The 72,089-nt window shown below is 44.9% G+C and overlaps 3 protein-coding genes and 1 long non-coding RNA gene across 4 annotated transcripts; all 4 read left to right on the top strand.

Annotated features, from left to right (window-relative positions):
• Positions 1-175: 175 nt before the first annotated feature.
• LOC127294279 (pentatricopeptide repeat-containing protein At5g15340, mitochondrial-like) lies at positions 176-1,564 on the top strand. Its single transcript, XM_051324063.1, has one exon. The coding sequence runs from the start codon at positions 251-253 to the stop codon at positions 830-832; it is 582 nt and encodes a 193-aa protein (XP_051180023.1). The 5' UTR covers positions 176-250; the 3' UTR covers positions 833-1,564.
• Positions 1,565-23,144: 21,580 nt separating this feature from the next.
• LOC127294280 (uncharacterized) lies at positions 23,145-25,361 on the top strand. The gene is made up of 3 exons (XR_007846517.2): positions 23,145-23,219; positions 23,316-23,496; positions 24,266-25,361. It is a non-coding gene; the product is annotated as an uncharacterized lncRNA (long non-coding RNA).
• A 2,929-nt stretch (positions 25,362-28,290) lies between these two features.
• LOC127294278 (pentatricopeptide repeat-containing protein At2g22070-like) lies at positions 28,291-31,281 on the top strand. Its single transcript, XM_051324062.2, has one exon. It carries the CDS (start codon positions 28,346-28,348, stop codon positions 28,925-28,927), a length of 582 nt encoding a protein of 193 aa, XP_051180022.1. The 5' UTR covers positions 28,291-28,345; the 3' UTR covers positions 28,928-31,281.
• Positions 31,282-31,620: 339 nt separating this feature from the next.
• LOC127294277 (digalactosyldiacylglycerol synthase 1, chloroplastic) lies at positions 31,621-36,716 on the top strand. The gene is made up of 7 exons (XM_051324061.1): positions 31,621-32,169; positions 33,029-33,061; positions 34,397-34,484; positions 34,588-35,069; positions 35,149-35,415; positions 35,556-35,905; positions 36,001-36,716. The coding sequence occupies exons 1-7, from the start codon at positions 31,747-31,749 to the stop codon at positions 36,542-36,544; spliced, it is 2,187 nt and encodes a 728-aa protein (XP_051180021.1). The 5' UTR covers positions 31,621-31,746; the 3' UTR covers positions 36,545-36,716.
• The last annotated feature ends 35,373 nt before the right edge of the window (positions 36,717-72,089 follow it).

The following is a 72,089-nucleotide window of genomic DNA, read 5'->3' as shown; positions in this document are numbered from 1 at the left end:
TCTCTCCGTCTATAAATAAATATCTAAATTTTATCTAAATCTAGACGTATTTAGAGATTAAGATACATCTAAATTTAGAGAATTCTCGGACGGCTATTTATAGATAGAGGTAGTACTAAAAATCTTTATGATTTTTTTTATCTCAAAGGATTGACTCAATCTGAGAATCAAACGGTGTCGCTCAATCGGGAGTCGGCTGCTTGCGCAAAGTGCAAACGCTTCCCTCCTTCCCCGCCTGTAGGCTGTAGCCATGCGGCGGCACTACGCGGCGCTCCTCCGCCGCGCCGCCTCGCTGCCGTCTCTCCCTCTCGTGGCCTCCATCCACGCCGCCGCGCTTCGCCGGGGCGTTGTCCTCGTCCCCTCGCTCATCCACGCATATTCAGCCTGCGGCGACCCCATCTCTGCGCACAGCGTGTTCGACGAATTGCCCTGGCAGGAGCAGACGCTCTCGGCGCGCACCGCGCTGGCCAGCGCGATGTCGGCGCACGGACGGTGCCAGGATGTACTCTTACTGTTCCAAGGAAGGGAGGGGGAGATGGACGATAAGGCGGTGACGGTGGTCCTCTCCGCGTGTGCGAGGGCAGGAATGGTGGGCGAGGGGAGGGAGGTATTCGCGAGGGTGAGGAGGCCGGCGCTTCAGCACTACACGTGCATGGTAGAGATGCTGGGACGGGCCGGGGAGGTCGAGGAGGCTGAGGGGCTGGTGGCGCGGATGGAGGTACGTCCGGACAGGGTCATCTTTGCGGTGCTTCTCACAGCGTGCCGGGTGCATGGCCGCGTCGATGTGGCTGAGAGAGTGGCCAGGTTGATGCGACATTATGGTATTGCATGAATTGTTCCAGTCTGACAGTTGACCATCTGACCATTGTGTTAGCCGAAGATCATCTAAATATCCGTGACTCCATCCACATACTGGTTTCTATGATATGAAGCTAATTGCAAATGGTTGGATTGCTGGTGATGGTTGAATTTCATTCAGTGTCAATGCAACACAAGCTGGCACAGAGCGGGTGCAATCTGAAAGTTTTTGAAGTCGATGCTGGTGCTTTGTCGTGGGTGGCAAACACCCACAGATAATTCTTGCATTGGACGAACCACATGAGCGACAGTTCACACTTTGAAGGAATCTATCAGATTGCTGTATAGTGATTATACGATGTGAGGACATTGGTCATTTGCATTGGAATGGTTAGTGTGGTAGATATGGATGAATCTGAAGCTAAGTACAGAAGGTTTTATTTTGAGAAAAAGATTTGAAGGATCTCTGTATATAATTAAAAGGCAGACTAACCAAGCGACTTGTAAAATGTTCTTTCTGTAATCCACGTGGATTATCTATTCCTAGAGCTGACAATTTGGTACACCTGTACTTAGTTAATTTCTGTTTGGACATGATGCTCTTTTCTGCAGGCTTTTCCATTCAGTGATTTGTCCATGACGGAGATCTCATTTCCAATGCTTTAGAGGTACCATTGTTGAAGGTCAAGACATTATGATTTTTATTGTATAATGGAGTACTTGGTATATCATTTTTCAAAGCAATACTTGGTTTATGCATGTTTCACTCAACATGTTCTAAAATACATATGCTTACCATGTTCCTGCTTTTGTTGATGATCTGGATGTTGGAATAGCAACTAGTATTCACAGAGGGCCATAGGCCAGTACATGTACATGTGTGATAATGTGCAGGTAAGCCCCTCAAACACTGGGGAATAACGGAAAAGGGACTATACAACTCTAACACCCTCCCTCAAACTCATGGTGGATCAACAACACTGAGTTTAGAGAGAAAGAAACCATGATGTGCTCTAGTCTGGGCCTTCGTGAAGAAGTCAGCAAGCTGAAGCTCTGAAGGCACATAATGAAGAGCCATAACCTGATGCTGCACAGCATGACGCACATAGAAGACATCAACACCGATGTGTTTGGTGAGCTCGTGCTTCACCGGATCACGCGCAATGCTGATGGCACCAGTACTGTCCGATAGAAGCGGAGTCGGAGCGTCAACAGAAACACCAAAGTCCGCAAGTAACCAACGTAACCAAGTCACCTCAACCGTCAAGAGAGCCATCGCTCGCAACTCAGCCTCAACACTCGAACGGGAGACTGCAACCTGCTTCTTGGTCTTCCAAGCAATGAGAGAGCCACCAAGAAAGACACAGTAGGCAGAAAGAGACTTGCGATCCTCTGGTTCGCTAGCCCAGGTAGCATCTGAGTAGGTCTGGAGCTATAAGGAGGTGGAGCGAGGAAAGAAAAGCCGACGGGAGATAGTGCCACGAAGATAGCGAAGGACACGAACAAGATGGGTATAGTGGACACTAGTGGGAGCAGCCATGAACTGACTCAGAATGTGGACTGGGTAGGAGATGTCAGGACGTGTGACAACAAGGTAGACAAGACTCCCAACCAGGTGACGATAGCGAGTCGGGTCCGGAAGAGGATCACCATCAGTGGAACGGAGGCGGACATTGAGCTCCATAGGAGTCTCAACAATGCGCTCATCACCAAGAGCGGCACGAGTGAGAAGGTCCGGAATATACTTCTCCTGGGAGATATAGAAGCCATCAGAGGTAGAGGAAACCTCAAGCCCAAGAAAGTAGCGGAAAGGACCAAGATCAGTCATGAGAAACTGATCGCGAAGACGGGCCTTGACAAAGGCAATGTACTCAGGGTCGTCTCCTGTGATGATCATGTCATCAACATAAAGAAGAAGCAGCGTCCAACCACGAGAGGATGTGTGGAAAAAAAGCGCAGGGTCATGTGCGCTAGGGACGAAACCAGCAGCGGTGACCACAGAGGCAAAACGCTGAAACCAGGCACGAGGGGCTTGCTTAAGGCCATAGAGAGAGCACCGGAGACGACAGACCATGCCATCGGGAACAGAGTAGCTAGGATGTGGTTGCATATATATCTCCTCACTTAACTCACCGTTAAGAAAAGCATTCTGCACATCAAGCTGAGAGACAGACCAGTGGCGAACAGAAGCAACGGCAAGAAGAGTACGAACAGTGGTCATGTGAGCCACTGGAGCAAAGGTCTCGTCATAGTCACGGCCATGCTCCCGCTGAAAGCCGCGAGCTACAAGTCGAGCCTTGTAGCGCTCAAGAGAACCATCGGAGCGAGTCTTGATCTTGTAGACCTACTTGCAAGTGATGGGACGAACAGAGGAAGGAGGAGTGACAACATCCCAAGTGCCAGTACGCTCAAGAGCGGCAATCTCCTCAGCCATCGCTAGCTACCATTCGGGATGAGCAAGGGCATCCCGATAAGAGGTCGGCTCAAGGGCAGCAGAAAGACCGTAGTGAGTGGGAGAATAGCGATTAGGAGGAGGACGAGGACGAGCACGAAGATGATGAGCCGGCTCGGACGGAGAGGGCATCGCATCAGAGGTAGAGGGCATGTCAGAAGAAGCAGCATCATCCTCACGGTGACGACGAGAGTAGTGAAAAGGGTAGGGAGGGACGACCGTAGTCGAGGAAGGTGACATGGGAGGGGAAGATGTGGAGGGTGGGGACAGTGGTGAGGGAGGAGAGGGGGGCCTGGCGGGTGGAGGAGGAGAAGGTGGTGAGAGACTCGGCGGAGCAGGAACCGGAGGCACAGGAGGAGGTGAGTCAGGGAACATGAGAAAAGAGATATCATCCACCGAGAAGGAAGAGGAGGAGGGACGCGGGTAGAAATGACGGGACTCATCAAAAGTGACATCCCGAGATATGCGCATCCGACGACCAATAGGATCCCAACACTTATATCCTTTGTGCTCAGGGATGTAGCCAAGGAAGACACACTCAACAGATTGAGCACTCAGCTTGGTGCGTTCGCGTGGAGCAAGAAGAACATAGCAAACACAACCAAAAAGATGAAGGGTCGAGTAATCAGGAGTGTGACCAGTGAGACGCTCAAGAGGAATACCACCCTGCAAGGCTGTGGAGGGCTGAAGGTTGATGAGATAGGTGGAAATAGACACAGCCTTAGCCCAGAAGTGAGGAGGAAGAGAGGCAGCGATCATCATCGCATGAGCCGTCTCAAGCAGGTGGCGATGCTTGCGCTCAGCCACGCCATTTTAGGCATGGGCGCCTGGGCAGGAGAACTGGGCAAGAGTGCCCTGCTCAGCAAGAAAACCACGCAACAGCTGGGAGATATACTCACCAGCAGAATCAGCCCGAAAGACACGTATAGGCGTGGAAAACTGAGTGTGGACCATGGCAGCAAAGCGCTTGTATATCGAGAGAACCTCACTGCGAGAAGTCATAAAATAGATCCAAGTGTGGCGAGAGAAATCATCTATAAAAATAACATAGTAGCGTTGGCCCCCCTTGGAAGCAAAGGGAGCGGGACCCCATACATCAGAATGGACCAAATCAAAGGGACGCTGAGATACATACTCGCTAGTAGGATAAGGTAGTAACTGATTTTGTTTACCAAGCCTACAACCATGACAACCCTGAAGCGAGTGATAACGCGTGAAGCACACGTCCGTTGGGAACCCCAAGTGGAAGGTGTGATGCGTATAGCAGCAAGTTTCCCTCAGTATGAAACCAAGGTTGTCGAACCAGTAGGAGATAAAGGCCACGTGAAGGTTGTTGGTGAAAGAGTGTAGTGCGGCGCAACACCAGGGATTCCGGCGCCAACGTGGAACCTGCACAACACAACCAAAATACTTTGCCCCAACTTAACAGTGAGGTTGTTAATCTCACCGGCTTGCTGTAAACAAAGGATTAAACGTATGGTGTGGAGAATGATGTTTGCTTGTGAAGAACAACAGAGAACAGAGATTGCAGTTGATTGTATTTCAGATGTAAAAGAATGGACCGGGGTCCACAGTTCACTAGTGGTGTCTCTCCAATAAGATAAATAGCATGTTGGGTGAACAAATTACAGTTGGGCAATTGACAAATAGAGAGGGCATAACAATGCACATACATATCATGATGACTAATATGAGATTTACTTAGGGCATTACGACAAAGTACATAGACCGCTATCCAGCATGCATCTATGCCTAAAAAGTCCACCTTCGGGTTAGCATCCGCACCCCTTCTAGTATTAAGTTGCAAACAACAGACAATTGCATTAAGTATGGTGCGTAATGTAATCAACACAAATATCCTTAGACAAAGCATTGATGTTTTATCCCTAGTGGCAACAACACATCCACAACCTTAGAACTTTTACATCCTTGTCCCAGATTCAATGGAGGCATGAACCCACTATCGAGCATAAATACTCCCTCTTGGAGTCACAAGTATCAACTTGGCCAGAGCCTCTACAAGCAACGGAGAGCATGCAAGATCATAAACAACACATATATGATAGATCAATAATCAACTTGACATAGTATTCCATATTCATCGGATCCCAACAAACACAACATGTAGCATTACAAATAGATGATCTTGATCATGATAGGCAGCTCACAAGATCTAACATGATAGCACAATGAGGAGAAGACAACCATCTAGCTACTGCTATGGACCCATAGTCTAAGGATGAACTACTCACACATCAGTCCGGAGGAGGGCATGATGATGTAGAGCCCTCCGGTGATGATTCCCCTCTCCGGCAGGGTGCCGGAGGCGATCTCCTGAATCCCCCGAGATGGGATTGGCGGCGGCGTCTCTGGAACTTTTTCCATATCGTGGCTCTCGGTAATAGGGTTTTCGCGACGGAGAGTTTAAGTAGGCGGAAGGGCAGAGTCGGAGGAGGCACGGGGGCCCCACACCATAGGCAGGCGTGGGCCCCATGCTGGCCGTGCCGCCCTATGGTTAGGGCGCCTCGTGGCCCCACTTCGTATCCTCTTCGGTCTTCTTGAAGCTTCGTGGAAAAATAAGACCCTGGACGTTCGTTTCGTCCAATTACGAGAATATTTCCTGTGTAGGATTTCTGAAACCAAAAACAGCACAAAACAGGAACTGACGCTTCGGCATCTCGTTAATAGGTTAGTGCCGGAAAATGCATATAAATGATATAAAGTGTGTATAAAACATGTGAGTATTGTCATAAAACTAGCATGGAACATAAGAAATTATAGATACGTTTGAGACTTATCAAGCATCCCCAAGCTTAGTTCCTACTCGCCCTCGAGTAGGTAAACGATAACAAGGATAATTTCTGAAGTGACATGCTGCTATCATAATCTTGATCAATACTATTGTAAAGCATATGAAATGAATGAAGTGATTCAAAGCAATGGTAAAGACAATGACTAAACAACTGAATCATATAGCAAATACTTTTCATGAATAGTACTTTCAAGACAAGCATCAATAAGTCTTGCATAGGAGTTAACTCATAAAGCAATAAATTCTTAGTAGAAAGTTTTGAAGCAACACAAAGGAAGATATAAGTTTCAGCGGTTGCTTTCAACTTCAACATGTATATCTCATGGATAATTGTCAACACAAAGTAATATGATGAATGCAAATAAGCAAGTATGTAGGAATCAATGCACACAGTTGACACAAGTGTTTGCTTCTAAGATAGAAAGAAGTAGGTAAACTGACTCAACATAAAGTAAAAGAAAGGCCCCTTCGCAGAGGGAAGCATGGATTACTATTTTTGTGCTAGAGCTTTTATTTTGAAAACATAGAAACAATTTTATCAACGGTAGTAATAATTCATATGTGTTATGCATAAGACATCCTATAAGTTGCAAGTCTCATGCATAGAATACCAATAGTGCTCGCACCTTGTCCTAATTAGCTTGGATTTACATGGATTATCATTGCATAACATATGTTTCAACCAAGTGTCACAAAGGGGTACCTCTATGCCGCCCGTACAAAGGTCCAAGGAGATAGATCGCATTTGATTTCTCGTTTTTGATAGATCTCAACTAAGGACATCCATACCGGGACAACATAGAAAACATATAATGGACTCCTCTTTAATGCATAAGCATTCAACAACAGATAATATTCTCATAAGAGATTGAGGATTAATGTCCAAACTGAAACTTCCACCATGATTCATGGCTTTAGTTAGCGGCCCAATGTTCTTCTCTAACAATATGCATACTCAAACCATTTAATCATGATAAGTCGCCCTTACTTCAGACAAGACGAACATGCATAGCAAGTCACATGATATTCAAGAAAGGTGTAATAGTTGATGGCGTCCCCAGAAACATGGTTACCGCTCAACAAGCAACTTATAAGAAATAAGATACATAAGCTACATATTCTTTAGCACAATAGTTTTTAAGGCTATTTTCCCATGAGCTATGTATTGCAAAGACAAAGAATGAAATTTTAAAGGTAGCACTCAAGTAATTTACTTTGGAATGGCAGAGAAATACCACATAGTAGGTAGGTATGGTGGACACAAATGGCATAGGTTTTGGATCAAGGATTTGGATGCACGAGAAGTATTCCCTCTCAGTACAAGGCTTTGGCTAGCAAGGTTGTTTGAAGCAAACACAAGTATGAACCGGTAGAGCAAAACTTACATAAGAACATATTGCAAGCATTATAAGACTCTACACTGTCTTCCTTGTTGTTCAAACACTTCACCAGAAAATATCTAGACTTTAGAGAGACCAATCATGCAAACCAAATTTTAACAAGCTCTATGGTAGTTCTTCATTAATAGGTGCAAAGTACATGATGCAAGAGCTTAAACATGATCTATTTGAGCAAAACAATTGCCAAGTATCAAATTATTCAAGACAATATACCAATTACCACATGAAGCATTTTCTGTTTCCAACCAAATAACAATCAACGGAGCAGTTTCAACCTTCGCCATGAACATTAAAAGTAACGCTAAGAACACCAGTGTTCATATGAACGAGCGGAGCGTGTTTCTCTCCCACACAAGGAATGCTAGGATCCGATTTTATTCAAACAAAAACAAAAATAAAAACATACAGACGCTCCAAGTAAAGCACATAAGATGTGACGGAATAAAAATATAGTTTCACTAGAGGTGACCTGATAAGTTGTTGATGAAGAAGGGGATGCCTTGGGCATCACCAAGCTTAGATGCTTGAGTCTCCTTGAAATATGCAGGGATGAACCACGGGGGCATCCCCAAGCTTAGACTTTTCACTCTTCTCGATCATATTGTATCATCCTCCTCTCTTGATCCTTGAAAACTTCCTCCACACCAAACTCAAAACAAACTCATTAGAGGGTTAGTGCATAATCAAAAATTCACATATTCAGAGGTGACATAATCATTCTTAACACTTCTGGACATTTCCCAAAGCTACTGAAAGTTAATGGAACAAAGAAATCCATTCAATATAGCAAAAGAGGCAATGCGAAATAAAAGGCAGAATCTGTCAAAACAGAACAGTCCGTAAAGACGAATTATTTAGGGGCACTTAACTTGCTCAGATGAAAAAGCTCAAATTGAATGAAAGTTGCGTACATATCTGAGGATCACGCATGTAAATTTGCAGCATTTTACGAGTTTCCTACAGAGAGATCTACTCAAATTCGTGACAGGTGGAAATCTGTTTCTGCGCAGCAATCCAAATCTAGTATCAACCTTGTAAGGGTACATTGCCCTATGTGTGGTTTTGGTAATTAATGACAACCCCTATGGACTAATGTTTTCATTGAAGTTTATATGAAGGAATATTCCATAGGTACTACTTGTACTCCATATGTTGGATTCAAGTATGGATGCCATGAAGATAAAGGTATATCTTGTGTATTGGCATCAAGATCATCGGTATGAAGATACATATGTGATATGATCAAGAAGAAGAAATGAAGATGGAGTTCTTATGTGGAACTCAATATTAGCCATGCTCTATCTTATGTGAGTATGAGAAGATACAAGGATTGAGTTGGGCAAGTTCAAGATGAGCATCTCAAGTGGATCACATGCTTGAAGCTTGCCGTCCATTTGGTGATAATGGACATGTGAAGATGTGCATCAATGGAGCTTTCCCATCATAGTGTATGGGGGAGTATTTGTGAGTCTTCACGAAGCAACATTGATCAAGTGAGGCATTCCGGCTTGTGTAGAGCTTGAAGAGTTATCATCAAGATCAAGCGGGATGCGCAAGGCAAAGGTATGGCCTTGCTAGGTTTTCCTTTTACCGGTCTCAAGGTGGATGTTGGGAGACCGGATTATAGGATAAATAGCCGCACTATCAAGAGGGGCTTTCGGTTGGGTAACTTGATCGCATCGTCTTAGGGAGCTCAATCCTTTGCATACTTTGCATATCCCTATTGCTTCTTGGTGTTTCTCTGTGTGAGGTTCTTGATCTTGTTGCTAGCTTTACAACAAGCCCAAGTTCATCGAAAACGGAATCCGCATGCATCTTCTATTGCGTTTTCGAGTTTGGACGTCTTTACCGTTTCTTGACGGTGGGAGACTCCCTCTCTAAAATCATCTAAAATGTTCTGTGAGGAGTCTCCATATTTCCAGTTTTTGTTGGGGTTCTAATCGTCGTTATCTTTCCAACAAAATTGGTTTCATGTCAATCGGGGTCCGGACACAAAAGTTATCACAGTTTTTGTATAACATGATTTCCTGCTGGCCCGGTTTCTAGCCCGGCGTGACCGGCCGTCTGACCGGATGGCCCGGTTCAAACCGGCCCCTGGACCGGTGCCATCCGGGCACTATCCAGTAAGCTTTTAATCTTGGTCCGGTTTCTAGCCCGGCGTGACCGGCCGTCTGACCGGATGGCCCGGTTCAAACCAGCCCCTGGACCGGTGCCATCCGGGCACTATCCAGTAAGCTTTTCAGCTTGGTCCGGTCACTAGCCCGGTCGACCGGTCTGTGGACCGGATGGCCCGGTCTATGGCCCGGTCTGACCGGGTCCTGAACCGGACGGCCCGGTCCCAGGCCCGGTTGACCGGCCTCCTCGACGGCTGACTCAGCCCAACTTTTCCCCAACGGTTATATTTGCTCTTGGGCTATAAATAGCCCTTCTTCCACCTTGGGCTGAGTAGTTCTTCCCATTCTCTCTCCTCCATTGCTACTATTTGAAGAACTTGCTCTCCCCCTTGATTCCTCCAATCACTCTTGCTCATATTTGAGGATTTGAGAGAGGAGATCTAGATCTACACTTCCACCGATCGATTTCTTCTCTAAGTGAGGGAAACTCTTGGGATCTAGATCTTGGAGTCTTTGGTTGACTTTCCCCCTTGTTCTTCCTCTCCAATCTCATCCTAGCATTCGTTGCTTTGGTGGGATTTGAGTGTGAAGGACTTGAACACCTCCGGTGTTCTTGCTTTGCATCATTGCATAGTGTTGAGCTCTCCACCACGATTTGTTCGAGTGAGAGACCGTGAGCTTGTTACTCTTGGAGGGTGACCTCCTAGTTGGCTTGGTTGGTGTCCCGGTGATCTCTTCAAGAAGATTGTGAAGAGGCCCGGGCTTCTCCTTCGTGGAGCTTGTGAAGTGGTTGTGGAGCTTGCCATCTCCGGAGCGGAGGAAAAGCTAACCATAAGGAAAGGGCCATTATCCTTCGTGGGTGTGGTTCGGAGAATAGGGTGAGCCTTCGTGGCGCGGGGAATCCTTCGTGGGACCTCCACTCCTCCAAACGTGACGTACCTTGTTGCAAAGCAAGGGAACACGGGAATACATCCTCGTCTCCGCGTGCCTCGGTTATTTCTATACCCGAGCTCTCTTTCCTTGTGATAGCCATCGTGCTTGAAGTACATATATCTTGCTATCACTTGTGCTACATATATCTTGTGCCTATCTTGCTTAGCTCTAGTTGCTATTGTTACACTTAGTTGAGCTTAGCATATTTAGGGTTTGTGCTTGTAAACTAAACGATAGTTTAATTCCGCATTCATACAAGACAAATCCGCAAGAGTTTGTAATTGCCTATTCACCCCCCCTCTAGGCGACATCTCGATCTTTCAAACCTTACTATCAAAGACTTTACTTGGCACAACAATGCAATAAAATAAAGATAAGGAGAGGTTGCTACAGTAGTAACAACTTCCAAGACTCAAATATAAAACAAAAGTGCAGAAGTAAAATAATGGGTTGTCTTCCATGAGCGCTTTTCTTTAACGCCTTTCAGCTAGGTGCAGAAAGTGTGAATCAAGTATTATCTAGAGATGAAGCATCAACATCATAATTTGTTCTAATAATAGAATCAAAAGGTAACTTCATTCTCTTTCTAGGGAAGTGTTCCATACCTTTCTTGAGAGGAAATTGATACTTAATATTCCCTTCCTTCATATCAATAATAGCACCAACAGTTCGAAGAAAAGATCTTCCCAAAATAATAGGACAAGATGCATTGCATTCGATTTCCAAGACAACAAAATCAACGTGGACAAGGTTATTCTTAACCGTAATGTGAACATTATCAATCCTCCCCAAATGTTTCTTTATAGAACTATCAGCAAGATTAACATCCAAATAATAATTTTTTAATGGTGGCAAGTCAAGCATATCATAGAGTTTCTTAGGCATAACAGAAATACTTGCACCAAAAGCACATAAAGCATTACAATCAAAATCATTGACCTTCATCTTAATGATGGGCTCCCAACCATCTTCCAACTTCCTAGGAATAGAAGTTTCAAGTTTTAATTTCTCTTCTCTAGCTTTTATAAGAGCATTTGTAATATGTTTTGTAAAGGCCAAATTTATGGCACTAGCATTAGGACTTCTAGCAAGTTTTTGTAAGAACTTAATAACTTCAGAGATATGAAAATCATCAAAATCTAAACCATTATGATCTACAACAATGGGATCATTGTCCCCAATATTTTGAAAAATTTCAGCAGTTTTATCACAAACAGTTTCAGCAGTTTCAGGCAATTTTGCACGCTTTGCACTAGGAGTAGAAACATTGCCAACATCAATTATTTTACCATTGATAGTAGTAGGTTTAGAAACATGTGAAGCATCATCATTACTAGTGGTGGTAATAGTCAAAACTTTAGCTACATTATTCTCTTTAGCAAGTTTTTCTTCTTTTTCTTCTCTTTCCCACCTAGCATGCAATTCAGCCATCAATCTAATATTGTCATTAATTCGAACTTGTATGGCGTTTGCTGTAGTAAGAATTTTTTTATCATTATCCTCAGGTTTAGCAGCCATTTTATTAATTAAAGAAGCTTGTGACTCAGACATGTATGAGATTCAGTTTTCACCATTTGAAAGCTTAGTTTGCAAACCAGAAATTTCCATATTCAAATTTTCAAGTTGATTCCCTATATTTTTCAACAAGGCAGATTGTTCATTCATAGTTTTAGTAAACAATTTATTTTGCTCATATTGTGATTGCATAAAGCTCTTAGTAGCTCTTTCAATTTCTAGCATCTTTTCCTCACTAGACAAAACAGATCTACCATAAGAATTACCACTATTAGAAGGATATGGCATATAGTTGTTGTTACCAAAATTATTCCTATAAGCATTCTTGTTGAAATTACTATTTTTAATGAATTTCACATCAACATGCTCTTCTTGAGCAACCAATGAAGCTAAAGGAACATTATTAGGATCAACATTAGATCTACCATTCACAAGCATAGACATAATAGCATCAATCTTATCACTCAAGGAGGAGGTTTCTTCAACAGAATTTACCTTCTTACCTTGTGGAGTCCTTTCAGTGTGCCATTCAGAGTAATTTATCATCATATCATCAAGAAGCTTTGTTGCCACGCCTAAGGTGATGGACAGCAGCTGAATCCAATAGGTTCCGCGAAGAAAAATCCAGTCCTGCATAAAAGGTTTGGATGATCATCCAAGTAGTTAGTCCATGGGTAGGGCAATTCTTCACCAAAGATTTCATTCTTTCCCATGCTTGAGCAACATGTTCATTATCCAATTGCTTAAAATTCATTATGCTACTTCTCAAAGATATAATTTTAGTAGGAGGATAATATCTACCAATGAAAGCAACTTTACATTTAGTCCATGAATCAATACTGTTCTTAGGCAAAGATAGCAACCAATCTTTAGCTCTTCCTCTTAAGGAGAAAGGAAACAATTTCAGTTTTATAATGTCTCCATCTACATCCTTATACTTTTGCATTTCACAAAGTTCAACAAAATTATTAAGATGGGCAGCAGCATCATCAGAACTAACACCAGAAAATTGCTCTCTCATAACAAGATTTAGTAAAGCAGGTTTAATTTCATAGAATTCTGCTGTAGTAGCAGGTGGAGCAATAGGAGTGCTTATAAAATCATTATTATTGATGCTAGTGAAATCACACAACTTAGTGTTCTCAGGAGTATTCATTTTAACAGTAATAAAAATAAATAAAGCAAACTAAATTAAGTAAAGTAAAACAAGTAACTAATTTTGTTGTGTTTTTGATATAAAGAAGCAAACAAAACAGAAAATAAAATAAAGTAAAGCAAGACAATAAACAAAGTAAAGAGATTGGATGTGAGAGACTCCCCTTGCAGCGTGTCTTGATCTCCCCGGCAACGGCGCCATAAATTTAACTTGATAACGCGTGAAGCACACGTCCGTTGGGAACCCCAAGTGGAAGGTGTGATGCGTATAGCAGCAAGTTTCCCTCAGTATGAAACCAAGGTTGTCGAACCAGTAGGAGATGAAGGCCACGTGAAGGTTGTTGGTCAAGGAGTGTAGTGCGGCGCAACACCAGGGATTCCGGCGCCAACGTGGAACCTGCACAACACAACCAAAATACTTTGCGCCAACTTAACAGTGAGGTTGTCAATCTCACCAGCTTGCTGTAAACAAAGGATTAAACGTATGGTGTGGAGAATGATGTTTGCTTGTGAAGAACAACAGAGAACAGAGATTGCAGTTGATTGTATTTCAGATGTAAAAGAATGGACCGGGGTCCACAGTTCACTAGTGGTGTCTCTCCAATAAGATAAATAGCATGTTGGGTGAACAAATTACAGTTGGGCAATTGACAAATAGAGAGGGCATAACAATGCACATACATATCATGATGACTAATATGAGATTTACTTAGGGCATTACGACAAAGTACATAGACCGCTATCCAGCATGCATCTATGCCTAAAAAGTCCACCTTCGGGTTAGCATCCGCACCACTTCCAGTATTAAGTTGCAAACAACAGACAATTGCATTAAGTATGATGCGTAATGTAATCAACACAAATATCCTTAGACAAAGCATTGATGTTTTATCCCTAGTGGCAACAGCACATCCACAACCTTAGAACTTTCTACATCCTTGTCCCAGATTCAATGGAGGCATGAACCCACTATCGAGCATAAATACTCCCTCTTGGAGTCACAAGTATCAACTTGGCCAGAGCCTCTACTAGTAACGGAGAGCATGCAAGATCATAAACAACACATATATGATAGATCAATAATCAACTTGACATAGTATTCCATATTCATCGGATCCCAACAAACACAACATGTAGCATTACAAATAGATGATCTTGATCATGATAGGCAGCTCACAAGATCTAACATGATAGCACAATGAGGAGAAGACAACCATCTAGCTACTGCTATGGACCTATAGTCCAAGGATGAACTACTCACACATCAGTCCGGAGGCGGGCATGATGATGTAGAGCCCTCCGGTGATGATTCCCCTCTCCGGCAGGGTGCCGGAGGCGATCTCCTGAATCCCCCGAGATGGGATTGGCGGCGGCGGCGGCTCTGGAACTTTTTCCGTATCGTGGCTCTCGGTAATAGGGTTTTCGCGACGGAGAGTTTAAGTAGGCGGAAGGGCAGAGTCGGAGGAGGCACGGGGGCCCCACACCATAGGCCGGCGCGGGCCCCATGCTGGCCGCGCCGCCCTATGGTTAGGGCGCCTCGTGGCCCCACTTCGTATCCTCTTCGGTCTTCTGGAAGCTCCGTGGAAAAATAAGACCATGGGCGTTCATTTCGTCCAATTCCGAGAATATTTCCTGTGTAGGATTTCTTAAACCAAAAACAGCACAAAACAGGAACTGGCGCTTCGGCATCTCGTTAATAGGTTAGTGCCGAAAAATGCATATAAATGATATAAAGTGTGTATAAAACATGTGAGTATTGTCATAAAACTAGCATGGAACATAAGAAATTATAGATACGTTTGAGACGTATCAGCGAGACATCTCCTGAGACAGGCCCCAGAAGACCTCGACGAAGTAAAGACGACAAGCGAGAACCACAGAGATGACCAAGACGATGATGCCACTACTGAAAGGAGGCGGTAGTGGAAGCAGCAAGTGCACGTGGTGCAGTCGGTGAAGTGGTGGAAGAAGGAACATGAAGCCAGTCAATCTCCTAAAGTCCCTGGGTGTCACGGCACCGAGGGTCAGCCCCAACCAGTGCCCGAGTGTGTGTGTCCTGGACAGAACAGGAATCAACATCAAGAATGACCCGACAACCAGAATCAGTAAGTTGAGCAGCGGAAAACAAGTTCATGGTAAGACGGGGAACATGAGAAACATCAGGAACTGAAAAGGAGGAAGTAGAAAGAGTGCCACGACTAACAACAGGAAGAGAGTACCATCGGTAGTAAGAACACGAACAGGAAGAGGAAGAGGTCGAAGAGAAGAAAGAGAGGAAGAATCAGGGGACATGTGAAAAGAAGCTCCAGAATCCAGAACCCACGAAGATGTACCTGACTGCGGAGAGGAAACAGCCGCGGAGGCAGCCGTACCCGTCGAGGCTGAGCCGGAGGAGGCAAGGAGATGATGAAGTCTCGCTATATCCTACTCAGTGAAACCAGTGGCGATAGGCGCTGAGGGTGGAGCACGAGGAGGCACACCCCGCTGCTTCTGATAGCAGTCAGACTCAAGGTGACCAGGTCTCGGACAGTGAGTGCAGAACCGAGGAGGGCGAGGGCGAGGGCGACTCCCACCGCGAGAAGGGTGGGCTCCTCCAGAAGCAGCATGCGCTGGTATGGGTAGAAGCGGCGGTGCAGAAGCAGTGGGAACTCGAGCAGCAAGAATAGAGGGTGTCCCAAGCAGTCCAGCACCACGTAGACGAGTCTCCTCAGCCCGAAGCTCAGTGAGCACCTTTGAGATAGGAACACGGCCTCGAGCAAACAACTGAGCACGACGAGGCTCAAACTCTGGACGAAGTCGAGACAGAAACTCATGGATCCTCTGGAAGTCCATATCTGAACGGACTGTCCGGTAACACTGGCAAGTACCACAGACAACACTGCGAAGAGAGTCAAGCTGGCGCCAGATTGCCGCACTCTGGGTGTAGAACTCATCAACAGTAGAGTCACCTTGCTGAAGATCATGCTCTTGACGCAACACATACAAGTACAGATAATCCCCAGAAAGCTGATAGCGTTGACGAAGGTGAGACCACATCTCGGCAACAGTGGCTAGGCCCATAAACTCAGAGGCAAACTGTGGTTGAACACTTTGAGAAAGAACGGCAGCAGCCCTGGCATCCTCATCACACCACTGAGTAAAGGTAGCCAAACTTTCACGGTAAGAGCCAAGAGCCTCTGAATAAGCAAGTACCTGCTCCTCATATGCCTCATCAGCAGCAGCCTCGGCAGACTTGGCTGCATCCCGATCAGCCTGAGTAGCATCCTCAGCAAGGGCCGGCGGCACGGACGACGGAGTAGGAGGCACAGGAGCAGTGGGATGCAGCGGACAAGAGACCTCGCCAGTAAGAACACCCCACAGCCGAAGACCACGCATATGAATGCGCATAAAGGCTGCAAACTCTCCATAGTTGGTACCATCAAAGATCACTGGGCACCGAGGAATACTGACATATCCAGAGGAGGACGACGACATTTTTTTTTTTGAGATCTAGATCTCAGCCGGATCAGAACCAGCCGTGGCCGAGCTGGCCAAGAGCAGGGCCGGCCAAGGGCAGGGCCGACCGGAGAAGGCCGGCCGAAGGTTGAGGCGGCCTGGGCATCGCTGGCCGGCGGCGGAGTTGGCCGGGGCTAGGCTGGCCGGACTCGGGCAGATCGGGCCGGGTGAAACGCGGGAGCATCCTCGCGAGGCCAGCCGGGGAGGGAGCGGTCGGCGGCGAGGCGTCTGCGGCGGGGCCGGCCGGGACGGAGCTGGCTAGCGGCGGGGGCGTCCGGAGCAGGGGCTGGCCGGCGGCGGGAGATGGCCAGAACCCCGGAGATTTGAGCTCAATTGGGAGCTCTAAAGAATGACGAAAAATGCCCAAATTTCTTGGAAAAACAAGCTCAATCCCGACGAGAACGAGAGAGAAGAAAGAGTGGAGCGGCAGCGGCCGATCATCGGCGGCGGTGCGGATCGAGCACTGAGTTGCAACGTGCAAAGAGCTAAACCTAGTGCTCTGATACCATGTTGGAATAGCAACTAGTATTCACAGAGGGCCATAGGCCAGTACATGTACATGTGTGATAATGTGCAGGTAAGCCCCTCAAACATTGGAAAATAGCGGAAAGGGACTATACAACTCTAACACTGGAGTCCATCAGAGTATAGGAGAAATAGGAGTATACGAGAAATAGAAAAGATTTAGAGATAGGGAAACACTTCTAATCGGTCGACCGATCGCGCCCGCCGATCGGTCGTTCTGTCCCTCGCGCGCGCGTATGCTTCTCCCGCTTAGCCGTCTGTATTTCTCTGCACACAGAACTAGACTTTCCCAGCTAGATCCGTAGCTTTGTGGCAGTAGTAGATCCCACGCATTTCGTATGCGCATGCAGCCTACATGCATATGCAGCAGCGCTGCCACGACCATTGTATGCAGTGGCAGCTTTAGGCCAGGACATCGATCATAGCAACCTTTTTTGCTACTCATGCATTCACTTTTTACATGCTTTGCTACGTGCACACGACAACTTTTATAAGTTATTTATATTTTTAGACGTATAATAGACATGTTCTTCTATGGTCACCGTTTGGCTGGAAGTCGATGCGCCGCCAGGCGCCTGCCGCAAGCTGGTGTCGCCGCGAAACTCGGAGAGTTCAAGCTAACACCGATGCATCGAACATCCCACAACAACGCCAAGAAGCTATCGCGTCACCGCCAGAGATATTGCGAGGTTGTCGACAGCTAAGTTTTTCTGTGAAATTTCGATGTTACATAAGTGAGTTAAAATTGTAACAAACTCGTATGATTTTTGTTGTGAAAGTACAAGCGAGATATTGTAATGTTTTCTAGCCGTTTGCTATGTATTTTTCCTCGAGTATTTTGATGTTGCATTAGCGATCTAAAAATATAACTAAACTGTATGCATTTTGTTGTGAAAGCAGGACCGAGATGGTGTAATGTTTTCTCTACGTTTTATATTGCATTAGCGATTTAAAAATATAACTAAACTGTAGGAATTTTGTTGTGAAAGCAAGCTCGAGATGGTGTAATGTTTTCTCTACGTTTGATGTTGTATTAGCGATTTAAAAATATAACTAAACTGTAGGAATTTTGTTGTGAAAGCACGCACGAGATGGTGTAAATGTTTTCTATGCATTAACCTACAAGTTGTATTTGCCTCGGACTTTTTTTTCAAAATACACATTGTTTTTGTTGTAAATGTTTTAATTTTTTGTTAAAAATAGTTGACGATTTTTGTTGTAAATGACTCTGCGGCAAAAAAATTGTTGCTTAACCACTTTTTTACTATTGTAGATACATGATTTTTTGTTGTAATCATTTGTGATTTTTGTAAAAATCATTTGTATTTTTTGTTGTTAATCAATTTTGTGACAAAAAATGTTCTTTAGCTACATTTATTGTAGCATTATTGTTTTACTAGCCTGAGCCACTTTAACAACATCTATCTATGTACACTTAGAAGTCAAATTTTCCTGTGTACACTTAGAAGTAGCTCACTTTTCGTTTTTTTGCTAATGTATACGAGTTACCTATGTAGAGTCTTGGATAGCAATGGGTATTTTACTACCACGCCGGACCAGCTAGGCAGCTAGCAACAACTAGCATGCATGTCTACGGGCAGGAGATTCACATGCTTGCATGCAAAGGAGAGGTCAGCAGCACCAGTGGCAGCATGGTTGCGGGGTCCACCCACTTGGCCAACGGCAGCACAGCATGGTGGAAGGCAGTCTAACCTCAAGTGGTCCCGCCTGAGTAGTGCAACAGTGTGATGTGACGCGAGTACGTTTTATAACCGTGTGATGCCGATCCGACGGACACAGTACGACCGATTTTAGCTCAGGAATCCGCCGACCGACGCCTAGCACGTCCCTTCGTTAAAAAGGACCAACCTCCAACCTAGACCCCAACCCCAGGTTCTATTCTTTTCTTCTGTAAAGGAACCATTTCTTTATTCATCAGATTATTACACTCTATTCCTGTTTTTCAAAAAACAGGAAAGAAAGAGAAATGCAACAAGCGACAAAAGAAGCACATAGCCTTTGTTTTGAATAGCGCTTAATGCAACCAGCTCAGTAATTACCTGGAGTGTTGCTCAGATGATTTGACAACACACAGGGGAAGTGGGGGCAGTAGGCATCCAGTTTAACAGCAGTACAAGGTACCAGTGCTTTCAGTGCTTTACTTCTCATGTCAATGGAGACCATGTGTGACTTGAGGACGTCCAACCTCACCAAGCATTTCGCGTGGACAACATCGTCACGATGGATGCTCAGGTTGGGGAAAGATGGTAACAAGTCGATTGTTTTGGAGTCTCCCGCTGCATCGCCAGCCAGCAAAGCAGAAGGAGGGCTTGGGTTCTCAACCAATATGTCATGGAAACCAACATTGCACCCTAGCCGCCAACAGTTGTCGGAAAGCACTCTATTCCATATGACGGACCTCCAACCAAATATGCTAAGAGGCTTGGTGTCGAGATCGTCATTAGGATCCTGCACTGGGGGTGGATCGTCATAGATTATGGGCCTGTTTGGTTCCTAGCCACACTTTGCCAAGCCAAAGTTTGGCAATTTGGCATGTGTTTGGTTCTTGCCACACTTTAGAGCTGCCACAATTCACTAATCATATGGCCTACTTGTCATAGAGTGAATTTTTTGCCAACTTTTGCCACACTTTGTGGCTTCTAAAATCCTAGCCACACTTTTGTGGCTGCCACACTTGCCAAAGTTAGGCTTGGCAAACTGTGGCTGGGAACCAAACAGGCCCTGGAGGATCTGCCGCCACCCTTTTCTCGATCGCAGCCCGTACCGGGTAATGCTCAATCTCGATGAACTTGAGTGATCCGTTGGCGCAGGTGACATCCCGGACCTTCCATGGGCATAGATGATCTGACGTGTTCCCAGGCAACCTCTCGGGGAACGGGATGAACCGCAGCAATACCTGACGCCGACGGCTAGAAAGCACGTCGCATACCAGAATGCCATTCCAAAGATCGACCCAGCCTATCAGGCTTCCTCCCAGCGGGATCACCTTGTGCGGCGTGACAGGGAGACGCGGCTCAAACTTGGGATTCTCCAAGCGAGCAGGTTTCATGGTCCAGGCATTGGACTTGGACGAGTAGAGGTGGAGCTCGTGTGCCTGAGCATCACGCGTCAGGCAGAGGCCGGCGAGGATGTACTCTCCGGGAGCATCAGCAGCACAGTAAATGCCGAGATCATCCGGCAGGAGCAGACTAGGTGGATTCGGGTCTGGGATACGAGAGAGCTTGGGTTTCCCCTGGATAACCTGATACATGTAGTACTCGTTTGACCTCTTCAGAACACCGCTGGTGGACCAGGTGAGCGGCAGGTGGAGGAGGAGGAGCTGCTTCTCGGAGCGGAGAACACGAGGCTCGCCGACGAAGTTGTTGGTTGAGAGGCTAGGGCAGCGCAGGCAGACGTAGGAGAGCGCCGGCGGATCGGCCAAGCAGATGGAGACGGTGATCTCGTGCTGGTCTCTGCTTGTCGTGGTGCTGGCCGCCGTGTAGTTGTCGCGCTGGTCGAAGTAGACCCTTGTCTCGAGGAGGATCCATGGCGGGAGGGCTTCAGAGGCGTCCAGCTCCGTTACGGCGGGTGGGTTCAGGGAGAAGGCGACCACGGAGGTGGATCCACTCATTGCTCTCGATGGCAGGATCTGATTTTTCAGACGCTGCTCAGCAAGTTTTATGGGGTCGATCCATGGTGGGTGCCGAGGGAGAGAATCGGGTCGGATTCGGTAACTGCCTTGCGCAATTGCACAAAACTCTGATGATGTCCCGTAGAGGCCAATTGTTGTCAGACATTTGGCTGATAGACTGTTGTCGCCCTCCAAGTTCCTCAGTTACAAGCATCGGATAAAATATACTATTGGATTATTTACTAACCAAGGAGTTGGAAGAAACCAGCGGAGGTAGCACTTGCAGATATAGCCCAGCTGCAAAATAGTGAGATGTAATTGGTGCCACCGCTGATTTTTACAGCGCTAGTAATCCTCCGGAGGCCACAACCAACCGAACCTCCGGCTTCCCTGCATGGCACGTGTCTAATTTTAGCCAAAATTCAAACTTTGCTTCATCGCAGCAAAAGAAGGCCCGATTTTGCTTCATTGAAGCAGAAAATGGTTCGCCTAGAAACAAAAATGAAAAGACTCATCAGAAGGCAGAAATTCAGGCATTGCTTCGTTGTAGCAAAAAAAAGCCCGCTTTTACTTCATTGAAGCAAAAAAGATTCGCTTAGAAATAAAAAGAAAAAAATGTTGGAGGCAGATCTCGCCGGAGACATCGCCGGAGCCTTGGTAGCAACAATTTTATACTAAAGTACCAAACCAGCAAAACATTTGAAGCAATAAGTTTATACTATCGTAGCATCCTCCACTACTCACCGGAGACCTGACGGAGACCTCGCCGGAGACCTCGCAGCACAATTTTATACTAAAGTAGCAACAACACAGAACAATTGTAGCAAAGAAGATATACTATTGTAGCATCACAATTTTTTTACGAGATCTCTGGTGAGGTCCTCGCAACAACCGCGGCAGCACCAACCTATTCCATAGTAGCCCAGTAACATTGCTTTGCAACATCGACGACACCCGTTCGCAGCTCCGGTCACTGTCTATTATAACATCGAGCATCCGACGGCTAGCTTTGTAGCTCTATCCAAAAGCCTTTGCAGCTCCACCCGGTGGCCTTTGTAGCAAAATTGTCGGCGGTTTGTATACTTGCGTTTCATAGCACCAATAGCATCAAGCATTTGCAACTCCGCACGGAGACCTATGTAGCAACGACGTCAACCGTTTGTAGCAACATGACTCTACATCTCCACCAATATGGCTGGTAGCACCGCCGGACATGGCCGGTACCATATGAATCTTCGCCACACACCGGTCACGCCGGTCACGCCGTCACCACCTGAGCCTCGCAGCACCGCCGTGCGCATGATCCTCTTGCAGCAACACCACCGTGAGGAACGGCCATGGCGCTCCGTAGGGACGGCCGGCGATGAGGCCGTTTCGGTTGCAGGAGTTGATGAGGAGGACTTCAGGCCTCCGTCGCAGCCACCATCTCCGTCGACGGCGGGATTCGTGGGAGCAAGGCGCCGCCTCGATCTCCGGCGACAGCGGAGCGTCGCGGCCGCCGCGCCCTTCCCAGGCGGCGCACTACTTGGTGGCGGCCGGCCATGCGACCACACGAAGTGGCGACCGGCCATGCGCCTGCGCTAGTGCGGATGCAGATGCGGAGCAGTCGGGTCGTGGATCTGGAGGAGGAGATGCAAGATGGCGGCGGTCGGCGACGTGTGGGACGCGAAGGGAAACAAGGCCGGCGATGCCCGAGCAGCAAGGACGCGCAGCCATGGCGGGATGAGAAAAGTAGTGGTTTGGGAAAGACGAAGTAAGATAAGGTGGGGCCGATTTGTTTATGGTTGGTTGGGAAAACGAATCGCGCGTGGGCGGATCGGTGAATGGTACGGTGCAGCGCCCGGAGGCTGCGATCTCCCGTGCCTCCGCCTGATACGGAGCATTTTCCTTTAACGAAGGAGACCTGTTAATGGCTAAATCTTGATGGTGTTGACTCACGAGTTTCCCTTTGCATCGTTCAAGTGGCTCTAGCCGCTCTATGCATTGAACTACTGGCTAATAAATAATAGCTTGAATGTGCAGTTCAGCTTCACATTGAACCTTATTTCGTGATGGCTACTACAATGATTTGTCTTGAATTTAACTGCCTTTCGTGTGCCTGGGAAATGCAGATTTGCCTGAGGTTGTACAAGAAAGTAACTCTGAGAATGTGAATGCAACTCCGCCCCAGACTATTCAAGCAAGCCACTCTCAGAACATAACTGAAAATGAATGTCTAAGGCAAGTTTTACTCCTTCGAGAGAACTTCCATAATCTCCATTGTTTCTTTTTACATGACTGTTTGAGGTCTTCTCATTCTTGGAACTTATGTTTCAGGTCTTCTGCCCAGGATGTAATCGGTGCACCCAGTCAAGCCCAGAATGCTAGGTCAAATATTGATATTTCATTGGTATGTATCGATCTGTATATCATCATTAATGTGACAGAAGTGTCCATTCTTCATCTCCATGCAGTTAAATTAACAGTCTACATGTTTCCTTTCCAGACACCCCAGCAGAACTTTTGCTTGTCGGATATGATGGCTAGCTACAGTAGGAGTCATTATGAGTATGCTGGTGGTACACGCTCAATCTGTGGCAACAACCAGTGGTCATGGCCATCACCGCCGCAGCCAACATACCTAGCTAATTTCACACCTCGTCCTAGTTCGTTTTCACCGGGATCAGGTATAACATTGGTGAAGATTGTGATGCCCCTTATTTATACAGCTATTTTGAAACGATTCCTCCTGTTAAACTTTTTTTGCGGGGAAAATTTGTTTGCTCTTGGTAAATTTTTAACCTTACAAATCTTTAGTCATGTTTTTTGGAATGTATATAAAATTGACTCACCAGCCTGTCATTCTTGCTATAGATTATAGTTGCAAGTGTAGCATGATAAGTTGCTGTACATTTTTATTTTATCTTGGATACAAAGTTGGCGAGACTTTTCATGGCATTCAAGTGATCGACACCTTGTTTCTGAGCCTGAAAGTTTTGCAAGACGTGATGATCTTATAAATTGATCATGCTAAAATGATCTTTGTAATGATAATGATCGTTATTCAAGTTGTGGCGCTGATAGTGGTCTCTTGAGCATTATTGTCAACATGACTAGTAATGAATAACAAAATTTAGTCATAAAATCCATTTGTATTATGCCAAGTAAATAATACGGAGTGGAAACCATCACCTGAAGTAGTTCTTTTCTTGGAAGGGGAAAGTAGCCTGCAGCTGCACATGAAGTTGGTGTGGTGAGACTTATGTGTAGCTTTTAGTGTATGATGTGATTATGAAGGAGACTAACAATTTTCAACAGCTCATGGTTTTAAAACTTAAAAGTGAACTTTTATAGTACTACTCTTGCATGAAATCCACAATACTCAATTTTCGTGGATTCTAGTAATATTTTTGAGTTCTTGACTCCTACTAACTCTGCTTTTGCTGATATCCCCAGTGAACGTTCATCCAATACACCATTTGTATAACACAGCCGCATTTGGATGGATGACGCATCCACCTCCATCACAGGCATTTGTGCTGCCAATACCTTTTAGCACACAGTTGCCGTCAATGCTTCCTCCGGTGGCTGGTCACTCTCTTGGTAGCGGACGCCAAGTGCCACATCGACACTCACCTTATGAACATCCCTGGCAAATTGCTTATCCTTACTAGCTACTAGGTGGCGTACCATGCATATACTGCATTGTTGGGACGTTAACTCTGGTTCAGAGATGGTTTGGAGTTGTGGTGGCATCGAATATATACACCGAGGGGAGGAATGGGGAAATAGCAGTGGCAGGCGAAATGGATAAATCCAGGGGCATCAACCTGTGACATGTGCTTAAATCGTGGCAAACCATAAAGCAGGGTAGTGTTACTACATTTTTCACATGCAACCACGAGTCTCCTGTGGCTGTCGGAGCAGCTCTTCCCTGTGCCAGACATTGCTCCACCAATGCTGACAGATCAAGATGATAGATAAACAAACAATCAGTGGTTGGCAGCCAAGGCAAGGAGTAGTGGAGGACCTTCCAGCTGAATCCTGAGACGAAATACTGACGGTGAACTCGCCGTCAGTATTGCTACACTGATTCTGACAGATCAAGATGATAGATAAACAAATAATCAGTGGTTGGCAGCCAAGGCAAGGAGGAGTGGAGGACCTTCCAGCTGAATTCTCAGGGGAAATACTGACGTGAACTCGCATGTCATGGTGCTTTTCTGCTCCTGCGAAGGGTTTGTTCGTATTCGCAGAAGGTACAGGATTCAGACCCCCATGTCATGGTTCCCTTCGGTCGACGTTTGTCTGCAAAGAAGAACACAACCGTTGCTTCCGGTTCGCTGAGTGTTGCTCGAGTGCAAAAGCCTGCAATGCTCCAAGTTGAGGACTCCACCATGCAAAGCTACTTTTGGCGTTGCTTTCACCCTTGGTTTATCCGTGCTGGTCTAATTGCACTGCAGTTCTGCATACATCCAATGTTTGTGTAGTCCATCTGTGCCCTTTGTATTGTTTGGTAGAAGACAACTACGAGGGTACTACCAAAGGATCACGAGGGTAATATGTTTTTTTGGTCGATAGAATTGAGTTTGACAAAAAAAACATGTTTGTATGTATTGGGCCATATTGTGCTGGAAATATGAAGATAAATATGAAGTTTCATTTTATTCTAAAATATAATACTTTTTTGCAATTTTTTTTGTTTACACCTCTGTTATACAATTTTTTATTATTTCTTCTATCCTGACAATGGCTATTGCTCCCTATATTTCATTGAAATTAAACCTCACAATAGTAAATAAAACATATACTACTTGAATATCACTAAAGAAAAACTACATGAATATTTTTTCTTAAAACATCACTGAAATGTGTATTCTAAGATGTTCCACTTAACATTTTCACTACAACATCCAAATAACTAGTACAATACACAAAATAATTTTTTAAACAACATTCTCAATTTTATTAGATCATTTTTTGTAGTAACATACAGTGTTTGTGCATAACTTACATTAGTTTCATTTTCCGTTTCAATATTTGTGCTCTATTTCTATTTCCCGCCGAAACAAACGAAAAGTTTTTGCTCTTCTTTCACACCTGAGTATGACATTAAAAAAAATATTTTAAAATTATTACTCACCAATTTAATTGTACAGTACAATTTTTAAAAACAATAATAAACACATTTTCCCAAATCATAGTTGTCAAATTCTGAAAGATAAAAGTTTGGCTACACGAAATCTGGAAGTCTTATTGTTTTTTTTTTTTGGTGTGGGGGGAGGGTCTGATTTTATCCTACCACCTGATTCGTGGCGTTATCATTATGCATGTTCTTTTACAGAAATTGACATGGCCTATAGATATGTTTTTCTACATATTTATATATGTTTATTAGTGCAGTTTTTTTTTTGAGAAATTTAGATATTTTTTTTGAGAAATTTAGATATTTTTCTGACAGTACAGATTTAGATATTATATGTTCAATGGCCTGAGCAATCTGTAAAAATATCATCTCAACCCATAGGAGCATCTCCAGCCGTCTCCCCGACGAGGTCCCCAAGCCAGCGTTTTGTCATCCGGATGGACGAAAACGGTCTAGTCGCGCCCCCGGTTTCTCGTTTTCGTCTGGATTAGACCTTTCATCCGTCCGGAGAGCCAGACCATCGCGGCCTCCGGGGAGCGCTCGGGGAGTCCGGACGAAACGAAAGCGCGGGAAACGCTGAGGAAACTTCCCACGCGTCTGGTGGCCCCAACTTGTCGGCGAGAGAGATCGATCGTCGTCCTCATCGCATCGTCTTCCGTGCGCTGTATAAGCATGCCGCCGGTCAGTCTTCGTCGGACGCGTAGCTTCCACGCGGCGAGTTAATGCCGTCGCTTCGGTTTCACGCGCGCCTACCTCTATTATCGCCGAACTACCGTGTCTGCCCCGCATTCACTCGCTCCCTGCTCTCACCTTCCCCAAATCTTCCCCGATCTCGAGCGAACTAGCGGCGACCAAGCAATGGCGAACGACGGTGCGGCCAACAATGGCTTCGGCCGCCGCTCTCTGCACCAATGGGAGGGACGGCTCCTCCACATGGCGGGCTACCCGGCGCCACCGGACTTCCGCACAACGGGAGGATGGCGACTCAGCGCGGGCGGCATCCTGATCCCGCTGCCACCGATTGGTCGGGCCGCCCTCGAGGCGGAGATCGACGCGGTGCTCGTCACTCTCAGTGACGAGCAGCGCGCGGAGCCACGCTTCTTCCCCGACAACTACGAAGCGTGGACCGACTTTTTCCGGCGCAGGTACGAGCTCGCCGCTTACGACGGCCCCCTCCTCCTCCCGCTAGGAACAACGCCGCCGGTGGTGGAGCGCGGCTAACCGCACCCTCGCGAATGTGCTCGCGCACATCGAGGGTGGGAACTACCCCCCTCTGGGGATGCCGCCGCAGGCGGCTACCGTGTGGCGCCGACACGGTAGTTCCTGGACACCGAGGAGGATGACGCCGTACTCCTCCTCATCTGGGTCGAGGTCCGCGTCGAGGTCCGGCGGATCTGCGCCCTCGACCTTCATCAAGGAGACGGCGTGTCCGTCGACACCTACCTTCGTCAAGAAGGAGCCAACGTCTCCACCGCCGACCAGAGGGCGCAGGAGCGGCGCCCTCGTCATCCGCGACCAACCCTCCTCTCCGGAGCGCGGGCGGAAGAGGAAGTCGTCGAAGAAGGAGGCCGCCGCCGCTGCCAACCAGCTCGCCGAGGTGGAGGCCAAGCGCGTGGAGGACGCCGCAGTGGAGGAGGCGATCGCCAGGTCGCTGCAGGACCTGGTGCCCGCCGACAACAGCCTCCCCATCGACGCCGCGCTGGAGTGGTCCAGGCGGGACTGGGGGCGCCAGGAGGCGGAGCAGCAGCGGCGGCGGTGCCGGACTCTGGCCGCCGCGCGGCAACTCGCCGTCCGCACCGCCGCACCAGCCGCCGGAAGGAACGTCGCGCCCAGGACCGTCGAGCTGATCAAGCTCGAGGAGAGCAGCGACGACGACATCTACCGGCCGACGCTGCCACGCGCCCGGCATGTAGAAGGCCAATTTTAGTTTAAGTTTAAGTTATCCCATCGCCGAATTCAAATATATGTACGAATTTGGCCTATTTATGTACGAACTCGCCTATATATGTTAAATATCATTAAATTTCGCTTATGTTTGAACAAGTATCGCCCAATTTTATCTTAATTTGTCGTATTTCGTCAAAAACTTTCATCCATCCTGGACTCGCTGCTGGAAAAATGGTCTCTCCATGCCAAAATTATATCTAGCGCCGGATTTCGGCCCTAGGAGCCCAACGGCTGGGATGCTCTAAGCCATAAGACAAGGGAAAGAAAGTTCGAGACAGCAATACGTGATACTCAATCTGAGAAATCGAACGGTGTAGCTTTTTTTTCGAAATGGGGGGGATCCCCGGCTTCTGCATCGTGGTGATGCACACAGCCTTTTATTAATCGAACGGTGTAGCTGCTGGCGCAAAATTGCAATCGCTTCCCTCCCTCCCGGTTTAGCCATGCGGCGGCACTACGCGGCGCTCCTCCGCCGCGCCGCCTCGCTGCCGTCCCTCCCGCTCGTGGCCTCCCTCCACGCTGCCGCGCTGCGCCGGGGCGCGGTCCTCGTCCCCTCGCTCATCCACGCATATTCCGCCTGCGGCGACCCAACCTCCGCGCGTAGCGTGTTCGACGGATTGCCCGCGCAGGAGCAGACGCTCTCGGCGCGCACCGCGCTGGCCAGCGCGATGTCGGCGCACGGACGGTGCCAGGATGTACTCGTACTGTTCCAAGGACTGGAGGGGGAGATGGACGATAAAGCGGTGACGGTGGTCCTCGCCGCGTGCGCGAGGGCAGGGATGGTGAGCCAGGGACGGGAGGTGTTCGCAAGGGTGAGGAGGCCGGCGCTGCAGCACTACACATGCATGGTCGAGATGCTGGGACGGGCCGGGGAGGTTGAGGAGGCTGAGGGGCTGGTGGCGCGGATGGAGGCGCGCCCGGACAGGGTTATCTTTGCAGTGCTTCTGGCAGCTTGCCGGGTGCACGGTCGCGTCGATGTGGCCGAGAGAGTGGCCAGGTTGATGCACGGGCATGGCATTGCCTGAATTTTTTGCGGGTATGATATTTGACCAACTGACCATTGTGTTTGTCGATGTCCATCTCATCTCCATGACTCCATCCACTGTCTACACACCGGCTTCTTTGATATGAAGCTGAGAACAAATGGTTGCATTGGTGGTTCTTGAAGTTCATCCAGTAATGCAGTAGTATGACACAAGCCCCTGGTTGGTGAATCTGAAATAGAAGTCTGTGCCGGTGATTGTCGTGGGTGGTAAGACCGATATGTAATTTTTTGTAGTGGAACCACATGAGCGCCAGAACACTTCACTGATTGACCTTATGGAAGCACAGTTTGAAGGCATCTACCAGGTTGCTATAAAGTGAGTAAGACTACAGTTTGGATCCCATCGTTTTTCTCATTCCTGACTGTGTAAGCTCCTGGATTAACTCGATGATGGGTGTTCATTTCTAGAGTGTGATTTCTCAGGTTATCTTGATAGAGCCTAGCAGCCAAAATGCAACACAAAGAGAAGTCACTAACTTAATAGAAGAGCTTGTCAAACTTGACTGAATTATGGAGGGGCAGTTTTCAATCAATTTTGTGGCAGAACTGCATGAACTATCAAACTAAGGGAAGCCTATTACTGGGTTTGCATTTTGCAGCACAAAGTCGCAAATCAAGTAACCTATGAAACAGGATTTTGTCTCTTTTATGATGAATTTAAGTAGTGGAACCATGACTTTCCGAGAAGCTGTTGCGAGGTCTACTAGAATTCAGTTAAAGATACTTTTTTTGAGAAATACTTTTTAGGAGGTCTACTAGAATTCAGTTAAAGATACTTGTGCCTGCTGCCATGGAAATTGCCTTGATGCTTGAGTAACTTTGCTCAATTGCCCTTGTGATGCAATCCTCAAGTTCGCGCAACATACTGACAGAACAATTGACAGGAGCTCTAAGATCCTCCAGATAACGTACAAATTGGTGCAAGAGAATGCAGAGTTGGGCTTGGCTGGTAGAAGACAGAACTGCAGCCCGATAGGAAACTAGCTGGAGCAGGGATACATCCAGGGGCATCAGCATTCTGATCCATGCTTAAATCTTTGTGAACTCCATGAACTGTCAAACTAATGCAAGTGTGCTTACTGAGTTTTGCATCTTGCAGCGCAAAGTCGTGAATCCCAATGACCTATGAAACAAGGTGATATCTCTGCTATGAGTGAATCTAAGAAATGGAGCCGAGAAACTGTGGTGAGGTCTGTTAGGATTCAGTTTAAGATGCCTCAGGAGTGCTGGCGTTCTCTCATGGTGGAAATTGTACTTGCTGCAATGGTTCAGTGTACCCATTATAAGGCAGATCCTCATAATGGTTATTCTGTTCACTCTTGTGCCTGCTACCATGGCGATCACCACATCTTATTCTGTACATATGTGCCTTGATGCTTGAGTAACTTAATTCTTGTGATGTAATCCTTGAGTTGATGTGAAACATCTGTCTGGCATGTGACTGAAGCTTTTGAAATCCTCCAGCTGACTTGCACATGGGTGCAAGAAAATAGAGAGTTGGGCTTGGCTGGTACAAGGCAGAACAACTGCGGCCTGATGGAAGGCTAGAATGAAAAAAAGCGATAAATTCAGGAGAATCATCCTATCCTCCACGCTTAAATCTTGGCGGACTCATAAAGCAGGGTAGTGTTAGTGCAATTTCATATACAGTGACGAGTATCTTGTGGTTGTGAGAGCAGCTCTTCTCTGTGCCAGACATTGCTGCACCGATGCTGATAGATCAAAATGATAGATAAACAAACAATCAGTGGTTGGCAGCCACCGCAAGGAGGAGTGGAGGACCTTCCAGGTGAATCCTCGGAGGAAGTACTGACGGTGAACTCGCCTGTCATGGCGCTTTCCTGCTCCTGCGAAGGGTTTCTTCGCATTCGCAGAAGTTACCGGATTCAGACCCTGTGGCATGGTTCCGTTTGGTGGACGGTTTGTCTGCCAAGAACAGCACATCCGTTGCTTTCGGTTCAGCGGGTGGTGCTGGAGTGCAAGCTTGCAATGCTCCAAACTGAGGACTCCGCCGTGCGAAGCTACATTTGGCGTTGCTTTCACCCTTGGTTTACCCGTGCTGGTCTGATTGTACCGCATACAGCCAATGTGTTTTGTACATCCGTGTCCTTCTTTTGCTGGTGGTAGATAGGTAAGTCCTGTATTGTCCTTTTTTCTAACTGAATTTCGGATTACCTTGCAAAATCAAGTCTGCCTTTTCTTTGTTTTTCACGGGCGCAGAAGAAAAACTTGGCCTGATCCTGATAATTGCAATTTGCAATCCCTGATAATTTAGTGTTATCCTGGGCAGAGTTTTCCTTTTGACTTACGCACTACCATGTTGATTTAGGTAAGATGCCCACGCTTTCGAGATTCACGTGTACTCACTTAGTTTCATATTAGCTGTCGCAAATAATATGGAATGGAAGGAGTAACAAACAATTAGTCTGATACTCCATTTTTTTTTCCTAAAGCACTTTCATATCTTTGTGATTTTCAAACCTGAAGCCTGTTTCCAACTATAAAAAGGCGTAATAATCGAGAAAAAAAGGTCCAAACCGTCCACCACCATCGATTCCCCTGTCGTTCAATCGGGGCCGTCCGTTCCCGTCCCACAGATGGCACAAACATAGCCGCGCAACCTCGCCTTCTCTTCCGTTCCCCTAGACCGGGTCCACGCCGCCGGGTCGGGGCCCCGCGAAATCTCGTCGCTCCTCCCTCTGCCTCTCCCTCTCCTTCTCCCCTCCCCCATCCTCACACGCCCACACCACCACCGCCTCCGCCTCGCCCGCCACCACCAGCAGGCGCAGAACCCAAGCCATGGCCGGCTTCGGCGTGGACACGCGCCCGGCGGCGGCGGCGGGGGAGGGCGCGCTGTCCTTCATCTCGCGGAGCCTGCGGGAGGACCTGCGCCTCATCCGCGCGCGGGCGGGGGAGCTCGAGACCTTCCTCAGCGCGCCCGTGCCGGAGCCCGACCTCTTCGCGCGCCTCCGCAGGGCCTACACCACATCCTCCTCCTCCCCCGGCTCCACGCGGCTCGACCTGTCGGCGATTGGGAAGGCGTTCGAGGCCGAGGTCGGGAGGGGGTGGGGCGCCAGGGCCGCCGGCTGGAAGTGGGAGGAGGAGGAGGAGGACGCCGGGGTGTGGGACCCCATTCGGGCCGTCAAGTCGCGCCTCAGGGACCTCGACCGGAAACGCCAGGACCAGGCCTCCGACGTGCTCCACAAGGTCAAGCTCAGCTTGGTAAGCGTACTTACGCACTCCCCCGACTGAACCTTGTCGTTTCAGTTGTACACCAATTTCAACACATGCTTGGGGCGTTTTCAATTCTGAAACATTATTATTATCGAGCCAATTGGATTCTGAAATTTTAGCTTCATGTGAACGGAATCGAGCCAATTTTATTGAGTTTTTGCCCTCATGTTGAGGAAACATTAGGCGCTGCAATCCAACAAGTTTGAGCTAGGTGTTCGACAGTTCATCCTCTGTAGCACCTTATCTGAAGTTTGTTGTTATGGTCCATACTTGTACTTGCATATTTGAAAAAGTGAGTCTAAGAATTACATAGCTAGGGGGTGAATCTTATGTAGTTTCATGCCTTGTCTGTTCTTAGTTGCTCTGAACAAAGTGAATTCAAATACCATCTACTTACTAGTGTAAATAATCTAAGGCTCGTGTTGTAAGAAACATGCATGCCCGAAGTAAATGAGGATGTTCTCTAGTGGTGCCTCGAGCCCACCCAGCTTTGGCGGTTTCATGTTATATTATGCATTGATAATGGAACCTCTAGTCAAAATGATAATCTGGAACCAAATTGGAAGTCCAGCACACCAGAATCACCGCAGGATACTCATACGTTGTGTGCGGTGTGAATGATGCGTTAAAAATTTTCTACAAAATCTGCAGTTGAAATTGCACATTTATCATTTGCAAAGTCATATGGTTCAAGTTTGCTTTGCACTGCATTTACCTTAATTAAGCTTGTTCTGGGATTTACTTATTGCAGCCTGCTCTAGCAACTGTTCTACTGATTGTCATTGAGTACATATTTATGAGACTATGAGAACACTAAAATGATGTACCATTGCGATTCCTGTTGCAGAAATCGATGAGCTTTGCACCTGAAGCATCTGAGGTTAGTCATCTGATTTCTCACTATGTTGCTTTGTGCATTCGAGCATCACCTTTTTGCGCATATGCTAGTGTCTTTTTTATCAGGGTCAATGAATACACTTTTCTGTATGAATACCGTGCAATACCCTCAACTGCAAGAGATGTTTTCTGAAGAACAAAATTGATTGTGACAATACCTACAACTGCAATACTAAATATTGGAAGTGGCACCAATTTTCTTGTTTTCAGAATTAAGGTCAAATATGGGTGTACGATCTAGGAAAAAATTAATCCTGTATGCCCTTACAAAATATTGTAAACCTTACATACCCCTAGACTAGACCCACTTGTCAGAGACAGAGGGTGGCTACATGCCATTGATGTAGATTTTTTCTTCATCTTTGCAGGGGTATATAGGGATTTTAGCCTTCAATCTATTAAGTGTCAGCTTTTCTTCGAGAAAATGCAAAGGATCTTTGTGTTTCATTTCTTTGAATAGATAGGCTTTGTTACAATCCTCCTAGGAGGCATCGATTACAAGTGAAGATGATTAATGAACATCCCATGTCGTCGGTAGGATCACCCTGAGCCCTTTGGCGCCTGCTCTGGCCCACAACCTGGCTTTCTCTTTGATGTGTGTGTCCAACGTGGTACCAGAAAGCATGACGATAAACCGATTTAACCTTTCGATGAAGGGAACATAATTTAGTCTGTATGTATGCAATGGTAATGATATGAAACATTGTGGAGTATAGGGGTGTTGCGTTGTTCGCCATGCCACACGAAATCAAAACAGTACTAAGACGGAGAATTTAAAAAATACAAGAAACCTATTATCCATAGCAGTACTCAGTTGTCTTCTTACTAGATAAAATTGATAATAAAAGTGCTCTCTTCCATTCTCCCAAGTCAGAAGAGAGACTGTTAAATGTGGACGTGTGCCTGCAGCCATCAAAGCCATAGAATGTATGCCCTCTTGAGTAGTTGAGTGTCTCCGTCATGGCCTTCCTCTTGGGATCTCTTTGTCCTACCAGACACACTATAGTGGCTTGAGCACTTGTCTCATGAGATGCGGTTTTTCTTCTAATTGCATCATCTACTTAATTCTACTAGAGGTTTACTTTGATAAATGTAGTCATGTAGAGGGGGAGGAAAGTAATACATGAATACATGTTGGAACAGTTCAGTTTCGTGGGCCTTGGTTGGCTGAGTCCTATGCGCACTGTCCCTTAATTAAACTTCTTCTAACTGAACAATGTAGTGTGCATACATTCACACATTTGCATTCATGCCTATCCTGGTATGAGCAATCTGTTTCTGCTTTATACGTTTCCTAATCAGTATTGATTTAATGCAGGAAGTTCCACCATTGGATTTAAATGAACTCCTTGCGTATTTTCTAAAGCAATCTGGACCATTGTTTGACCAACTTGGTATAAAAAGAGGTACAGGGCATGATGGTAGTTAGATGATCTTATGTCTGCAGAATTTTGGAATAGATGTGTTTGAGCTTCTGTTGTACTAATTATTCTTTGTTGTGTCGAATAGATGTGTGTGACAAGTTGGTGGAGTCTCTGTGCAGCAAGCGCAAGGACCACTCTGCATATGATCTGCTGTCAACTAGTGAACACTCTTCATTCAGAAATGATAATGTTTGTGATGATCTTGATCTAAGGATAGCTAGCATCCTACAAAGTACAGGACATAATTATGAAGGTGGTTTTTGGGATGATGGGCAAAAGTATGATGTAGCTGACAAGAGGCATGTCGCCATAGTCACTACAGCCAGTCTTCCCTGGATGACGGGAACTGCTGTAAACCCTTTGTTTCGAGCTGCGTACTTGGCTAAATCTTCCAAGCAATATGTAACCCTAATGGTTCCCTGGCTTTGCAAGTCAGATCAAGAGCTCGTCTATCCCAATAACATGACTTTTAGTTCCCCAGAAGACCAAGAAACATACATAAGGGATTGGCTGGAAGAAAGGGTTGGATTTAAAACGGACTTCAAAATATCATTCTACCCTGGAAAGGTAGAGGGTTCTTTTCTCGACTCAGTATGTCAAACGCTATGTGTATTAATTGTCTAATCATTATTTTTCCCAACTACAGTTTCAGAAAGAAAGGAGAAGTATAATTCCTGCTGGGGACACTTCACAATTTATACCATCAAAGGAAGCCGACATAGCAATTCTGGAAGAGCCTGAGCATCTGAACTGGTACCACCATGGGAAGCGCTGGACCGATAAATTTAATCATGTTGTTGGTGTTGTGCATACGAATTACTTGGAGTATATCAAAAGAGAGAAGAATGGTGCTGTTCAAGCTTTTTTTGTCAAGCACATTAACAACCTTGTTGCCAGAGCTTACTGTCATAAGGTAATTAAGTATAATATGACTAATGTGTTCATTGTGATGTTGAATGCGAACAGTGTGAACACTTCTTCATATACACATATTCAGTAACTCTGTGATAGGTTGTTTTTCCTTTCCGAGCTGATGGTATCAATCTGATGTAGATTTTGCGACTATCTGGAGCTACTCAAGATCTAGCGAGGTCCATGATCTGCAACGTACATGGTGTTAATCCCAAATTTCTGGAGGTGGGGGAGAGAATAGCAGCAGAGAGGGAGTCTGGGCAGCAGTCCATGTCCAAAGGAGCTTATTTTCTGGGGAAGATGGTCTGGGCCAAAGGCTACAGAGAACTGATAGATTTGCTTGCGAAGCACAAGACCGATTTGGATGGCTTCAAACTGGATGTCTACGGAAATGGTGAAGATTCAGTTGAGGTGCAATCAGCTGCCAAGAAGTTGGATTTAAATCTTAATTTCCATAAAGGCCGGGATCATGCAGATGATTCTCTTCATGGGTACAGACCAGAACCATCCTGCTTGGAATGCATATGCCTTCTACGTGCATCTTTGATGTCATTGATCTGAATGCTTCTGTTTGTTCTTTCTCCAGGTACAAAGTTTTCGTAAACCCAAGCATAAGCGATGTCCTGTGCACGGCAACTGCTGAGGCGCTAGCCATGGGTAAGTTTGTGGTGTGCGCAGATCACCCGTCCAATGATTTCTTCAGGTTGTTCCCAAACTGCCTGACATACACAACATCGGAGGATTTCGTCGCCAAAGTGAAGGAAGCGATGACCCGCGATCCCCAGCCCCTCACTGCCGAGCAACGGTACAACCTCTCGTGGGAGGCCGCGACCCAGAGGTTTATGGAGCACTCCGAGCTGGACAAGGTCCTGAACAACAGTACTGATTCTGCCAGCACCTCCGGACGCGCTAACAGCGTCGACGGGAAGATGAGGAAATCAGCCTCGTTGCCAAACATGTCGGACATTGTAGATGGCGGGCTCGCTTTCGCCCACTACTGCTTCACGGGCAACGAGCTCCTCAGGCTGTCGACCGGGGCGATACCCGGGACCCTGAATTACAACAAGCAACATAGCTCGGACCTGCACCTGCTGCCTCCTCAGGTACAGAATCCTGTATATGGCTGGTAAGACACAACCACTAGTATTAGTAGGAGTACATAGATAGGTATGTAATCTGTGACACTAGTTGTTCTTTCTTCCTCTCCTTGATGCCAAAGGCAAGCCCTGTTCATTATTATCATTATTACAAAACTACAAACCACTTGTAGCATTAGAGATGGTAAAGAGTTTTGAGTTCTGATGTCTTGAGTTTTGATACCCTTTTCACTGGCTCGCTCATAGTATCTCTGTCTGGGTGGTACAGTAGCAATGAGAATCCTATGCCCATGTCCCTGTGTCTGCACCAAAACTAGCCTGCCCTTGCCCCTCCTCCCCGCATGCGTGTACCGCACTGGTTGCACTGTTGCACTCACTGGCTGCCCCACTGTTGCTATCTATCCATCCATCTATCTACTCCGATGTGCTGGTACGCAGTACTAGTACCATGATTTCGTGACAGGTAGAGCTTGGAATGTCTGCCTGGTAGTACAATGCACGGCCTACCATTGCTGTGTAGATGCACTGTGATCACTGAGATACGGGCCTCTGGTAAATGTCACTCCTGCCTACTACTCTTATCAGCATGTGCTGGCCGTGGCCCCGCCGCCGCACCTAGGTAGGTAGGCTGGTGCCCCTGGCAGCTCTGGGCCTCTGGCCTCTGATGACTGGGCCGTTCTCTGCCCCGCCACCACTAACTGTACGGTATCTGCGAATTGCAAATGGTTTATTTTGGATTTGGACTTTGGAGTGGTGATGCAATGCGATGCCTGCTGCTCTGTTGGCTGGCCGTGAGCACCATGTTGCAGTTCAGTGCGGCACGGTGTGGTGGAGAATTCGTGTCAGCCATTATGAGACTGGACGAGTGCAGTGGTGGGGGCTCTGAAACCTGAATGTGCCTACAGTACAGTGGAGCCAAATCCAGAGACAGGATTAGGATCTCCAACGCATCCCAGTCGTGGTTTGGACCATGCGTTATTTCTTCTGGGAGCTTTGGTCTTCAAATTTGAACCAAACAAACATCGAAACGAACCACTGTTTCATGTGAAATCCTGCCTGGAGGCCAGGGCTATTGTGTTTCCCTGTTTATCCTTGCAGCAGGTACTGAACGATCGAAAGGTACGCGCTGCTGCGCCGGTCCTCCACTTGTATATCTGCCGCGGACATGAGTCCGGATTTGTTGGGATCGCTCCCTGAAGTGACCGCACATTTGTCGCTCCAGTTTCTCATCTTCTCTTCTTGGCATAATCACCAGCCTCCGCCGAGCTATGATATGCCTCTGTGCTGCAGGGTTAGGGTTTCTGATTGTAGCACACCATGTAGCAAGGGGGTGACGGCAGCTCACATGATGATGATTACCGCGGCTGTGGAGCCTAGCCTAGTGGCAAACAATGAGTAGCTCCGCGACCGGATGGGATGCCATGTGACGGGACGTCGTGGTTATCTTCTCTTGACATTTTTTTACAGCCATGGCTAAAAAGCTTGCCATGTACTTCTTCTGTTCTAAAATGAGCGACTCTAGTTTTCCCATGTATATACGTGCTAAAACATGTCTAGTCATCTATGAATCTAGTCAAATCAGCGACACTTGGAGCATCTCCAGCCGCGTTCCCAAAGCGTCCCCGCCAGATCGACCGATTTGGGGTTCGTTCGTGCCGTGTTTGGGGTTCATTCGTGCCGTGTTTGGGGGACGTCGCTCCCCAGTCGCCTCCCCTAAACGGCGCCTCCAAACTTTTTTAAATATTAAATACTCTTTTTTTGCATTTTTATTTCAATAGAGAGAAGAAACATTCCATAAACTAATACATAATTCGGACCATGGTTTACATAGACATCGATTGAAACATGGTTTTCACAAACTAATACTCCGTACATAGTTTGAACCATGGTTGACACAAATTAAAACATTGCAAAATAACGAAACCTAACTAGTGCTGACATCGTAGATTTCGTGTGTTCGCTGCCAAGAAAGAACACTCCCAGGCACTCTTAGTTACCTAAATTGGAAAATTCAGCTGGTGATGATAGCCATGTTGGTCCTTTTGAGGAAGAACATCCAGAAACATCCGTGCCTATTTTCGCTGCGAAGAAACAACACTCAGTCGTCCTCCTCATCGGTGTCGTCGTGGTAGTGCCGGTGGCATCGCGTCTCGTCGAACACCTTGACGCTCATATCAGCGTCGCCAAGATAGGAGAATGTGAGCACACAGTCGACTTCGAGGTCATGATAGCACGCGAACTTCTCCCAGCCGGTGTGGAGGTACGTCTTTCCGCACCCATCGAAGAGCACGTCCACCGGCTACCGGCAGCAGTTGCAGCCAGCCTCCCGCAGATGCAGCGCGGCTAGCTCGTTGCCGGCGACGAAGTTGGCGAACTTGTCTGGCAGCCTCTAGATGCCGAGTGGGCCGCCCTTGAGGACGACGATGAACTCGAACATCACTTCTTGCTCCTCCTCCTGCAGGTCCGACAATGAAGACGATGGCGTCGTAGGAGACCCCGAGCGTGCAGCTCTGCCACGGCCACGGCGCGACCTCGGCCTCTGCCTCTACCAGCCATGGCGTCGACTCTTGAGATGGTGGCGGCTAGGGTTGGGGAGATAGGTGCTAAAGTTTGTGTGTGAGGGACGATGAAAGAGCGATCCTTTTTATAGGCCAGAGGGAGGCGGGGGAGCGGTGGCGCTCATTAACGTCGGCACGCAGAGCTAGGCGTGACGAGACGCTTCGCTGCGCCTCTGCGGGAACTACACCGTCGCTGTGCGCCAATAACTTCCATCGCGAGGTAGGCGACAGTTAGGTTAAACTTCAATGTGCCGCTGACGCGTCGGTCCCGCCACTCCTCACTTCGCTTTTTGTTGTGTCCGGTGTGCCCGGAGCGTCCCCTGTGTAGCGGGTACAGGCTCTGGACGCTGGACACCGTATTGAGCCGCCCCGGACGTAAAGAGGCTTGAGGGCATCTCCAACGGGGCAACGCAAATCAGCGTTCGTTTGCGTCGCGCGGCGGACGCGAAAAAGACCAATTTTGTCCGCGCGTCCGTTTGCACCTGGGGGTGCCTCCAACGGCTCGATGCATTTCCGCGTCGGCATGAATTATGATGTTTGAAAACAACAAAATAAAGAATTTCAACGAAGTCATAGTTATTACATCCAAATTTTAAAAAGTCTACATGAAAATAAGATGATACAACTCTAGGCATGGTATTTATGGCCAGCCAATGTTCACTGGTCCACGGATGCTCAATCACCACTGTTTGCACACGGTCTCGTCAGTGACTTCTACATTCATATGCAGACAATCCTCCCAAGATAAAGCTCGAGGGAGTGGCGCAACCAGCTCACCTTGAAATTCCAGTGATTCTCATTGCGGTCATTATGACGCTCATTCTCAATGATCATGTTGTGCATGATCACGCAACATGTCATGACCTCATGAATGGTCTTCAGCGACCATGTTCTTGCCGGGTGACGGACAATTGCCCACCGAGTTTGGAGCGCACCAAATCCGCGCTCCACATCTTTCCAGCAAGCCTCTTGCATCTTGACAAACCTCTTCGTCTTCTCGGAGTTTGGATTACGGAGAGTCTTCACCAGTGTGTCCCAGTCAAGGTTGTGATTGTTTGGTTGTTAACGATGGGGACTTCCATCGGTTTCGTGTTGCTTTATAAAGGCCAACATCGGCAGAGATAGATACACGAGAGGTTATAACCAACAGAGAAAAGAAAGGGATATGATCTTGATGTTATAGTTACGATCAGATCATCACAAGTATGGTTGAACTACCGTACAACTCTATTTGTACTTCTGTCCAGGTTCATCTGAACTTCCGTACCGTGATAGGTACTCTAACACCCCTCTGATGTCTACGCACGCTTCTATTCCTGTAGACAGTGTTGGGCCTCCAAGAGCAGAGGTTTGTAGAACAGCAGCAAGTTTCCCTTAAGTGAATCACCCAAGGTTTATCGAACTCAGGGAGGTAGAGGTCAAAGATATCCCTCTCAAGCAACCCTGCAATTACGATACAAGAAGTCTCTTGTGTCCCCAACACACCTAATACACTTGTCAGATGTATAGGTGCACTAGTTCGGCGAAGAGATAGTAAAATACAAGTGATATGGATGATTGTAAGTAGTAATTGTAATCTGAAATAAAAATGGAAGCAAGCAAACATGTAGCAGAACTTGTTGGAAACGGTGTTTCAATACTTAGAAACAAGGCATAGGGATCATACTTTCACTAGTGGACACTCTCAACAATGTTATTATAAAGGAATATAAATATAAGCACTTCACTATGCTATTCTGAATTACTCTCTGGCAGGATAACGAACACTAATTCACCGTGTAGGGCTGCAAAAGCAAACCTTAAAGATGTATTCCCAAGTACTAATAAACACCCCACGCTGTCACTGTGAGCATTCATAGGAGGTACTAACGCACCACAATTTCATAGAGACATCCAACTCAAATCATAACCCAGTGAACAAGTATTCTGTGAAATATAGCCTAAGAGACCCACACGGTGCACACACTGTTACCTTTACACACGTGGGACAAGGAGTCTCCGAAGATCACATAAGTAAAATCCACTTGAATAGCATAACGACATCTAGATTACAAAGCTCATCATATGGATCTCAATCATATAAGGCAGCTCATGAGATCATTGTATTGAAGTACATGGGAGAGAGAGATGAACCACATAGCTACCGGTAGAGCCCTCAGCCTCGGGGGAGAACTACTCCCTCCTCATCATGGGAGACAACAACGGCGATGAAGTTGGCGGTGATGTCGATGGAGATGACTCCGGGGGCAATTCCCCGTCCCGGCGGCGTGCCGGAACAGAGACTTCTGTCCCCCGAAACGGAGTTTCACGATGGCGGTGGCGCCCCTGGAGTCTTTCTGGAGTTTCGTCAATTGGTGTCGGGTTTTTAGGTCACGAGGGACTTTATAGGCGAAGAGGCGGAGTCGGAGGGGCAACAGGCCCCCCTCACCACATGGCGGCGCGGCCAGGGTGGGACCCGCGCCCCCCTATGGTGTGGGTCCCCCTTGGCCCCCCTCCGGCTCTCCTTCGGTGTTCTGGAACTTTCCGGGGAAAATAAGATCGTGGGCTTTTGTTTCGTCGAATTCCAAGAATATTGCCCGAACAGCATTTCTGGAACCAAAAACAACAGAAAACAGGAACTGGCACTTTGGCATCTTGTTAATAGGTTAGTTCCGGAAAATGCATGAAATCATTATAAAGTGTGAGCAAAACATGTAGGTATTGTCATAAAACTAGCATGGAACATCAGAAATTATAGATACGTTGGAGACGTATCACCCTCCTCGATCACAACCTTCTTTAGGTTGAGATTGTGCTTGAATTCCTCAAACTGCCGAGCTGGTAAAGCTTTTGTGAAGTCATCTGCCACTTGGTCTGCTGATGGAATGAATCTGATTTCTAGCTGTTTATTTGTCACTCTTTCTCTTACAAAATGAAAATCAATTTCAATATGTTTAGTCCTAGCATGAAATATAGGATTAGCAGAAAGATATGTTGCACCCATATTATCACACTATAAGCATGAAGTTTCATGTCTTCGAATTCCAAGTTCTTTCAACAAGGACTCAATCCATATAATTTCTGTTGTGGCATTTGCTAGAGATTTGTATTCAGCCTCTGTACTTGACCTTGATACTGTTGCCTGTTTTCTAGCACTCCAAGAAATTAGATTATGACCAAAATATACTGCAAAACCTCCTGTTGATCTCATGTCATCTACACACCCTGCCCAATCAGCATTTGGAAAGGCACTTATAAGAGTATAGGATGATCTTCTGAAACTTAGTCCAACATTTACTGAACCACTAACATATCTCAAGATTCTTTTAGCAGCTGTCCAATGCATAGTAGTTGGAGCATGTAAATATTGGCAAACCTTGTTAACCGAGAAAGCAATATCGGGTCTTGTTAATGTCAAATATTGTAATGCTCCAACTATACTTCTAAACCTTGTACTATCTTCTGGTCCTAGAAGTTCCCCTTCTGTAGCTGATAGTTTTTCAGAGGCTGATAATGGTGTTGATGATATTTTACACTTCTTCAATCCGACTCTGTCAAGCAGCTCCAGTGCATATTTTTCTTGAGTTAGAGCTATTCCTTGAGAGAATTTTTTAACTTCAATCCCCAAGAAATAATGTAGATTACCAAGGTCTTTTAATGCAAAGGATGAGCCGAGATCTTGAAGAAGTGATGCTATTGCTTTGTTGGAGGAGCTAGTATCAATTATATCATCCACGTATATAAGTACAAAAAATAATGATACCTGACTTGTTGTATATGAACAATGATGTTCTTGTAGCCTGGAACTTAGCTTGGCAAACCATGCTCTTGGTGCTTGTTTCAACCCATAGAGTGACTTATCAAGTTTACACACATGATGAGGGGCATTTGGATTCTCATATCCAGGTGGTTGTTTCATATAAACCTCTTCTTCCATAACGCCATGGAGAAACGCAATCTTCACATCTAGCTGCCTTAGATTCCAACCTTTTGAAACTGAAATAGCTAAGACAAGTATGATAGTAGCAGCTTTAACAACATGACTAAAAGTGTCCTCATAATCTATACCATATCTTTGTTTGAAACCCTTTGCTACTAATCTAGCTTTATACCTATTAATAGTACCATCAGATTTTCTTTTAATTCTATAGACCCACTTACAATCTATAAGATTGCTACTTTGCTTACATGGTATTAAATGCCAGGTTTTATTTTCCATTAATGCCCTATATTCATCATCCATAGCATTTTTCCAATTTGAATTAGCTAAGGCAATTTGTAAAGTAGCAGGTTCAGTAGTGGAGCAGGATAGACCATACCGTATTGTACCGTCGGTATAAGTTTTCGGCCTGGCGTGACCAGTTTTGGATCTGGTTCTGTACACATGCACAAATGGAGCTGCAGTATCACCACGCGCAGAAGATCCATGCCTTCCCTCCCCTGGCGCAGATGGCAGTGAATCCACCTCGGAACCTGTGGCGGATCCTGTCGGCGAGGACGTGGCCGTGGTGGACGCGGTTGCTGGGTCCCGCGAATCCTGCACGGGGCTGGGTGCGGTCCATGTGTCGTCGCTAGAGTCGCCAGGAGCGCGTGTCGAGGCGGCAGGTGGAGACAGCGAACTACCGCGCCGACTCGCTATCGTGTGGTCGGGTGATGCGGCCGCACCAGATTGGCCCGCGTCCGACCGAGGCTGATGCGCGGATCCCGGCGCTGATTCACGCCAGCTCGTGATCCGAGACGGATTTGCCTCGTCTGCTGCACCTTGTTGCTGTGGCTGCATCACATGTGATAATGAACATGTTTCAGCGCCGTTTGTCGCCGTTCTTGAGCCATTTTGCATGAGATTTTCTCCTGCAGACTCCTGTTGCTGCAAGGAACATGATGCACCAGCAATTTTAGAGCCATTAGCAGTTAGTTCAGTGCAATGTTTTTCCCCCTCATGAGATGGAACTGATGGATTGAAGATGCTCTGGGAGGAGTAGGATCTCTCGGCTGAGAAGGGAACCAGCATTGGGATGAAGTTTGAAGAAGGGAAACACACTTTCATCAAAGACAACATCTCTAAAGATATAAACTCGACCAGATTTAATATCAAGACATTTGATCCCTTTGTGCATGTGACTATAGCCAAGAAATACACATTGTTTTGATCGGTAGGCAAGTTTGTGTTTGTTGTATGGTCGAAGATTGGGCCAGCAAGCGCACCCAAAAACACGAAGAGATGCATAGTCAGGAGTTTTTTTAAGGAGACGCTCCATAGGTGTATCATTATCAATGGTTTTTGAGGGCAACATGTTGATGAGATATGTTGCAGTTAGAAAGGCTTCATCCCAGAATTTCAGTGGCATAGATGCATTGGCAAGAAAAGCAAGTCCTACTTCTACAATGTGGCGATGCTTGCGTTCAGCAGAGCTATTCTGCTGATGTGCATGAGGGCAGGAAATATGATGTTCAATTCCAAATTTTTGAAAGAAAGAGTTGAGTTTCTCATATTCTCCTCCCCAATCCGATTGTAAGGCAAGGATTTTTCTATCAAATTGTCGTTCAACAAGTTGCTGAAAATTGTGAAAGATTTGAAACACATCGGATTTCTTCTTGAGGAGATAAATCCAAACAAATTTGCTATAGTCATCAATGAAGCTTACATAATATGTGTATTTCCCTACTGAACTAGGAGCATGGCCCCAAACATCTGAGAACACAAGCTGTAGGGGAGCAGTAGATACACTAGATGATCTTTCATATGGGAGTTGATGACTCTTAGCCTTTTGACACGAATCACAAATAGACTCAACTCTAGACTCTTTAAAAAAAGGAAGTTTATGCTTGCTAAGAATTTGCTGAACCGTTCGAAAAGACGGATGTCCTAAACGACTATGCCACCGTGAAGCTGAAGGCTTGATGACACTGAAGACTTGTTTATTCTCGAGGGATGATGACGACGATATCAAGGGGTAGAGGCCGCGGATGCATCGACCTTTAAGAAGAGTTCTCCCCGTTGCCCGATCCTTACCATAAAAAGCCAAGGATGAAATTCAATATAGACATCGTTGTCAAGATTAAATCGATGAACAGAAACAAGATTTTTGGTGGCATTTGGAACATGAAGAACATTTTAAGGTGTAGTTTTTGAGATGGGGTATTAACAATTGCATGACCAATAGATACGTTTCAGACGTATCAGCAATGGCGGCCACTTCCTTTGAGGTTTCTTCTTCATCACTACTACTCTCAACTTCATCGGAAGAATACTCTTCCTTGGTCATGAGCACAATCCTTGAAGTTCTCTTGTCCTTCTTACCCTTGTTGTAGAATTTCTTGTTGGGAGCCTTTGAAACTTTGCTCTTGTCCTTGGGAATGAGCATTCCACCGTGAGTTTCCCTATGCTCATAGGGGCATTGGGCGATGAAGTGGTTCTTGTCACCACAATTGTAGCAAGATCTTGTCTTTGGGCCCAAACCCTTGAATCCACTTGAATTGTTTCTCTTAATATTGTCTTCCTTGGCCTTGGATGGATCAACCCAAAAGGTATTTGCATGGAATGCCATGTGGTGATTGTAGTGGTATTCCAAATCATCCGGATAGGACATACTCCAAGATGTCCTATATGGTTCTTGAGGGTTCACTTCTTCCATGGAGTTGACCGTCAAGGTAAGGTTGGTCCCTCTTGACATCCCAATGGCACAATTGCGAGAATCTTGAGAGTTTTGTTCGAGCACCTTGAGAGCTTGCAACTCGTGCACAACTTGTTGTGAGGTGAGAGAAGGAAAGCTTTCTCTCCCAACGAGGGTCTTGACATCAATGGGTTCAAACGGCATCATGCAATCAATATCTTTATCCTTGATCCAAAAATCATCAATGTGTTTGGCACCCACATTCCGAAAAGCATCGGCAACGGTGATAAGTCTTCTATACATGACTTGATGATCTTCATCCGGGAACCTCATGAATCCTTCGCCTTGATTCCGAAGAGCACTATACTTGTTTCTCTTCATGCTTTCACTTCCCATGAAGCTTGTGTCCAAACCCTCCCATGCTTCCTTGGCGGTGGTGAAGTTCCGAACACGAGACAAGTCTTGTGTCCCCACATTAGTTTGAATCATGTGCAAGGCAATCGAGTTGAGTTGGTTATCAACCTCTTCTCTTCTTGTCAACCTTTCGGGGTTGTAAGGCTTGTAACCTTCCACAATAATTCTCCAAAGTTCATTGGAGGCACTGCACACAAAGGATTTAAACTCAAATTTCCATGTACTAAAATCCTTATCATTAAATTTGGGTGGATCACCCCTAGTGTTTATATGAGGATGGGGAAACGAGATATCGGGAGAGCGGAAAGGTGGAGCCACATTATTGTAGCTAGTCCCTCCACTAGTTTCCCTAGGAGAAGCAATGGAGGTTTTAATGGTGTTTAAGTGATCACCATTCAAGGGAGTGGTAGAGGAGGGTAATGCTGAAGCACCTCCCTCTTCTAACTCACCCTTGTCCTTTTCCTCTATGGTGGGGATGACGGAGGGAGCCGCTGGAAAGCGGTCGAAAAACATTTTCATCAAGATTTCCATTTGGGCTTCCATGGCGGACCTCAAGGATGCTTCCATCGACTTGAGATCATCCATGGAGACCGGCTTTGCGGCCCCTTCCGCAGGTGCGTCATCCGGCATACTCTTAGGCGGTTAAGCCCGAAATAAGAGCCGAGGCTCTGATACCAATTGAAAGGATCGTATGCCACACCTAGAGGGGGGGTGAATAGGTGCTAACCAATTTTTAGTTCTTTTTCAATTTAGGCTTGACACAAAGGTAAATTCTCTAGATATGCAACTATGTGAATTTACCTATATGACAAGGTCAACGACAAAACACGATATAGCTACGCAATATATAGGGAAGATAATAGGATAGAGGTAACCGAGAGTGGAGCACGTGGAGACATGGAGTTGATTCCCGTAGTTCCCTTCCTTTGCAAGAAGGTACGTCTACGTTTGGAGGAGTGTGGTTGCTACGAAAGCCAAACCAACACCACGAAGGTTTCACTCAGGTCTCCGGTGAGCAACACCACGAAGGCCTATCCCACTTCCACTAAGGGATTTCCTCGAGGCGGAAACCGGGCCTTTACAAGGTTCTTGGGGCACACATCCACAACCAAATTGGAGGCTCCCAAATCTGTAACAACAAAAACAACACAAAGAACAATATCAACTACAAACAACTAGGGTTTCTCAAAAGAGAAACACTAGCAAATGGGCCCTCAAGCATATGAGGGGGAAATGCAAATCGCTTCGATGAAGATGTTGAGCGGGGTCTTCTCCTTCGAATCTCCAAAGATCAAGAGCTTTGGTTGGGCGGAGGAGGAGATCTTGTGATTCTTGTGTTTCTTGAGGTGGCTCTAATGATGCTGAACTTGTGGAATGATTGAGCAGGTTGGAAGGAGGAAGAAGGGGGTATAAATACCCCCTTCCAAAATACAGCCGTTGGGACTCTTTGAGGGCCGGATAATCCGCCCCCTGATGCGTGTGGTTGACACGTCCGTTGGGAACCCCAAGAGGAAGGTGTGATGCGCACAGCGGCAAGTTTCCCTCAGTAAGAAACCAAGGTTTAATCGAACCAGTAGGAGTCAAGAAGCACGTTGAAGGTTGATGGCGGCGGGATGTAGTGCGGCGCAACACCAGAGATTCCGGCGCCAACGTGGAACCTGCACAACACAACCAAAGTACTTTGCCCCAACGAAACAGTGAGGTTGTCAATCTCACCGGCTTGCTGTAACAAAGGATTAACCGTATTGTGTGGAAGATGATTGTTTGCAGAAAACAGTAGAACAAGTGTTGCAGTAGATTGTATATCAGTATAGAGAATTGGACCGGGGTCCACAGTTCACTAGAGGTGTCTCTCCCATAAGATAAACAGCATGTTGGGTGAACAAATTACAGTTGGGCAATTGACAAATAAAGAGGACATGACCATGCACATACATATTATGATGAGTATAGTGAGATTTAATTGGGCATTACGACAAAGTACATAGACCGCCATCCAAGCGCATCTATGCCTAAAGTCCACCTTCGGGTTATCATCCGAACCCCTCCGGTATTAAGTTGCAAAGCAACAGACAATTGCATTAAGTATGGTGCGTAATGTAATCAACAACTACATCCTTAGACATAGCATCAATGTTTTATCCCTAGTGGCAACAAGACAACACAACCTTAGAACTTTCATCACATTGTCCCAGTGTCAATGTAGGCATGAACCCACTATCGAGCATAAATACTCCCTCTTGGAGTTACAAGCATCTACTTGGCCAGAGCATCTACTAGTAACGGAGAGCATGCAAGATCATAAACAACACATAGATATAACTTTGATAATCAACATAACAAGTATTCTCTATTCATCGGATCCCAACAAACGCAACATATAGAATTACAGATAGATGATCTTGATCATGTTAGGCAGCTCACAAGATCCAACAATGATAGCACAATGGGGAGAAGACAACCATCTAGCTACTGCTATGGACCCATAGTCCAGGGGTAGACTACTCACACATCACTCCGGAGGCGACCATGGCGGCGTAGAGTCCTCCGGGAGATGATTCCCCTCTCCGGGGTGCCGGAGGCGATCTCCTGGATCCCGAGATGGGATCGGCGGCGGCGGCGTCTCTCTGGAAGGTTTTCCGTATCGTGGCTCTCAGATCGGGGGTTTCGCAACGGAGACTTTAAGTAGGCGGAAGGGCAAGTCGGGAGGCGGCACGAGGGCCCCACACCACGGGCCGCGCGGCCAAGGGGGCCGCGCCGCCTAGGGTGTGGCCCCTCGTGGCCCCACTTCGTCTCCTCTTCGGACTTCGAAGCTTCGTGGCAAAATAGGACTACGGCGTTGATTTCGTCCAATTCCGAGAATATTTCGTTACTAGGATTTCTGAAACCAAAAACAGCAGAAAACAAAGAATCGGCACTTCGGCATCTTGTTAATAGGTTAGTTCCAGAAAATGCACGAATATGACATAAAGTGTGCATAAAACATGTAGATAACATCAATAATGTGGCATGGAACATAAGAAATTATCGATACGTCGGAGACGTATCAGCATCCCCAAGCTTAGTTACGCTTCGTCCCAACGGGTAAAACGATAACACGTATAATTTCTGGAGTGACATGCCATCATAACCTTGATCATACTATTTGTAAAGCATATGTAGTGAATGCAGCGATCAAAACAATGTATATGACATGAGTAAACAAGTGAATCATAAAGCAAAGACTTTTCATGAATAGCACTTCAAGACAAGCATCAATAAGTCTTGCATAAGAGTTAACTCATAAAGCAATAATTCAAAGTAAAAGCATTGAAGCAACACAAAGAAAGATTAAGTTTCAGCGGTTGCTTTCAACTCATAACATGTATATCTCATGGATATTGTCAACATAGAGTAATATAATAAGTGCAATAAGCAAATATGTAGGAATCAATGCACAGTTCACACAAGTGTTTGCTTCTTGAGGTGGAGAGAAATAGGTGAACTGACTCAACATTGAAAGTAAAAGAATTGTCCTCCATAGAGGAAAAGCATCGATTGCTATATTTGTGCTAGAGCTTTGATTTTGAAAACATGAAACAATTTTGTCAACGGTAGTAATAAAACATATGTATCATGTAAATTATATCTTACAAGTTGCAAGCCTCATGCATAGTATACTAATAGTGCCCGCACCTTGTCCTAATTAGCTTGGACTACCGGATCATCACAATGCACATGTTTTAACCAAGTGTCACAAAGGGGTACCTCTATGCCGCATGTACAAAGGTCTAAGGAGAAAGCTCGCATTGGATTTCTCGCTATTGATTATTCTCAACTTAAACATCCATACCAGGACAACATAGACAACAGATAATGGACTCCTCTTTTATGCATAAGCATGTAACAACAATTAATAATTTTCTCATATGAGATTGAGGATATTTGTCCAAAACTGAAACTTCCACCATGGATCATGGCTTTAGTTAGCGGCCCAATGTTCTTCTCTAACAATATGCATGCTTAACCATAAGGTGGTAGATCGCTCTTACTTCAGACAAGACGAACATGCATAGCAACTCACATGAAATTCAACAAAGAGTAGTTGATGGCGTCCCCAGTGAACATGGTTATCGCACAACAAGCAACTTAATAAGAGATAAAGTGCATAATTACATATTCAATACCACAATAGTTTTTAAGCTATTTGTCCCATGAGCTATATATTGCAAAGGTGAATGATGGAATTTTAAAGGTATCACTCAAGCAATTTACTTTGGAATGGCGGGAAATACCATGTAGTAGGTAGGTATGGTGGACACAAATGGCATAGTGGTTGGCTCAAGTATTTTGGATGCATGAGAAGTATTCCCTCTCGATACAAGGTTTAGGCTAGCAAGGCTTATTTGAAACAAACACAAGGATGAACCGGTGCAGCAAAACTCACATAAAAGACATATTGAAAACATTATAAGACTCTACACCGTCTTCCTTGTTGTTCAAACTCAATACTAGAAATTATCTAGACCTTAGAGAAACCAAATATGCAAACCAAATTTTAGCATGCTCTATGTATTTCTTCATTAATGGGTGCAAAGCATATGATGCAAGAGCTTAAACATGAGCACAACAATTGCCAAGTATCACATTACCCAAGATATTTATAGCAATTACTACATGTATCATTTTCCAATTCCAACCATATAACAATTTAACGAAGAAGAAACTTCGCCATGAATACTATGAGTAGAAGCTAAGGACATACTTGTCCATATGCTACATCGGAGCGTGTCTCTCTCCCATAAAGTGAATGCTAAGATCCATTTTATTCAAACAAAACAAAAAACAAAAACAAACCGACGCTCCAAGCAAAGCACATAAGATGTGATGGAATAAAAATATAGTTTCAGGGGAGGAACCTGATAATGTTGTCGATGAAGAAGGGGATGCCTTGGGCATCCCCAAGCTTAGACGCTTGAGTCTTCTTGATATATGCAGGGGTGAACCACCGGGGCATCCCCAAGCTTAGAGCTTTCACTCTCCTTGATCATGTTGCATCATACTCCTCTCTTGATCCTTGAAAACTTCCTCCACACCAAACTTAGAACAACTCATTAGAGGGTTAGCGACAATAAAAATTAACATGTTCAGAGGTGACACAATCATTCTTAACACTTCTGGACATTGCATAAAGCTACTGGACATTAATGGATCAAAGAAATTCATCCAACATAGCAAAAGAGGCAATGCGAAATAAAAGGCAGAATCTGTCAAAACAGAACAGTTCGTATTGACGAATTTTATCGAGGCACCAGACTTGCTCAAATGAAAATGCTCAAATTTAATGAAAGTTGCGTACATATCTGAGGATCACTCACGTAAATTGGCATAATTTTCTGAGTTACCTACAGGGAAAACAGCCCAGATTTGTGACAGCAAAGAAATGTGTTTCTGCGCAGTAATCCAAATCTAGTATGAACTTTTCTATCAACGGCTTTACTTGGCACAACAAAACACTAAACTAAGATAAGGAGATGTTGCTACAGTAGTAAACAACTTCCAAGACACAAAATAAAAACAAAGTACTGTAGGTAAAAACATGGGTTGTCTCCCATAAGCGCTTTTCTTTAACGCCTTTCAGCTAGGCGCAGAAAGTATGTATCAAGTATTATCAAGAGACGAAGTGTCAACATCATAATTTGTTCTCATAATAGAATCAAAAGGTAACTTCATTCTCTTTCTAGGGAAGTGTTCCATACCTTTCTTGAGAGGAAATTGATATTTTATATTACCTTCCTTCATATCAATGATAGCACCAACAGTTCGAAGAAAAGGTCTTCCCAATATAATGGGACAAGATGCATTGCATTCAATATCCAAGACAACAAAATCAACGGGGACAAGGTTATTGTTAACGGTAATGCGAACATTATCAACTTTCCCCAAAGGTTTCTTTGTAGAATGATCAGCAAGATTAACATCCAAATAACAATTTTTCAGCGGTGGCAAGTCAAGCATATTATAAATTTTCTTAGGCATAACGGAAATACTTGCACCAAGATCACATAAAGCATTACAATCAAAATCTTTAACCTTCATCTTAATGATGGGCTCCCAACCATCCTCTAGCTTTCTAGGAATAGAGGCTTCGCGCTCTAGTTTCTCTTCTCTAGCTTTTATGAGAGCATTTGTAATATGTTGCGTGAAAGCCAAATTTATAGCACTAGCATTAGGACTTTTAGCAAGTTTTTGCAAGAACTTTATAACTTCAGAGATGTGGCAATCATCAAAATTTAAACCATTATAATCTAAAACAATGGGATCATCATCCCCAATGTTGGAAAAAATTTCAGCAGTTTTATCACAGTGCTTTAATGAGCTTTAGCGATTTCAGTGCGGTTTCTCGCTTTGCATTAGAAGTGGAAACATTGCTAACACCAATTCTTTTATTATTAATAGTAGGAGGTGCAGCAACATGTGTAGCATTAGCATTACAAGTGGTGGTAATAGTCCAAACTTTAGCTACATTCTTCTCTTTAGCTAGTTTTTCATTTTCTTCTCTATCCCACCTAGCACGCAGTTCAGCCATTAATCTTATATTCTCATTAATTCTAACTTGGATGGCATTTGCTGTAGTAACAATTTTATTATGATGATTCTCATTAGGAATAACTTTCGATTTCAAAAGATCAACATCAGCAGCAAGACTATCGATTTTAGAAGCAAGTATATCAATTTTCCCAAGCTTTTCTTCAACAGATTTGTTAAAGGCAGTTTGTGTACTAATAAATTCTTTAAGCATGGCTTCAAGTCCAGGGGGTGAACTCCTATTATTGTTGTAAGAATTCCCATAAGAATTACCATAGCCGTTGCCATTATTATAAGGATATGGCCTATAGTTGTTACTAGAATTATTCCGGTAAGCATTGTTGTTGAAATTATTATTTTTAATGAAGTTTACATCAACATGTTCTTCTTGTGCAACCAATGAAGCTAACGGAACATTATTAGGATCAATATTAGTCCTATCATTCACAAGCATAGACATAATAGCATCAATCTTATCACTCAAGGAAGAGGTTTCTTCGACAGAATTTACCTTCTTACCTTGTGGAGCTCTTTCCGTGTGCCATTCAGAGTAATTGATCATCATATTATCAAGAAGCTTTGTTGCTTCACCAAGAGTGATGGACATAAAGGTACCTCCAGCAGCTGAATCCAATAAATTCCGCGAAAAAAAATTTAGTCCTGCATAGAAGGTTTGGATGATCATCCAAGTAGTCAGTCCATGGGTTGGGAAATTTTTAACCAGAGATTTCATTCTTTCCCAAGCTTGAGCAACATGTTCAGTATCTAATTATTTAAAATTCATTATGCTACTCCTCAAAGATATAATTTTAGCAGGGAGATAATATCTACCAATAAAAGCATCCTTGCATTTAGTCCATGAATCAATACTATTCTTAGGCAGAGATAGCAACCAATCTTTAGCTCTTCCTCTTAATGAGAAAGGGAACAATTTTAATTTTATAATGTCACCATCTACATCTTTATATTTTTGCATTTCACATAGTTCAACAAAATTATTAAGATGGGCAGCAGCATCATCAGAACTAACACCAGAAAATTGCTCTCGCATAACAAGATTCAGTAAAGCAGGTTTAATTTCAAAGAATTCTGCTGTAGTAGCAGGTGGAGCAATAGGTGTGCATAAGAAATCATTATTATTTGTGGTTGTGAAGTCACACAACTTAGTATTTTCAGGGTTGACCATTTTAGCAACAGTAAATAAAGCAAACTAGATAAAGTAAATGCAAGTAACTAATTTTTTTGTGTTTTTGATATAGCAAACAAGATAGCAAATAAAGTAAAACTAGCAACTAATTTTTTTGTATTTTGATTTAGTGCAGCAAACAAAGTAGTAAATAAAACTAAGCAAGACAAAAACAAAGTAAAGAGATTGAGAAGTGGAGACTCCCCTTGCAGCGTGTCTTGATCTCCCCGGCAACGGCGCCAGAAATTTGCTGCTGGCGTGCAGTTGACGTGGGAGATAGAAATCTTTGTGGTGTAACTTTTCTTCAGGTCCCCGGCAACGGCGCCAGAAATTTGCTTGATGCGTGTGGTTGACACGTCCGTTGGGAACCCCAAGAGGAAGGTGTGATGCGCACAGCGGCAAGTTTCCTCGCAAGAAACCAAGGTTTAATCGAACCAAAGAGGGAGTCAAGAAGCACGTTGAAGGTTGATGGCGGCGGGATGTAGTGCGGCGCAACACCAGAGATTCCGCGCCAACGTGAAACCCTGCACAACACAACCAAAGTACTTTGCCCCAACGAAAGCAGTGAGGTTGTCAATCTCACCGGCTTGCTGTAACAAAGGATTAACCGTATTGTGTGGAAGATGATTGTTTGCGTAAAACAAGAGAACAAGTATTGCAGTAGATTGTATATCAAGATAGAGAATTGGACCGGGGTCCACAGTTCACTAGAGGTGTCTCTCCCATAAGATAAACAAGATGTTGGGTGAACAAATTACGCTTGGGCAATTGACAAATAAAGAGGGCATGACCATGCACATACATATTATGAGGAGGATAGGGAGAGTTAAGTGCGCCTTCCGACCCAGTCCATAGACCGCACTCCAACTGCCTCTATGCCTAAAAAGTCCACCTTCAAGGTTATCATCCGAACCCCCTCCGGTATTAAGTTGCAAAGCAACAGACAATTGCATTAAGTATGGTGCGTAATGTAATCAACAACTACATCCTTAGACATAGCATCAATGTTTTATCCCTAGTGGCAACAGCACAACACAACCTTAGAACTTTCTCACATCGTCCCTGTGTCAATGTAGGCATGAACCCACTATCGAGCATAAATACTCCCTCTTGGAGTTACAAGCATCTACTTGGCCAGAGCATCTACTAGTAACGGAGAGCATGCAAGATCATAAACAACACATAGATATAACTTTGATAATCAACATAACAAGTATTCTCTATTCATCGGATCCCAACAAACGCAACATATAGAATTACAGATAGATGATCTTGATCATGTTAGGCAGCTCACAAGATCCAACAATAATAGCACAATGGGGAGAAGACAACCATCTAGCTACTGCTATGGACCCATAGTCCAGGGGTAGACTACTCACACATCACTCCGGAGGCGACCATGGCGGCGTAGAGTCCTCCGGGAGATGATTCCCCTCTCCAGCAGGGTGCCGGAGGCGATCTCCTGGATCCCCCGAGATGGGATCGGCGGCGGCGGCGTCTCTGGAAGGTTTTCCGTATCGTGGCTCTCGGTACTGGGGGTTTCGCAACGGAGACTTTAAGTAGGCGGAAGGGCAGGTCAGGAGGCGGCACGAGGGCCCCACACCACAGGGCCGCGCGGCCAAGGGGGGCCGCGCCGCCTAGGGTGTGGCCCCTCGTGGCCCCACTTCGTCTCCTCTTCGGACTTCCGGGAAGCTTCGTGGCAAAATAGGACCCTAGGCGTTGATTTCGTCCAATTCCGAGAATATTTCGTTACTAGGATTTCTGAAACCAAAAGCAATGACAAAGAATCGGCACTTCGGCATCTTGTTAATAGGTTAGTTCCAGAAAATGCACGAATATGACATAAAGTGTGCATAAAACATGTAGATAACATCAATAATGTGGCATGGAACATAAGAAATTATCGATACGTCGGAGACGTATCACCCCCCCCCCCCCCGGAAAATCCGGCCTTGGGAAATTCCGGGCAAAAGTCTGGCCCCCTATCCAGGGGATTACTGAGCCGCATCGCCAAAAGTCCTTAGCCGATTTGGGGGGGGGGGGGGGGTGAATATTTTGCAAATATCCGGCCCGGAAAATCCGGCCTGGTGAAACACAACCTGCATCTTTTTGTCTCGTTTTTCCACACAAGACACCCATATACATGTATGTATATATTCTCTGCACCACTTCATAAAACATTAGTGTATCACATATATTGACATCAAACATTCCAAAACATAATCTGAGAGATGTTATTCCAACCATCCACAAGATAATATGGCTTGTCGTATTTATTTCCATTGACCTCGTACCTCACCCGTGGAGCTTTGCCTTGCATGAGCCTGTTGAAAACCGGTGATCGGTGCAACACATTGATGTCATTGTTCGAACCGGCCATGCCAAAGAATGAATGCCAAATCCTTAAATCTTGAGATATGGTAGCTTCAAGAATGACAGTCCGTCCCTCCACATGCATGTTGTACTAACCCTGCCATCTAAATGGACAGTTTTTCCACTCCTAGTGCATGCAATCTATGCTGCCAATCATTTCTGGGAACTCTCTAGACTCGTTGATAGACAACAGCCGCCTTGTATCCTCAACAGTTGGCTCCCTACAGTAATGCTGTTCGAACACGGCAATCACGGCTCGGCAAAACCTGTACATGGCCTCAAGGTAGGTGCTCTCACCCATTCGAAGATACTCGTCGAATATATCAGCAGCCATTCCATATGATAGCATGCGAATACCGCGGAACATTTTTGGTAGGAGGTGAAGCCTAGCGCACCTGTTGCATCGGGCCTGCATTGGAAGTAGGGTCGTAGTGTCTGACGCCCCGTAGAATGACCATGAACAGCTCCCTTGACATCCTGTACCGACGCCAGAACATTTTTTCCTTAAACACCAGATCGGTAAGGTGGAAGTAGTTCTTGTGGAGCCGGAGCTGCTCTTCCACTCTGTTGTGCGGTAGGTTTTTTGAGCGGCCCTTGATAGAGCCCCGGTGCACCGGCCCCTCGTTTGAATTGAACTCGTGGATCATGGAGGCCGCAGTAGTTGCCAATGTCTGCATGGACCGATTAGACTCCTCGTTGGAAGAAGAGTTAACGACCTTTGCGTGGAACTTGTCCAGCATCTGCCACATGTCCATCTGCGTGGGTACGAACTGTGGATCAATGACCGCACACAATAACGCCCAAAACAGGAGTAAGACACCTACCAGTGCAATTGACCGAACATGTCGTGGTGGCGCGGCCAGGCGGCGCAACCGGCAACGTTTGGCCCCAAAACAGGCGGCAGGTACACGCAAGAGCCAACCCCGACTACGATCTTGCTCTCCCGCGCGGCGAGAACCGAGCCGACGACGAGTACTGCGTTGCTACGGCGGGACGGCGGCGGGTGGGGTTGGGGTGGTAGCGTCGCACTAGAGCAGCAAAGAAGGAAAAAAAACAACAAATCAAAGCGCTTGATTTCATTGTCCGTGATTTGTGGGACCGGGTAAGAAAAGGAGGACGCTCGGCGCGTCCGCGGAGACGTAAATCTGACGCATATTTAGGCCAGGTTTGCGTCGCCGTGGACGCCCGGTCACTTTGTGTCGCCCCGCTGGAGCAGAGTTCAAACGAATTTTGGGTCACGGCGAACGCAAACGGTCGCTCAGCGTCCGCTTGCGCCGTCCCATTGGAGATGCCCTTAGACGCGTGGCTGGGAATGATTCTTTGTCCGGTGCACCCAAATCACGCGGTTGGAGATGCTCTTACTTGCCAACGGAGGAGCATCAATGTGAGTGTAGAAAAGCAGATAAATAGTACTCCCAGATTACCGCGACGGCCTTTGCTTTCGTTCGACGTTTCTGTCAGAATGTTCACTGTTTGGAGTCTCGGGTGGCGACTGTGAAGTCGCGATGCACTGGCCAGACCGATAGCAGTGACGAGAGGGAATAAGACTGTACGATGTACGTGTGGCATTGTTGCAGTGGGACGACGGGCGTACGTATCCCCGGCTACCTACCTACCACGGCCAGCCCAAAGCTCATCGTGCCGCCTCCCCAGCTCCGTGTCACCGCCCTTCTCGCCCTCCATGATTACGGCTTTAATCGACGAGAAGGGGTAGGGCAGGGTATCAATCATTCAGATGGGGTATGGGTAATACGGTATCCATCGAAAACGGAATACACGGTGACAGAAACGGTGTGACGGCTACACGTCTTGCGAGCACCAACCACACTCGCTGGGCACATGTGTAACGGATCCCCTGTGCCGTGCAACCGTGCATGCGAATTGCAGCGGTTTTGTTTCCTTGGATCGAAATCTGGTTAGGGTACCATTTGTTGATACTCGTTTTGGGCCGATAACTAATCAAGAACATAATTCGGTGTTCGGCGTGACAAATATATTACTCATTTAGGAGACACCATGTCCACCATTTCAAGTTGTGCCATGATCCGGCTTGATAGTCGATTATGCTAGCAGTCAGTGGTGATCTCGAGGATCGATATATGAAGGCTGCCACTAGATCTCATTTAACATGACCTCAAATGAAGAAGTGATATAAACGAAAGTTGTGCGTCTCCTCGAAACAAGCAACTTTGGTTTTTGAGCCATCGCGATTCGAGTTAGTATGCGATTTGTGGAGCTAAAATACCGTTGAAACTCAAATTACAAGAGGTGGGCGCCCGACCATAGAGGCCTCTAAGGTAGGGCGCGAGCGAAGTTGGAGCACAGGCGAAAACGTCGGGATTGATCGTTTTTCTTTCTACCTCGATTGAGCGATTAATATCAACTCGGATGGAAACGTGGTCAACATGAAAGTTCTTCGTTTTTTCGAGGCGAACAACTTTGTTGTTTACAATATTTTGATTTGAGGTCGTTTACTGCCTAGAAAAGGGCACGCAATGTGCAGATACGTTTTTGACCGAATCCAACCCTCCATCTTGCACAGAAAGTCCAGCCGCCCTTTATATACATGAGGGGTGACGGCCGACTGAAACAACACCAATCGAACAAATCAATCTACTACTTTTTCGTGTTCATCTATTTTTTTATCACTCTCCCCTTGTATCTTTCTTCTCGTTCTTCGTTGTTCTTCAGGATTTGAGGCTGCGAATCCACGAGGTCCTAGGGGCGGTTAGGCCGACCTAGCACAGCCCATAGCTGCCGCAAGCCCTGACGGGGTCCCTCCCGGGCAAGCGGGGTTTCGGGTCTCAAAAGAGCCCGCCGGATTGTCTTGCGTATCGCGCTTCCGGCGAGCCTCCCTCCGCGCGTGCTGCCGTGCATCGCGCTCGGCGTCGAGGGTACACGGCGACGTGTTCGTGTGCGAACACACTTTTTGACGACTCCGCTGTGGACGAAGTTTCGAACGATCTCCAGCCCGTTCTTGCTACGAAAAGAGCGTCATCAAGAGGCTGCAATCTACAATGGTATCATGAATCCCCAATCTCCTTATGTAGATGCAAACAACTCTTATATTGATGTTGCTAGATCCTCTGATATGTATACCGTATCGGCTAACCCTAGATCTTACTATGTGCAAAAGCCGATGCGAAATAATATCCATACTCTTAGCAACTTGCAACATGTAAATTCGAGTTCTCATGCATCGGCATCCCCAGAAGTTCATATGTCGATGAACAACATGATGACTTCAGTTAATCAATATGAAACACCAAATGTTAAAAATTTCAATAGCTTGCAAGATAGTGTTTCATCGTTTTATTCATCGGTAGATAGTTCAGAATATATTGTTTCACCTGCATACATGTCGATGGATAGGGAAATTGAACATGCTACTACTAGCTATTTGGCCAATTACCCTGAACCATCATATGTTGCATCTTATGTTACTAACTTTTCAGCACCATATGCAACTGGAGATATCCATATTTCGGCTCCACACCTCCACAATGATTATAGCCGAATAAGTGGAAATTCAATAGAAGCTCAGGTGTCTTCATCTAGTGCTGTAGCATATGGTAACAATGATTGTAGGAAAAAACTTGCAGCTGAGTTCAAGAAGCTTAATGCTCTTCGCCGGAAACAAGAAGAAAATCCATGTGATCTTGCAGCAATACATGCTTATGAATCATACAAGAAGAAGCGTGAAGAAGAGCGTCAAGCATGCAATATCAGGTTTTGTCCTTCACAACCACAAAGTTTCGGCAACACTTCATTACCGAAAGAGAAAACAAGCATCAGAGCGCAACAATGTCTAGCTGAGGTTAACGCCGTTAAGGTCATTATGTTTGATGATTTATCGGAGGAACAACGTCAATGCTATGAAGTACTAAAAAATAAGCGCAAGAAGGAATTTGAGGTGCTTGAAATTAAGCTCAAGCAGGAGCATAAAGCGTACAAGAAAAAACTTGAAGAGGAAGATCTACAATTTTTCCATGCAATGATCAAGAAGAATCCTCAGGATAATGTTACCCTGGTTGAAGAAACCAAATCCTCTCCTCCATGCAGCAATCAAGTTGAACCCTCTGAAATATCGAAGCAAGAAGAAGAAGCTTTGCATAGTAATAAGATCCATGAAGAAAATAAGAATGACTCAGCTAGTATGGTTAATTCGATTTTAGAAACCAAATCAAAAAGTACATGTGCTGAATCTACTGAATCAAGAGATGCCAGCTTCAGTGAAAAAGATCATGGTGCAACCATGCTTGATTTTTATGGATGCACAGGAGCTTACATGTTGCCCTATTAATTGCATGTCAAAGAAGTTAATGAGCATGAACGACAAGAAAATATAGCCGAACAATGTTCGGTTGAGAAAGAGCATCAAAGTAAAGGAGCACATGATCCAGAAAAACATGAAGACAAGGCGTTAGAAAATAATCCAGAGGTGGGGCAAGTTATTGTTCATGACATACAACCATCCTGTTCTACTAACATCTTCAAAGAGGTATCTCTATTAAATAATTTACTTATTTTCAGATTTGGTCAAAAATATATTGTTCATGCATCTATTAGCAATAGTTTTAGAAGAAACATCAAAAGACCAATCATGAACTGTAAATTATTTGTTAGCGGTAAAATAGTTACCAGGCATATCGGTCAACATGTTGTGCCAATTAGAGAGACCGATATTGACAAATTATCACAACCAAAGCTTTACATATTGTTTCATTTGAATTTTATATCTATGTAGTTAGCTTTGCTTACTTCATACTTGGCTTACATTTGGTTTCAAGTGAGACATATGTGTTACAACTATTTTGGTTTCAGAAATTTAAAGCCAAGGTTATTATCTTTGGAGAAAGCCGATGATAGTACAACAACTTATTCAAACACATCGGAAAAAGAGTGTAAAAATCAACACATAGCTGAATGGGGTGATGTAAAATCTGAACCATTCGGTTGCTTAATTTCAAAGCCGTTTTCACAGCAAGAACGGTTGGAAGATAAAAGGTGTACCTTTAGTTTGAGCATGTGTGATCATATCTTTGATGTATTGTCGACGAGTGATTATATTAGAATCCTTGATCACAATGTTGAGCCATTAGCACAAGGACGAATCTATTGCAAGTTGCATGATTCGTTTGAGCATAGTGCTTATAATTGCACCATGTTTCATAAAATAGTACAATCGGCTGTAGATAAAGGACGATTGCAATTTGTTGAAACACAAACATATAGGCAATCTATTTCGATTGGTATGAATGATCAAAAGTTATTGGATCGGTTACCTATAGCCGATTCATATGATGATGAGAAGGTACACACAGAAGATAATGGGATCAAGCTTTCAAGTGAAGAAATTATTGAAGAGCATGTTGAAGACATTCTTGAAGCTGGGTGTTCCATTGAAGCTACACCAAGGATATCAAGCACTGGGGGGCAACAACAAAATTCAAAGATCGATGAACGCAAAACGAAACAAGACAAAGGCCGTGATAAGCACAAGGGTAAGAAAACTAAAGTCACTTTCGCAGAGTTATTGGAGAAATATAAGAAGGAGAGTGAAGCAAGGAGTTCTTATCGGCCAAGTATTGCAAAGTCGTCGAGATCACTCCCAAGGCGAAAGTCTAAAGACCGGGATTGGCAATGGGAGAAGTTCAATGCAGCAGCTTCGTATCCTCCCTTTAGGCCACCAATGCCAATGTCATGGATACCTCCCTATGGTGATTGTTATCCATATCCATCATGGGATCACAGGTATGACCCAAGGGCACGTTATCCTTCTTACTATAGATCATCTAACCCAAATTATGCAGCTCCAAGAAGGTCAAAATCTGAACAACAATCACATGTCAAAGACCGTTTCAATAAAAAGGAATCGGTTAGGATCTCAACGAACAAGAAGGAGACGGTCAAGCAAGTTTATCAAGTGAAAAAGGATAACCGTAAGTGTGATGTTTCAGATTCGATCTCAGATAAAAAAGAGCCGGTCAGGTTGACCTTGGCTACAGAAGACAAAAAGATGAAGCAAGTAAATGCTGGAGCTCGAAGTGCCAAATCTGAACAAGTAAAGTTGAAAGTGCCAAAGGCTAAGGAAGAAACGATAATGTGCAAAACTAAATCACAGCTGTGATGCCCACTCGTCTTAACAAGCTGGCAAGAGAGAAAGCTGAAACGGCTTAGTGCCGCAAAGCTGAAGACAAAGAACATGGCATGGGTCTCTAAGGAAGGACCTCAAAGTAAGGAGGATGTGCAAGTTCCTATTGCAAGAATAGCGATAAGGATGAAGGAAGAAAAGACCGAGGCTAGAAAACGCTCAAGAAAGAATTTTCTATCATATACTAAGAGGTTTCGGTCAGCACATCATACATATTTTCAGCCATGCCATTTATGCCTATGCCATGTAGCATATCCTCAGGTATGATCAGTTACCCTCCATGGTCTTATTTTAATCCGTGGATGCATTATAATTCTTTACATCATCAAATGGTATTACCAAAACGTTATTCGTTTGGTTAGTTGCAATTTTTTTGCTAATCTGAGAGGCCGAAATGTTTAGATTTCATAATCAGAGTTGTTTTATTTTTTTTATTTCGGCTATACATACTTTGGTGGATGAATTATACAGGCCTTTGAGGCAAACAACACATGACCGATACTTATCCAATCGCCCTGAGATAATTATCTAATCATGGACGATGTGGCGTGTTAACATCGTCCCTAGTCCTATTAAAACACGAGACAAGGTGATACACATATTGAGGCTTCTAGTGATTCATTGGTAGTAGTATAACAAAAATCCAAGGTTTGCCAATGTTTCTACGAATCACTTAATATGTATCTTGATAAATCTCTAGATATATTTTCTACCTTAGATTACTTTAGCATTGCTCATATATCTAGGCAAGACATTTGGAATGCAAATGAGTTAGCACAACAAGCATCTGGCTACCATGTTGATCGTGGCGTATCTTATATATCTCATAGGCCGATGTTTGCTCTCGCTATCATAGGTAAGACCGAATTAAATCCCATTGATTCGGTCACTAACGAAGGATCTAGTGCAGGTGAACAAGAAGATTGGAAAGACCTATTGTTGAATATTTGCAGGATCCTAGCAAGAGGACGGACATAGCTGTTCGGCAGATGGCTTTTAAGTATGCATTAATGGACGATGAGCTTTATCACCGAATAGTTGACGATATTATTTTGAAGTGCTTGGATGAAGATTAAGCAAGAGTCGCCATGGGAGATGTACATGAACGTATTTGGGACATCCATCAATCGTCAAGATGAAGTGGTTGTTCTCAAAGGTGATTATTTAAAGAAGTTCTACCAAGGTGGCAACCAACCTGAACATAAATGGCCGATATAGAATTATCGTCCTGAGAACCAATGGCCGATGGAGTGTTGACATCGTCCTGAGCAAAAGGTGGAGAAAGTTATTTTCTGGCATGCAAGCTCTGCCAGAAAACAGGGGGGCATGTGTTGATACTCGTTTTGGGCCGATGGCTAATCAAGAACATAATTCGGTATTCGGCGTGACAAATATATTACTCATTTAGGAGACACCATGTCCACCATTCCAAGTTGTGCCATGATCCGGCTTGATAGCCGATTATGCTAGTAGTCAGAGGTGATCTCGAGGATCGATATATGAAGGCGTCCACTAGATCTCATTTAACATGACCTCAAATGAAGAAGTGATATAAACGAAAGTTGTGCGTCTCCTCGAAACAAGCAACTTTGGTTTTTGAGTCATCGCGATCCGAGTTAGTATGCGATTTGTGGAGCTAAAATACTGCTGGAACTCAAATTACAAGAGGTGGACGCCCGATCATAGAGGCCTCTAAGATAGGGCGCGAGCGGAGTTGGAGCCAGTGGCGGAGCTAGAGGAAACTCAATCAGGGTACACACGTATGTAATTTGTGTTGATTTGTCTCACCAGGGTGCACAAATGATTGGTTATGGGGGTGCACACACTGATTTTGCAGCTAATTGTAAGGTAAAAACAAGAGCTACCCTGGTGCATGTGCACCCCCTTGGCTCCATGGAGCTCCGCCACTGGTTGGAGCACAGGCGAAAACGTCGGGATTTATCGTTTTTCTTGCTACCTCGATTGAGCGATCAATATCAACTCGGATGGAAAAGTAGTCAACATGAAAGTTCTTCGTTTTTTCGAGGCGAACAACTTTGTTGTTTACAATATTTTGATTTGAGATCGTTTACTGTCTCGAAAAGGGCCCGCAATGTGCAGATACGTTTTTGACCGAACAGTTATAGAAAGTTCGGACCAAACCATCCGAATTGGACCCAATCTAGGGTTTTGGACGTGAATTCAACCCTCCATCTTGCACGGAAAGTCCAGCCGCCCTTTATATACATGAGGGGTGACGGCCGATTGAAACAACACCAATCGAACAAATCAATCTACTACTTTTTCGCGTTCATCTATTTTTATCTCTCTCCCCTTGTATCTTCCTTCTCGTTCTTCGTTGTTCTTCAGGATTGGAGGCTGCGAATCCACGAGGTCCTAGGGGCGGTTAGGCCGATCTAGGGCAGCCCATAGCCGCCGCAAGCCCTAACGGGGTCCCCCCCGGGCAAGCGGGGTTTCGGGTCTCAAAAGAGCCCGCCGGATTTCTTGCGTATCGCGCTTCCGGCAAGCCTCCCTCGGCGCGTGCTGCCGCGCATCGCGCTCGGCGTCGAGGGTAAACGGAGACGTGTTCGTGTGCGAACACCATTCACCTTAGTTAGCCAACTCATCCCTTTTTTTGTTGATCTTGCTGTCAACGTTTCTTTTACCGGTTCGAGTTTTTTTGTTTGTTCATGGAAGTCCAAATGAATGATTTTATGGCCCCTAGCGCGGCACCGCAAAAGGAGTCCTTCTTTTCTTGGAATAATAGCCTCCTTTACTGCAGAATTAACTGTTTTTTATATGTTTAGGACATATTTACATACATTTGATGGGTACCTCCGTGTTCATTTTCAAAATTATAGTACCACCAAAGAGGGTTACTTGTATTGAATATCCTTGTGGGAAAAAATACCCAAAAGAATTAATAGGGATTTCATTTCATCAACAACAAAGAACGGAGTTGATTTTTTTTCTCACAAAATAGCCCCAAAATCAAAGGTAACTGGTTCGTGGGGTGACACTGCAGGTTGCGTACTGCAGAGGGCATCAATCATCCTCCTCAAAACACCAGGGCCCTGGGGCGACACAACATAGGGGCCCTTGATCACAGTGTGGAGCTTCCCTGTGCAGGGGGCCATTGCCCCCCTACTCCATAAAATTCGCTAAAGATATCTCTAATATTCATCCAGAGGTTGAAGGAGAGGCTTGCTTGCAAGCTGGCAAAGAGCATGAAGAAGTCATGCATGGGCTCCATGCGCTCAAGCAGCTACCGAAAAGCCGGCAGGAAGGCATGCCCGCCGTTGTCACGGGTGGGGATGTTGTCCGCCCAGTCGCGTGACCCATATTGCTTTACCGTTCAGCTGGGACGGTAGCTCAGCTCAGCTGTAATAATGCTAGAATTTCTCTCTGAGGCTTGAGCTCAGATCCTTGCCGGGACATATGTGACGTGTGCGAAAAAAAGACCTAGAACAAAACACAACATAAGACGTGTGATATTCACACATCATTTGTTTTCTGTGTGCAAGCTACACATTGTCATGTTTTGGGACGAAAATTTGTAGATGTACAAAATACAACATAAGACATGTCCATGTATTTTTCACAATTTTATAAAACTTAGAAGTGTAGCATGTGATATGAGGCGCGTGCCCAACTAGCAGCAAACCATAGTGTTCCGGTCGAAATTAACTTGGTGTCCTATTCCCTCTGGGTCACTTCCATCACACGTTCAGGTACAGGGATGGGAGCACGGAAGAATGCAGTGATAAAGCCCCCGCCGATACAAGGTCAACAACATGTCATGGACAAAGGTCCATGTTCAGGTACTGTAACACCATCCAAATATTCTCTGCAATCTTTTTCTGAGGAGGTTTTTATAGATCGGGCATATAAATTAGGAGTTTCCCTTGGTTCTTCCCCTTCAAAGGTTTCGAATATGATCAAGAAAATAAAGGACGATGATCACAGTCGTACTATAATTATGTTAACCAAGAACTTAGTAGATAAAGATTCAGAAGGGGGGTTACAGCAGAATGAAGTGTTCGATCGAGCTAATGCGTTAACTACTGACTTCATAGATGAGTCTAAAAATCTGGGTCAGGGGGAATTGGAACCAAGCATACAGGAAACTAAGATAATTAAAGTTTATAAGAGAAGGGATAAGGTGAAACCAAAAGTGGTACGGAGAAGCAGCCGTCTTAATAAAAATAAGTGTTTATCGTAATGAAAGGAAGCTTTTGGAACAGCGGAGGTTTCAGAGATACGGCTAAGCATCTGTTTGTTAATGAAACTATTCGTGATTATAAGTTAGATTTTTTTGCAATACTAGAATCAGGAAAGGACAATTTTTCGGCCCCTTTTTTGAAACACATTTCGGGTGGTCTAGACTTCCAGTGGTACTGTGTACCTCCTATAGGTAGATCAGGGGGTATTCTAGTTGGAATAAATGCAGATACCCTCGAAGTTGACAAAGTGGTTGCGGGGGATAGATGTGTCAAATTTTACATAACTTCAAAAGGCGACAAATTTAAGTGGGTATTGGTAGCTGTTTATGGAGCGGCTCAAGAGGAGCACAAACCCGCATTCCTCTCGGAGTTGGTGAGGATTTGTGAGGACGAGCCTCTGCCGATGCTTGTTGGAGGAGATTTCAACATCATCAGACGTCCAGAGGAAAAGAATAAAGATAATTTTAATGCGCGGTGGCCTTTTATTTTTAATGCGATTATTGAAAGTCTGGACCTTCGTGAATTAGTTCTTTCAGGTCGGCAATTCACTTGGGCTAATCGACGTGATGACCCAACATATGAAAAATTAGACAGAATATTGGCTAGTGTTGAATGGGAACAGAAATTTCCGTTGGTAAGTGTGAGGGCCCTAACTAGATCAGGATCAGACCATACTCCCCTTATTATTGACTCGGGTGATCAAGCATATAAAGGAAATAAAGTTAATTTTTCATTTGAATTATCTTGGCTCAAAATTGAAGGTTTTTTCCAAATAGTAGCTCAACAGTGGGCTTCCATATCTGTAGGTTCTAATTCGATGGAACGGTGGCAAAATAAAATTAGACACCTTAGGAGTTTCCTGAGAGGTTGGGCTCGGGATTTGAGTGGTCAGTATAAAATTGAGAAAGAGAGGCTTTCTAAAATAATTGATAACCTTGATAAAAAAGCGGAGACACTTCCACTAAATGAAGAAGAGAGAATATCGATGCGTGTGGCAAATGAGACTTTAGCTAAATTACGGCGTAGTGAGGAATCAAAATGGGCGCAGCGGGCAAAAATCAAACACATTCAGGAGGGTGGAGATAATACTAAATATTTTCATTTAATAGCCAATGGTAAGAATCGAAGGAAAAAAATCTTTCAACTTGAGCAAGTGGAAGGAACAATTGTGGGTCAAGAAAACTTGAAATTATATATTTCAGAATATTATAAAAAGCTTTTCGGACCTCCTATGGATAACTCTTGTGTGATGATTGAGTCCATGAATCAGGATATTACCCAAATCTCTGTTGAAGAAAATGAATGCCTAACTAAGGATTTTACGGAAACTGAAATTTTTGAAGCCATCATGCAGATGAAGAAAAACAAAGCGCCGGGGCCAGATGGTTTTCCGGCGGAATTCTATCAAACTTTTTGGGAGATAATAAAAACGGATATGCTAGATATGTTTGTGAGTTTTCAACAAGGCGAGCTACCTCTTTTTCATCTTAATTTCGGAACAATTATCCTTTTGCCGAAAAAAGAAAATGCTATTCAAATACAACAATATAGACCCATTTGTTTGTTGAATGTGAGTTTTAAAGTTTTTACTAAAGTTGGAACTAACCGTGTGGCACATATAGCTGAAAATGTTGTCCAGCCGACACAATCAGCTTTTATGCCTGGCAGACATATTTTGGAAGGTGTGGTTATCTTGCATGAGACAATACATGAGCTCCATAGGAAGAAATTAGATGGGGTTCTTTTAAAAATTGATTTTGAGAAAGCTTACGATAAAGTAAAATGGTCTTTTTTACAACAAGTGTTAAGAATGAAAGGTTTTGCGCCAAAATGGTGTGCTTGGATAAAAAGCTTTATTGAAAAGGGTAGTGTTGGGATCAGAATTAATGAAGATATTGGACACTACTTTCAAACGAGAAAAGGGCTTCAACAAGGTGATCCGATGTCACCTATTCTTTTCAACATTGTTGCAGACATGCTAGCAATTTTGATTGCGAGAGCGAAAGAGGATGGTCAGGTAGCTGGCCTGATTCCTCATTTAGTTGACGGCGGGGTCTCGATTCTACAATATGCGGATGACACTATCATTTTTATGGAGCATGATTTAAACAAAGCGTTAAACATGAAATTAGTTCTATGTATTTTTGAGCAACTGTCGGGTTTAAAAATAAATTTTCATAAGAGCGAGTTGTTTTGTTTTGGTAAGGCCAAGGAGATGGAGAGTGACTATAAAATTATGTTCGGGTGTGACATTGGATCAGTACCATTCAGATATTTGGGTATCCCGATAAATTTTCGAAAGTTAAGAAATGGGGATTGGAAACCAGTTGAAGATCGATTTGAGAGAAAATTAAGTAGTTGGATTGGTAAAATGCTTTCTTACGGGGATCGTCTCGTACTTATTAACTCTATTCTCACAAGTCTTCCCATGTTTATGCTTTCTTTTCTTGAAATTCCAAAGGAGGTTAGGAAGAGATTGGATTATTTCAGATCTCGTTTTTTCTGGCAAAGTGATGGTCATAAAAAGAAATATAGGTTGACAAAGTGGAACATAATATGCAGGCCGAAAGAACAAGGAGGGTTAGGAATTGAGGATTTAGAACTCAAAAATAAAAGTCTGTTAGCCAAGTGGCTACATAAACTTATTAATGAAGAGGGTATGTGGCAAGAGTTGTTGCACAAGAAATATTTAAGTTCTAAAACTCTCTCTCGTGTTTCGCTAATCCAACTGACTCACCTTTTTGGAAGGGACTGATGAAAGTAAAGGATGAATTTTTTAAACGCGGTTCGTTTCAAATAGGTAATGGCCAGAGTACTAGATTTTGGGAGGATATTTGGCTAGGACAAAGGTCTTTGGCTAGTGAATACCCATCTTTATATAACATAGTGAACCACAGGAATGTTACTGTTGAGAATGTGTTATCAGCCTCACCGCTTAATATCAGCTTTAGAAGAACCCTGAATGATTATAAATGGGAAAGATGGACTCATTTGTTAAATAGATTAATCATGGTACAACTCTCGGATAGCGAAGATACTTTCAAATGGAGCCTCACGTCCTCTGGTATTTATACGGTTAAATCCATGTATATTGATTTGCTTAATGATAACTCTGTTTTTCTTAATAAATACATCTGGAAGATGAAGGTACCTTTGAAGATTAGGATTTTTATGTGGTTTCTTCAGAAAAAGGTTATACTCACGAAGGATAATTTAGCCAAACGTAATTGGCAGGGGGATGTGAGATGTTGTTTTTGTGATCATGAGGAGAATATACAACACTTGTTTTTAACTTGTCCGTTCACCCATATGATATGGAGAATTATTTACATGACTTTCAATATAACTCCTCCTTTAAACATCACAAATTTGTTTGGGAAATGGTTGAATGGGGTGCCCAAAATAGAAAAAGCTCATATTAGAGTGGGTGTATGTGCTGTTTTATGGGCGATTTGGAAAGTTCGGAATGATTGCATCTTTAACAAAAAGAGTTTCCCATCATTTTTGCAGGTCATTCCTTTAGCAACACACTTGATCCATATGTGGTCCTATCTACAGTCGGTGGACGTGCGACTGGATATGGATATTGGGTGCAACCGCCTGGTTATGGTTGCACGGGATTTCTACAACCGGTGCGGATGGTCTGCTGATAGGCGTTTGGAATGCTGATGCAAAGAAGCTTCATGTTGCTATTCTTTTTTAGATGGCTCATTTTTGTTGAGACCCTTTGTGATCCGTGATTTGTAATAAGTCTTTAGTCGTTCGTGTGTACAACTGGATTTGTTTTAAATCTTAATAAAGCGGCCGTATGCATCATTTTGATGCAGAGGCTGGGGAAACCCATTTCGAAAAAAAAAATCACACGTTCAGGTGAAATTCGTACTCACAATGCAGAATGTGCAAATGAATGGTGGCTGGCCAAGTGGCGTGAGACTATAGTTGAGATCCCTGCTTTGGTCTTTGGATGTCACATACCATCCCAACCACACCGGATCGCAACCACCAATGTAATCCAAATCGTGTTAAGGAAAAGGAGAGAGTGGAAGGCAGTATCGCCATCAGATCCTGGTGGGGGCGACGGGCAATGGCAAAACAGCAAAGCAGCCTTCAAATCGAAAAGGAAAAGGGTAGAAAAAAGGGTATAATGCCAGCACTCTGCTACTAGCTTGTTAGGCTATGCATTATTTGCAGGAGACCAAGGTCAAGATTCTCATGCGGATCATGTCCCTAGTGGGTTGTTGTTGTTGGTGGTGGTGCTGCATTATATTACCTCTCGCCCAGGGCACCCCGATGGCTGCTCCTGCTTGCTTGCCCATCTCATCATCCATGTGCCGTTTTTGTGCTACTTGTGTCGCTCTCGTCCCATGCCCTAATTGATGGACTAGGCGACTGGCCATGCATTGCGATTCACTGGATGGTGAATGTGTAGATATATTTATATTGCATGGCTGCCTTATATATGACATGAATGGAGGTGAAAATTGGATTGAGCATCTTTTTGTTCTAGCGACCGATCTTCTTTCCTGATGTATCTTCGGTTCTTGTGAAACCGGGATATGATTCAACATCTAGAAGAAGCTGGTACTACTTCTTTGACACGAGACAAGAGGAGGTCAGGATCACTATGCAAGTCTCCACTAATACTCCACCTATCTTAGATTGGATTAGGTAATCTCCTAGTGTTAAGATAAATAAATGTCTCATGTTCAACAATGGATGCACACTTTCGGTTTGTGTCTTCCAAGCAAATAGTTGAAATTCGGAGTTTAGTTGTTTGCTGTATGAAAAAGGTAGGGTTGTTCACTTTATTCATTTTTCTTGTCGTAATCAAGCCTTTTAGGTTAATGACTGGAAGGAAAAGCAAACCAAGACTTGAATGGAAGTTGGAGTAGTAACATCTTTCACACGTGTTAGAGAGTTTGGACCAGTCAAGAGCTAAAAGGTTCTCTATCTTAAGCTCTAACATCATACTTAAAAGCGACGCCTACTCAGATTATGGCTGCATTTTGAGCAAAATGTTCTAACAAGTTAAATTTCAGCTACTTTTGCAGCTCTTTCAATATGAATACATCATATTCTTGCACATAGGCATAGCTCGGCTGTCACATGCAAGAACAGTGCAAGATTCTTCAATAATTAAGGGCAAACCTTTCTCCAAAGAAAAACAAGATCAAACGACAAAGATCTCATCTAGCAAAAAGCTAGAAAGGGGGCGCTGATACACAAAGAGTAAATTTGTCACAAATAATGGCTGACAGGCAAGCAAGCACACATTGTGTCGAGAGCCCACGGATCAGTGATTGTGATTAGGCTTATCTAACTACTGCCACACACCCCAACTAATAAGCATCCGAACTGAAAAAAGAAAAGAGATAATATGAGTTAACATGATTATTTATATTTAAAGCAAATCTAAGTATCTATTTAAGCCAAGACAGCAATATAAAATGGAAAAAAAACGATTTTCAATAGGCAAAAGACAGCCTCTGCCATCTGAATGGCTTAGCCTTTGCTTTCCCACTTCTTTATGT

This window comes from Lolium perenne, chromosome 4 (assembly GCF_019359855.2).
Source record: "Lolium perenne isolate Kyuss_39 chromosome 4, Kyuss_2.0, whole genome shotgun sequence".
NCBI lineage: Eukaryota > Viridiplantae > Streptophyta > Magnoliopsida > Poales > Poaceae > Lolium > Lolium perenne.
This window is presented reverse-complemented; position numbering and strand designations above follow the sequence as displayed.

Excerpts from the sequence above, each read along its gene's own strand:
- LOC127294279 (XM_051324063.1), top strand. The coding sequence starts at position 251 with ATGCGGCGGCACTACGCGGCGCTCCTCCGCCGCGCCGCCTCGCTGCCG.
- LOC127294278 (XM_051324062.2), top strand. The coding sequence starts at position 28,346 with ATGCGGCGGCACTACGCGGCGCTCCTCCGCCGCGCCGCCTCGCTGCCG.
- LOC127294277 (XM_051324061.1), top strand. The coding sequence starts at position 31,747 with ATGGCCGGCTTCGGCGTGGACACGCGCCCGGCGGCGGCGGCGGGGGAG. Across the intron at positions 34,485-34,587 it reads CCAACTTGGTATAAAAAGAG|ATGTGTGTGACAAGTTGGTG; the intron begins GTACAGGGCATG and ends TGTGTCGAATAG. Across the intron at positions 35,906-36,000 it reads GCAGATGATTCTCTTCATGG|GTACAAAGTTTTCGTAAACC; the intron begins GTACAGACCAGA and ends TTCTTTCTCCAG.